This window comes from Dendronephthya gigantea, unplaced genomic scaffold, assembly GCF_004324835.1.
Source record: "Dendronephthya gigantea isolate DGI-Jeju-01 unplaced genomic scaffold, DenGig_1.0 000186F, whole genome shotgun sequence".
NCBI classification, from domain to species: domain Eukaryota; kingdom Metazoa; phylum Cnidaria; class Anthozoa; order Malacalcyonacea; family Nephtheidae; genus Dendronephthya; species Dendronephthya gigantea.
Genome location: NW_021163196.1, coordinates 186 through 61,133, shown reverse-complemented (window position 1 = coordinate 61,133; position 60,948 = coordinate 186). Strand labels below are relative to the sequence as shown.

The 60,948-nt window shown below is 36.8% G+C and overlaps 1 protein-coding gene, 1 long non-coding RNA gene and 9 other non-coding genes across 11 annotated transcripts; 6 read left to right on the top strand and 5 right to left on the bottom strand.

Annotated features, from left to right (window-relative positions):
• Positions 1-1,313: 1,313 nt before the first annotated feature.
• Positions 1,314-2,833, top strand: LOC114538486. The gene is made up of 2 exons (XM_028559669.1): positions 1,314-2,589; positions 2,807-2,833. Exons 1-2 carry the CDS (start codon positions 1,402-1,404, stop codon positions 2,831-2,833), a joined length of 1,215 nt encoding a protein of 404 aa, XP_028415470.1. The 5' UTR covers positions 1,314-1,401.
• A 17,602-nt stretch (positions 2,834-20,435) lies between these two features.
• Trnag-gcc lies at positions 20,436-20,506 on the top strand. The gene has a single exon. It is a non-coding gene; the product is annotated as a tRNA-Gly (tRNA).
• A 198-nt stretch (positions 20,507-20,704) lies between these two features.
• On the bottom strand, positions 20,705-20,791 carry Trnay-gua. The gene is given in 2 exon segments: positions 20,705-20,740; positions 20,755-20,791. It is a non-coding gene; the product is annotated as a tRNA-Tyr (tRNA).
• A 514-nt stretch (positions 20,792-21,305) lies between these two features.
• Positions 21,306-21,376, top strand: Trnag-gcc. The gene has a single exon. It is a non-coding gene; the product is annotated as a tRNA-Gly (tRNA).
• A 965-nt stretch (positions 21,377-22,341) lies between these two features.
• On the bottom strand, positions 22,342-22,428 carry Trnay-gua. The gene is given in 2 exon segments: positions 22,342-22,377; positions 22,392-22,428. It is a non-coding gene; the product is annotated as a tRNA-Tyr (tRNA).
• A 3,300-nt stretch (positions 22,429-25,728) lies between these two features.
• Positions 25,729-25,801, bottom strand: Trnaf-gaa. The gene has a single exon. It is a non-coding gene; the product is annotated as a tRNA-Phe (tRNA).
• Positions 25,802-26,142: 341 nt separating this feature from the next.
• Positions 26,143-26,213, top strand: Trnag-gcc. Its single transcript has one exon. It is a non-coding gene; the product is annotated as a tRNA-Gly (tRNA).
• A 144-nt stretch (positions 26,214-26,357) lies between these two features.
• On the top strand, positions 26,358-26,429 carry Trnae-uuc. Its single transcript has one exon. It is a non-coding gene; the product is annotated as a tRNA-Glu (tRNA).
• Positions 26,430-27,026: 597 nt separating this feature from the next.
• On the top strand, positions 27,027-27,098 carry Trnae-uuc. Its single transcript has one exon. It is a non-coding gene; the product is annotated as a tRNA-Glu (tRNA).
• Positions 27,099-27,557: 459 nt separating this feature from the next.
• Trnaf-gaa lies at positions 27,558-27,630 on the bottom strand. Its single transcript has one exon. It is a non-coding gene; the product is annotated as a tRNA-Phe (tRNA).
• Positions 27,631-29,694: 2,064 nt separating this feature from the next.
• Positions 29,695-30,590, bottom strand: LOC114538493. The gene is made up of 3 exons (XR_003688761.1): positions 30,523-30,590; positions 29,930-30,283; positions 29,695-29,777 (listed from the first exon to the last, which is right to left on the bottom strand). It is a non-coding gene; the product is annotated as an uncharacterized LOC114538493 (long non-coding RNA).
• Between the last annotated feature and the right edge of the window lie 30,358 nt (positions 30,591-60,948).

Sequence of the window (60,948 nt, the reverse complement as noted above, 5' to 3'; positions counted from 1 at the left end):
GCATTGCGCGGTAATAGAATATTTAAAATACAAGCTTGGATATTTACCTATAGTGCACACAATATGTTCCGTGCGGCAATAGCCTCTAGCTGCGGTCAAGCTTGTCGCGGAATGTCGCCTATACACAGTACTGTCAGTAGCAACTAAGGGCATCATTATACCTTAAGAATATTATGATAATAATCTATTTTATCGACTGCATGCACCATCGCCATATTTTCTTCGCAAAGCTAAGTGATATGTTTTGTAAGTGATATGTTTTTGTGACCATACGATCACATATGCATGTGTTATGACTTATGAACCAATATATCGATAATACTTGTGATATTAAATTAGCTAACTAAATTCTTTGGTGGTCACTATATTCATCAGGAAATATTTTATTTCCCCCCAAATATTCGAACTTCTACATAGTTAACTGTGTAGATACCTATGCTACCTGCATGAGCCTAACAATAGTGACCTAAAGAAATAGAACGCGTAAATTAATGGGATAATTTTTGAAATCTTCATTTCAAACGACCGCGGCAATCCGAAATCTCGAAGGTCCGAAATCAGTTCCGCCCTGCAAAACAACTTAATACTCAACCCCGGCAGCAAGAAGAGATTGCACAGTATTTTCACTAAAGCATATAGCAATAGCAGACGCCCATATAGAAACGACAATGCCAAATGCATGCACAGGGGAGTTTATACTCACCATTTTAAGAAACAAACGATCCTCAACATCTTCGAGACATCTACTTGTGACACAATTTGTGCCTCCTGCTTACAGTAAAATTAACTAATCAAGATTATAAGACATGCATGAAAGCATTAATCCATTTTGTCTGGCGAAATCTTTTTATATCATATAATTATATATATTTCGAGGTAGCATCTACCCTTTTTTTTTATGAAAAATGTCAGCAAAGTTTGTAAACAATTGTTGTTTCAATGTAAGTAAATGCATCCTATAAATTGTAACAACCACGGCCCAAGCTAACAACTTTTCTAACCTCAGCCAAGCCATTTTCACGGTCTGGCAACCTTTCATGTCATGTTTATTCGGAATGATTGGATGATCGTGGCCCAACTTGATTTCACCGGCAATGATAAGCAATCTAAAGGATTACATTGCAGTGCGCATTTATATCCGAATACATTTTACTCGCGTCAACATATACATAAAATGCAATTGAGAACGTCTTGTTATGTACAATCCACCACTTCAGCTGTGAAAAGCACGTGTAGTTTTAGGGTGGGTCACGTGACTCGAAATATAAACATTGCGGACATTCGGCCTGTTGTTTAATAGAAGTGAACATGGCAATGACTGTAGCTCCTGATTAGAATTGCAAATTAAGCGCAAATTATCCTCATATTTTGGTTATCTTTATATCCAAACAATATAGTAAAATGTCTAGTGACTCTGTATCAGAGAAGTTTTCTTCGATGAATGTCGCTAGTCTAAAAAAATATTTACAAGAACGCGGCGTGACTATTCATGGCTACCTGAAGCCCGCTTTGGTGGTCATTGCTACTGCTGTTGAGAAAATGATGCTTCCGTTAGACCCTAACTTTGAACGTGACGATGCGGAGAAAAATCTGGAGAAAAGATTAATTATTCATGATGTTGCTGTACCAGATCCATTCACTTTGCCTACGCAAAACAACTTTATCGACTCGCCGCCGTTCGGACTTTACGACATTTTCAATCATCTAATTTACCACTCAAGTGATTATGATAAACAGGGACTTGCATCTTACAAATCATACGATGATTATCGCCTGTTCGATGATGGTTATGTGGAGTCTTTGTCCACATTAACTTTGAAGAAATGCGGAGTGCACGTCTACGTTGGCAAAGTGAACCCAACAATGCGTACGAAGACAGACGGTGGGCAAGAATTTTATAACTTGTGGTTTATCCTGGAAGGAAAGGGGCCAAATAAGGGAAGTGTGCTGGAGGCGTTTTGTAAATGCAAGGGTGGGCGAGATGGAGGGTGTAAGCATATAGCTGCAGCAATGTACTCCCTTGAATATCTTCTAAACACTGAGGGGAAAGACAGTGTCACCAGTGGTGAATGTTTGTGGAAAAGAAAGCCAAAAACGAGTATCAAACCATGCGAGGTTAAGGATATAAACATTTCTAAATGTGTATATGGAGGGTTGGATAAGAAGAGAAAGTGTGAGTATGTATGGCTACAAAACATTGATCATGATCCGAGAGAAGAGAGGTTTCGTAAGGAAAAGTCACATGATGAAATGGCTGAGTTCACCAGTTTGATGCAAAAAAATGTTACCAGCAAATTGGATAATCTGAGTGATGAACCTGCTATTTTCCCTTTGCTACAGAAACTCTACCTCCCTGATAATACTGCAAAAGCAACAAACCTGCCTGGACTGATTTTGCCAACAACTGCCAAGAATGGTTCTGGTATCATGGAACAAAAAATTAATCAGTTCATCGAAAAGAGCACTAATAAATGCACTCCAACAGCAGAAGCGTTTTTAAACCAACTGACCTTCAGTGATTCTGAAATAAATGATGTGGAAAAGGCAACCCTGAATCAATGGGAAAGTGAAGATTGGTTCCAACACAAGGTTGGCTTTATATCAGCATCCAAGTGTAAAGCTGTTGTCACAAGGCAGACAACTCTAGACAAAGGTAACAGTCATCACATTGTTGCTTTAGCAAAATCCATTGTTTCAAAGCCATCTTTTCGCCAACCAAATATGCTTTCTGATAAGCCAAATAATCCCAGGGACTGGGGATTAGTAAAGGAAAAAGAAGCCAGGAAATGTTATGCATCTGTTGCAGGGAAGCAACATCACAAGCTCCACCTAGAACATAAGGGTTTTCAAATATGTCAACAAAAGCCTTTTTTGGGAGCTAGTGTTGATGATATCAGAAGCTGCAAATGCTCTTCTGGCTGTGGCTTTGTCATTGTGGAGTACAAGTGTCCGTGGATGCACCAGAACAGTGATCCGAAAGAAGCATTTGTATCAAAAGAAATTGGAGGCATTTTGAGAAAAGATGTGTATTATCTACAAAAGAATTGTAGATACTACTATCAAGTTCAGATGCAACTGTTCATCTATTCCGCCAAGATTTGTGACTTTGTTGTCTGGACAACTAAAGGAATTCACATTGTACATGTTCCCTTTGAACCATCTTTCATGAGTTCTGTGTGTGTCAAACTCGAGAAATTCTGGTTGACACAAGTTGTTCCCTTGTTACTTGACAATCAACTTGACACTTCTTGCACAGGTATGGTTTATTATACTATACACTATAATGTAAGTGGGAAAATGATGATGTATAGCTATATGATAATTTTTTTAATTTGTTATAAGACCAGTAATCTATCACATTTGCAACTTTGAAAACTAGCAACAGATTCACACTTTGATTTATTTTCTTCTTTAATTTAATGACAAAAGATGATGATGGCAAAATTCCAGCATGTGGAAATGTGGAAAGTGGTACTGTATCACGCAAATTATTTGCCAAAGAAAGAAATGTGAATGATATGGATGTATCACCGACAAGCATAACACAGTCTAAAAGTAGGTAACATGAAAATCCAAATTGCATGCGATCTATTATAGCCTCAAAGATTGGTCAGCAAGAGGAATAATTTATTGCATGAATATAAACAACACTGTCTTTCATTATTAAGGGGAAGTAACAGTTGTCAATTTGGAGACATTTATCCCACAAGAATCAACAACTAGCTTGTCTGTCCATGGGGTAGATTTATATGAGTATGACATAAATACACTCAATGAAAAGGTGATGATGAATGACAACATTGTAAAAGTGTTATTAGGGTAAGAATTGTGAACAGTAGCATAGCCATTCTGACGATTTATTTTTGAACAAACTCTGCAGTTACATTCACTTTGCAAAATTATTAAATCCCACTCTTAAATATTTCAGGGAGTTGAATTGCCATTTTCCAATAATTGATCCATTATTTTATTCAATCTTGTGTGGCGAGCAAGATGGATGGAATCCTTCCAATAGGTAACGTCTGTGACAGTATATGCAAAATATTTCCATTGTTTAATAGCATCGCTAACCTAATGTCTTGATCAAATTGCTTACAATCAAGTTTTGTCATCTCCTAATGGATCTTTTTTTCCAGAATGGAAAGATATAATGCAGCACACAATGTATTCAACGGCAACCACCTTTTAGATGACTATGTCAGTATACCCGTTGTAAGAAGGTAAAGATAATGTATAAATTCCACCAATTTACAATTAAAATATGTAGTAATTTAGCCTTCCTGTGCATTGTAGCAGTCACTGGTCATTGGCAGTTATCACTCCATGGTACGTCATATTTGGCAATTTTAAATATAATATTGCAGATACCTAACTACATACTTCCAAAGCACTATATGCCACAAAATATTGTTTAAAAAGAATAAACAAAATCATTTGTAGGCACATTTTGTGGTTTGACTCACTAACATGGGATGTTTCTACGAAAGACACTGAAAACAGCAGGATTTGTAGGTAAGTTTTTTTCAAAAAATTCAATTGGAATTGAATTCCATTAGTTTCCTAGATAGTAAAGAGTTCCTATAAACACTACAAAATTAAGCTGTAACCTTCACCAGTTTCAATAATGTTTTATTCAATAAACATGCATTAATTGCCATAAATTTTCTTACCTTAGATACATTAGTAAACTGTGCATAGAAGATGGCATTGAAAATAAATACACCAATTTAAAATGTGTTTCAATGAAGGTAACATTTTAAACCTTCATTGCTATTATATTTATTATTACTTTCATAATAACATAATCAACATGCACCCAAATACACATAGTTATATTTGTATACCTTTTAGGTCCCATGTCAACCACTAGATAGCAATAGCTGTGGCTTCTATGTTGTTTTATTTCTAGAACACTTCTTGAAGGTAAGGCACTACTAATTTTATATCTTTATAAGGGTTGTTTGAGCTATATAGCATACAAGGATGCAAAAATGCAACAGAAAACAGAATGACTAACAACAACACACAAATTCCTTAAATAGGAATTGGCAATATATGAAAGCAATCCAGATGAATATGTAAAAAAGATTCATAATTGGTTTACTACAGAGCAAGCTGAAGAAAGAAGGGCAAAAGCAAAGAAATATTGGGCTACCATGTACTATTTACAAGTGACACATCGTCAGAAATACTCCTAGTTCATTGATTAACTAGGTTTTTATAATACGTGGTTGCAAGTTCACTAATGCTGCAACCACCTTAATTATTGAACTTACATATCCCTTGAATGTAAGTGGCATACATTTCCTTAGTATCTTATAACTCTTTAGTTTTCTTATCATTCGTTCGATGTGGACTCGTTTGGTAGCAATTCTCCTGGTTAATGTTGAAGCACGAGCTGATACATTGTCTTTCCTCATTAATGGTGGGGCTAAAAGACGGACTCCACGTACAGCTAAAAGGTCTTGGATATTGAAACCCTTGTCAGCCATTACAATATCACCTTCCTCTAAATGATCAAGAAATCCACATTTCTGCACAATTTCTTTGTCACTGATTGACCCAGCATATGCATTTGAAACAAAGTTGAAATGACATATTGGGGATTGTGACACTAATACTTTAAATGTGTTTCTTGACTTGTATTGACTGTAAGTGTTACGTTGACTTGATGGTCGTGATGGTTTGTCAATGTATAGTTCTGTACAGTCAATAATAGCGCGGAGATTTTTCAACTCGACATAACAGCTTGGGCGTGCAATTCCTTCCATCGCAGACAAAGTTGCAAACTTTATCAAAAAAGTTTAATTCTTTCTCAAGGAATAGTATCCATGTGATGAAAATCTTGCTAGCACAGCAAAGATACCCAACCAGACAGAGCACAGCCAGAGTTGGAGAATGACGCACACACGCAAGTGTAAATACCAATTGCTCTTTTTCATTTAAAATAGTACGTAATTTCTTTGCCTAAATATAGTACAATATTTTAGTACAGAGATAATACAAAATAATACATCAACCTTCTTTTAGTATTAGCAAAAAGTGATGACTATACACTATACATGTAGTGCAATTCTTGCATTCTTTGCCATTCGTTAAATCCTTTCCACATAATTAGATTTTTAGCTTTTTTTTTGACTGAGCTGAATACAAAATCCATACAATCTTTTGTCAATCCTACAAGGGAAGCATGTCTCTTTAGCAATGCATTTGTAGATAGCAACCACCAAGATGCAACCTACTTTTTAAATACGGTATTGTACTATCTTACAATATATAAATATATTGTACCTGTGTAGTGATAAGTCTTATCCTTATTTTCTACTAATTGCATGAACAGCTTTCGGCGTAACATCTTTGGGTTTTCTAACATTTGGTTAGTGTATAACCCAATACCATTTGCAGTAATAATAGTCTAGCAATAAAAAAGATACTCATTAAAAGTACAAATTTTCACTTCGTACCATTGACTAACTAATCACAAATCTCACTATTTACCTGTGTCGAACTTTCTCTAATGGCAGATTCTGGGTTTATGTTGTCAATCATTGGTGACTGAATGTCAATTGAAGAAGATTCAGTGTTGTCAATATTTGGTTCCTTCTGGCTCTCGGCTAGTGATACCAAAGTTTTTGCAACAGACAGTGTTTCATTTTCGGATTCCCCCACGGATTTGGTATGTACTGGTATTGTTGGCTCTGGCTCAAGCACAGGGACAGTTTCCGACAAATTCAAAAGAGATACGGCAACATCGTTTTCAGACTTCTTCCTTTGTCTCTTTGGGTACTCTAACGTTCGCACGGTGGGTTTGCGCTTTCTTGAAAGTTGCTTTACCTTCAGTGACGTGAAGTACATAAACATTCAGGTTATAATGAAAACCGTACGAATCAGCCAGAGGTTATTTACAAGCTTACTGTTGCATAATTTTTACCTGTTGTTCACTTGCTATCGCTGAAATGGGATCTGGGTTTTCTGCTGTTGGCCCTTTCTCACCCACAAAATGCAAACTACAAATGTAGCTGTCCTTTGAACAGACAAACTTATCGCCTCGATGACATGATGTTATCCACCTTAAACGCTTCTTCGGCGATCTTTTTGGTGCCGGGAAACGATGGAAATATACAGGATCGTTGTTCTTATTTTTAACCATCAAATGTGGATAGCGGGAATCGTTCTTGCATGTGCCCCAAGCGCATCTTTTGGTCGCGACCATTTTGATCACGAACGCCGATGTATTGTAAATTCGGAAAATACTATTTTTAATACCTGCTTCACTTATTTTTCCTTTTTGGAGTTTCTATAGACATATTACTATTGTTTGGATATAAAGATAACCAAAATATGAGGATAATTTGCGCTTAATTTGCAATTCTAATCAGGAGCTACAGTCATTGCCATGTTCACTTCTATTAAACAACAGGCCGAATGTCCGCAATGTTTATATTTCGAGTCACGTGACCCACCCTAAAACTACACGTGCTTTTCACAGCTGAAGTGGTGGATTGCATGATCATCTATATGAAATCTTACTTCGAATGCGTGTCATATTTCGATATATGCATGGTCAATAGAGAGCTACAGTTTAGCCAAGCAAATACACTCAAGGGAAAAAACTTTAGTTTAAATCGAGCCAACCGTTATACGAATTATGTTGATGATCTCATCGATAAGCCTGATTTCAATGCTTGGAGGAAAATAATTGCAAGCGCGCCTGCATGATAAAGTGGCCCAGTCATGACATTCCTTATATCATAGCTAATGTTTCATTTAGTGTTCATACCTGGTATTAGCCTTTATATATGCACGCGTTAAAACGCCTTGACTTCTCCATAGATGCTAATATCCAGCAAATATTTGGGACAGTCTTCGTAAAATTATTGGTAAAGATCTTTACCCGTGCGCTCATGCACGCATAAACAGTTGATAGGCGCCTTTCAAATTTGCTCATTTTGCCGCTCTAGCTGGCAGGCTTCAAGGTGCAATGACCATGCATAATTGCAACTTAAAATCCGGAAAGTAATTTCTAATCAAGGGAGCCCAAATCAAAATTAGAGAAAATTTTCCTGTTGCTCAACAGCTGATATGTTGTCCAAGCAAGATAAATTCCAATGCTCCTTTTCTGATGAATTATATATAGCGAAATATATGTAGCAAAATATCTGAAAGGTTAAACTTAAATGTTTGTAAACGTTAGCTTGGCAACTTGCCCTTTGGGCTTGTGTCAGCCCAGTTGTGCGCAAGGAAGGACTGCACGCACTTTAAAACATAGCGCAAAACTCAACCTCACAAAACACGGAATTTTTTTTGTAATAAACAACGTCACACAATGAACATCATTGATATAGGTTCATTACTTTCATACAGTCTCTACCATTTATACTATTTGAGCCTTTTCCGCGTTCCACGTTTCCGATTCGAGGAGCAAGTCGAGAGAAATTAAATTACAACCAAAATATACATGGGGAGTGAATTGTGCTGAAATGGGCATATATCAATATATATGAAGTATTTTTTTGTGAATTAAGAGTCTAAATAAATATTTACAATGCATGAGTTATATTTATGCCATAATATTTATGAGTAATATTTATGCAATTGCCACCTTTCAACATGCCAGCAACGATCGAGCCAGATGGCTTAGATCTGGGAAGACAAAGCCCCTTTTTAAGGAAACAAGACGCCGGCTTAAGCGTACACTCGTGCTCTAGGGATTGTGTTCTAGGGATTTAATAGCATTACTTGAGGGACACAATCATGGCGTGTTGTGGGAACTATAGCGCAAGTTAAGGTTTTGTGGTTACCCTGGGCCTGGGAGGACTTGCACGACAAAAATGTATCACACAAGTATAAAATAATACATTTACATTATTATCACAATTCACAAATGCCGATTATAGGTAGCCTATAAACAATCCGCACGGCGTGACATATTACTTTGTCAATGCTTCTATTATATATTGACTGCAGACTGCACTGCAGTGTTTTAGTTCCGACGAAAGCTTTCAAAAAACTAGTTGTAATAATATTGATTCGTATTGTTCGTAATGTCAAGGTTCAAACATTTAGGTATTAATAAGTGTGATTTATAAGCATTTGTAGGTCTAAAACTGCGAAAACATCGATCATATATCTTGCTTTCATATAGGAATTTAAAAATATATATCGCACCAAGGAATATGCATGTAAATGTTGCACCGTAGTAATATTTTCTGTGCATATATATTTTGCATCCTTTGTATTGTTTGTAAAATGTGGTTTGTATTGTCGGATAATTATATCTCGTAATATACATCGCGCACCGTAGTAATGTCTTCTGTGCAATATATTTTGCCGTATTGTTTGTAAAAGTGGCTTGTATTGTCAAATAATTACATTTCGTCATACATTACTGGGTCAAGGGCGCAATGCATTCTGGGTCATCGAGGTCCAAAACGCGACCGACACACGACGAAACCTAGACTCGTGCCCTCCTAGAGCACGAGTAATAAGACAATTTTGTAAGCGGGGCACTGAGGATCTTGTTGCTCCGGCTCCAGTTTTAGACTAGATGCATGCACGTACATATTTGAATTGCTATGATATTCATGCAGTGGCGTAACGAACAGAGCTGAGGATGGGGTCTTGAGGTATACTTGGTACTGCGGGGTCCCTTAATTCGCTGTTTGTCATAAATCACGTTTTACTTGTTTCGTTATCTATCCTGGCCCCCAATAAATGGGGATCTCTTAGTTCTCGTTGTAACCCTACCGAACGCGCGTTAGGTCACTGTATTTATGTCTTCAAATATTAGCTAGGGTATTTCAATTGTTGTATAATTTGTAGCTATGTCAGACTGCATTAAAAACAACAAATTTCAAGCTGAAATGTCCGTCCTAGGATGCGGTCTTTAATTTTGAATAGATTTTAATCAGTAGCTGCTTCGTACGGAGGCCCAGCTAGATAAGTTTATCAGATGTAAATAAATTAGCTATATACACATGGTTTACAAGTACGATATTAATATGTAACACGCAAAACCCCTCAACTCATTTTAAAATCTGGTTTTGTCTGTTTACATACATTTAGAGACTTCCGACAATTATGCAACTTAATTAGCACCTTGCCAAGGCATATTTATATGGCTCGTAATGCTAATATATGGCTTGAGAGGTTGTTTGTGCGCGCGGTGAAATTTGGCTTATGGAAGCTACAGAAGTATAGTAAAGAACCATTTAGTGCATTACCGAAATTCAAAAAACGATAAATTTTTGAAACAAAGCTTACGACGTGAAATTTGACGCTAATGAAATAATTGCATGCACTGAATGTTAATAGCCTTCATGTCTGCATGACGCTAAGCATTAACCATAACATGAAGCGCACAAAATAGCATTCGATTAGGCTAAAACGATATAACCTCACTATTTCCTTTACAAGCCTTCTACTAAGGAACTGAATACGTTTCTGGGAGTATTTCTGTGTAGCACATTCTGCGCTTCTTCTACAAAGTTGTAACATTGCAAATGTTTAATCTAATATGTTGAACCAAATCCAATGCGATTGAACGAAATTCCGGCAAACGTTTCAACGAACGGTAAATCAAACGGTTGAACGCTTTTGGACCAATTTTCAAACGTTTTTTCCAAGCGTTCGAACGGGCATTTTCGAACGATGAACGATCTCGAAAATCGTTTCAACGAACGCTTCAAGCGTTTGAACGGCAAACGAACGGATAACGAACGATATTTTCGAACGAACGAAATAGCGTTAACGTATGTTTTCCTGTGGAAGGTCACATATAGCAATAAGATAATTGTATTAATGCTGGTTTTATTTCTTACCAACTTAACAGAAAATGTTTAACATAAATTATCGATTGGGCGACGTGCGTTGAATTTTAACAAAATTTATTGTCTCCTAGCTATAACCAAAATTGTTTCTGTTTTGCGAACAATGAGAGCGTTAGACGTACTAGACGTGTACTCATTTATACACCGCAATACTGTACGTATTGCCCGAGAGAAAAGAGACACATGAGGAGTGGAAATCAACTGGAAGTTGTCTTTCTTTAACATGTGTAATTATCAATGTTATCGCCAACTTTGAACTGAAAATCAGATTGAATGGTTCAAGTAAGAGTTGAAGAGTGGAAATCTATCATCCAACACTTGGCTGGGGGACAGTCTGTGGTGGCATCTTGACATCTCCCACAATGGTAAGTTTATTCGATATCTGGGCATTACTAAAGGTAACGTCACCTGTCGTCAGTTGGGTTTCTCTGGAGCGAACATCATCATACCCTTGGCTTACTATGGCAAAGGAAGTGGTCCTGTATGGCTTTCTAATGTCCAATGCTCTGGTGATGAATCGTTCATCTATGATTGCAGTCATGATGGATGGAATAATTCTCTTTTAGGCTGCGACCATGGTTATGATGTCAGTGTGGATTGCTACTGAGATCACAATCATGCAAGGACACTGGGTTAGATAACAGACTAGATTTTCTTTTTCTTGCCACTAACGTAGTTAATAATATATATGGTCTGCAATTTGACTAAACGGCCGAGCTTCAATTGCTTTAATAAGATAAAAAAGAGTTGAGACGCCGAAAAATTCTCGCGGAAATTCTAATATGTTTCATTTTGATTATATTATACTAGGAAATTTTTAATCCAGAACATTTGGCTAGATTTTTTTAAATCTAGCTAAAATTCGAAAATTTGGGCTAAAAACTGTGATGAAGTTATCGTAAGAACTCCACGCGGCAGGTGCGTAACTAGAACGAAATTTGGAGGGGGGGGTGTGAATATTCATATATTCAGTTCTGTACGACAGATTCTATTGTAAATGCAATAGCTTGCAATAGAAATCCGTCGTTTAGAACTGAATGTACGGGTGTTTATTCCTCAATTATCGTTCTGATTGGACTGGTCACGGCGGTATCTAAGCGCCTAGGAGTAGGCTCATGGCTCTTAAAAGAAACGGACATATGACCACGAAACGGAAACATTAGTGTGTTTAGTAGAAGCAAGGGATGTAGTTCGCACATAGCTCAACAAACAGTCTGGTCCCTTTCCCTATGTGCTTCATCACAGCACTGTATCTGTAGCGGATTTTATGCAAATTAGGCGCTGCAATGTATAATAATTACGGTATTCATGGGTAAACCAGCCGGGAATCGACACAGTGTGAAAGGTTCAGTTCGTGGTAAGAGACACGTTTTCAGCTAACCATCTGCCCTGCTAACTATAGTGACGTCCGAGATTCATAGCGAGTAAAACGTGGGCTTAGAAGTCGAGCGCACAAAAGTAGGTGAAAGGAAATTTCGCGTTTCCTACTAGCAATGGTTCTTACGAGAAACGACCTTTTACTTCGCTTTATAGCTCTCCGCAGCAACCATCAGGGGCGGTTGTATAAAACTCTTTTAACTATATTTTCCATAGTTAAATCCTAGTTAACTCAGAAATACACGACTCTGATTGGTCAATTCTGTCCTTAAGTATAGTTAAAAGTTAACTAGTCTTTTATACAACTGGCCCCTGGAACAAAGTGGTTTAATAAAAAAAAGTAAATTAGCTGGCTGGTGAAAAGCATGGCTCTGACAAACCAGCGAAATTGATCTACGACGAGATAGAGCGCTACAAACAATCAGGAAAGCAATCAAAGAACACGCTTTTAGCTGTTACCAACCTTGCACGCACTAATCAAAAATGTCAAAAATAGCGGAGAGATTTCGTAGTCTCTTACAGATACGGCTAAAATAGCAAACCCCTAATGACGCATCCGCGGAAAATACCAAGGTAAAGGTGAACGTACTTTTTGAACTTGGTTATGCTAATTTTCACAAAATTGGCGAAACAATTTCCAGGACGTTGCTTTTGTATTCTGCGGACGCGATTCCTGTTTGAGTGATTTGATCATAATATTATTATATTTGATGCTTTTTTATCGCCATGTCAAAAAAAGAATTCCTTCACAGCGCACATATTTTTCATTGTCATGTTAATCATGATTTTAACAGGTTATAAAGAGTAATTTTGACAAGATAATCTCATCGAAAGATTGGTTTATTTTGCTAAGCCTGGGAAAAAATTATGAAACGGCTTTAGTCGAGTTTTCAGGCTAGTATTTAATTCAGGGATAGTGGAGCAGGGTTTGAAGGGGGGGGGGGAGTGGAGATGGTCCTGAAATCAGTTTCCTTTTTAATTTTCTTAGTGAAGCAGCTTAATTTGCAGAATTTGCTGAAGTTTATGTCAAGTTGAAAAACTTTTCTATGGGAGTTTCTCCTGCGAAACTCATATCTAGATCCCCAAAATCCAATATTTTCTCAGCGGTCCCTGTGATCCTTACAATGCTTCGCACTAAATATTGAAATTTCAATTCAATTACAGTTGAAATAAAAAAGCGTACCATAAACATGAACTCTCTAAAATATAATTCCTTAAAAAACTTTTTCGAAAAATAATCGACTGACGTTCATTATGGATTTCGTTGCGGATGTTTTTTCTGATGATCGAATTTAAATTATAATCAACTTATGTTGAAGAGAATTGTCGTTCATGACCAAAATCATAGGAGTTGACATGACAAAATCGTGTTTTGGTGAAAAAAGGGAATAAATATTGACTAATGAGGTGCTACATGCCATAATCTTCCTTGACTTTATGGCTTGAAAAGACATATCCATTATGGTGCAACTCCCTCTATATTTCATTTAGATTAGAATTTGTAGGATTTGTAATTTATTGTATACAACAGCATTTTGTAGTTTTTAGCCGCGTCGCAATAAAAAATTTTCAGTCAGCATGTTGGTCAGTAAAGTACGCAGCAGGGGATTTAGCGTAATCGTAACTCTAACTTACACAAGTTCCGGTAACAAAATAATCCGGTATATTCGACTATGGTCGAGTATACCATATCCCGCGGGTATATACCATATTCGAATATATTCTGAATTTAAGGTAAGGTCAATTGTACCGGAACATGATATATTCAAACATGGTCGAGTATACCATTTTCCGGTTTATATCACACCTTATTAATACAATTTATTTTAATTGGCTGTTGGCATTAAATAAAAATCTACATTCTACGATCCAGCAGTGCAAATAGTTTTTTTTTTCCTTTCCACGGTCTCTTTCACTAAATTTCACTAAGTTCTTATTGTGTTTATATTATGCATCACTTGCAATATGTTCATTTAATAAAAAAACAATTCATTAAGTTGATCTTTTTGGTGTCATATAAAACAAATAATAAATGTTTTCATTCGTTCCATCTTCCACCTCATGAAAATATTCTTACCATTACACTCATAAACATTCATTATCAGTATAATATTTTACCATGATCGAGTATACCGTTTTTGGGTATTATTTTTGGTACATTCCACCACGTACGGTCGAGTATACCGATTTTCTGTACATTCGATCAATATCGAGTATACCGTTTTTCGGTACCGACTCTTCCTCAGTAACCAACATCTCTCCGGAAAGAACCACTTTCATATAGACGCGGAAGATATATATTGCTAGGTATTTTCATTGAATAAAACCTTTCAAAAGAAATAGGGCAATTGAGTCCCACTCTTCTGCATGATAACCATAGCGTATCGTCGGAACCCTGACTTTCATTCCCTCGGTCAGGGGATCATAAACTTTCCCCCAGAACATTGCAATGACATCACGAACAACCCCTGATCCTACTCCTTTTTCATAAACACCTTTGTTATCCATAACTTGAAAGACCATGCGTAAGTTTATATCACGTAAACTTCTGTTTTCTTTCAATTGTTTTATAACGTCACTGAACACCGCAGATCGAGCGGTGAATTGTGATATGAACTGATTCTTTTTGGGTTATCTTTTTGGTCGGGATATTATCTGGTGCTTCGGGGATATATCTGGAGGCCTAATAAATATCATGCAAAAAGGAATTAGAAAATGCACAATTTTATCATTGCTTCCACCTAGTGATTAAATTTTTAGAAACTTAATTTTCATACTGTAGTAACGCGTTGTGATAAACGCCGACATCGATGGTTTCTTCGCCTGCCATTCCGTGCAAAGAAGACTGTATTATAATTACTCCGGCGTCAGCGAAGGAGTTGAAAATTCGCCTCGGTTTTGTTTTGTTTTGGTTTTTTTTTTATTTTTTTTTTATTATTTTTCGTCGTCGCAAGTCTGTAATGGCGCGAAACATTCTAATATTTAAAATGTATATATGATTGGATTTATCTATGTCCCAGTCTTGTCTCCCAAGAGTTGTGGTGCACAGCTTTGGCTAACTTTCCGATGCGCGATTCGATTTCGCTCGCATGATACGGCAATTCCTCCAAGAGGAACAAATAAACCGTTCTTTTCATGCTTTTCGATTAAGTTTAGACTGAATTGGGGTAAGAATATATTTAATACGTGTAGATTCTGGTCCTATTTTAGTAATATCGCTGCTATTTCGCCGTTTAACAAGATGATGTGGTCGTGTATGGGCGCTTTGACTCGTCGTAGTTTGCACAGGATTGAAGATTTAATATAACTATATAAGCGCGAATTCCAAAGGCAAAGTGTAAGACAAAACGAATGTATCATACCGTTTATTTACATTCTTGAACGATTTAACTTCTATACTTTTTAAAGTACGATGTGCTTCTGAATTTCGCGATCGAACATTTAGGTTCGCAAGGCATCTAAATGCGAATATGAACTGCAGTGGCGTAGCCAGCCCGAAAATTTAGTCATGCTATGCTAATTTTTTGGTGTAATTGACTGCGAAAACAATGAATTTCTAATGAAATGAATAATGTTAATAACATAAAATTTGCATAGCATGACTAAATCGTCAGGCTGGCTACGCCAACTGTATTGTTTATGCTCAGAAGCTCTATATTGAAGACTGGCACGTGCGCCGGAGTTAACGCCAGGGGCCGGTTGTATCAAGCCCGTTTAGCTTAAACGGTGGATAAGTCAAAATTATATAACACTCCTACAACTCTCTTGAATGAGTCAACTTGAATATTATGCTCTGAATATGTAGTTTTAAACAGTATATTTGTATTAACGTTATTTAACGTCAAAAACATTTAGTTCGCTTGTTGAATAAAACGGCAGACTTGCTTTCTATTTTGAACTTAACCACCGTTTAAGCTAAACGGACTTGATACAACCGTCCGCAGAACAGGCGTCTTGTTCTAAAATTAATTATGGGGATATTTAAGACATGTTGTTGACTATTAAATCACTTAGGTAACCTCTTTCTCAGGAGTGTCCTAGGAAAATCTTCCTTTTGTTGTGTAAAATTTACCAAGCAATTGATTGAGGTTCTCCTATATCAAGTCGTTTTAATTGCATTAGACTATCAACTCTTGTGCAAAAGAAAAGGAAATACAGTAAAATATTTCAAAGCTATGATAGATGTTGAAGTCATTAAATATAAATACGAAAGCAAAAAATTTACCGTGTGACAACATTTGCCCATGTCAAAGGTATCTGCCTCCACATTTTTTCTCAATTTTATTTGCCAGGGATAATAGCTCTTGCTGGTTTTCCGCTAAACTCGCAATTGATCGCTTTACGCTTGTCACATCGCTTTGCAACTTCTGTATCTGGTTCGAAATTCCATCCAATTTTGCTGCATCTAAAATAAAAAACAGGACATTAAATGGCTATCTTTAAAACCAGGAACGGGGAATCGAGGAAGGGAACGGGGAAGGGAACGGGGAATGGTAAAACCAGGAATGGGAAAAGCCGGAATCTTTAAAACCAGGAATGGGAAAAGCCGGAATCTTTAAAACAAGGAATGAGAAAAGCCGGAATCTTTAAAACCAGGAATGGGAAAAGCCGGAATCTTTAAAACCAGGAATGAGAAAAGCCGGAATCTTTAAAACCAGGAATGAGAAAAGCCGGAATCTTTAAAACCAGGAATGGGAAAAGCCGGAATCTTTAAAACCAGGAATGAGAAAAGCCGGAATCTTTAAAACCAGGAATGGGAAAAGCCGGAATCTTTAAAACCAAGAATGAGAAAAGCCGGAATCTTTAAAACCAGGAATGAGAAAAGCCGGAATCTTTAAAACCAGGAATGGGAAAAGCCGGATTCTTTAAAACCAAGAATGAGAAAAGCCGGAATCTTACGGCCGGAAGTTTGTAACTAAATTAGCTACAATTTCCGCGCGTAGTACAAAATATGCTAATTTGACATATTTTGCTATATATTATGCTATATTTTCCGTATTTTACCAAATTTCGCAGCCAAACCTAGCATTTCCACTCATTCAAGTACGCTCAATTCTTTTATCTGTTATATGGAACATAAACTGCATTCTTTTGTGGGGGAAGGGATCAAATACATATATAATTATACAAACGATGAAACGAACACAAGGACTGACAGTTAAGGTTAGTTTGTAAACAGTTAAATTTGTTGATTTGGTCTCATTCATATAAACCTACAAAGTGGAGCTTTGCGCGTTGCTATCTACCGTTTAATATCTACATTGCTATTGAAATTGAATAAAGTTTGGTTGGAAATGAAAACTTTTTGGATCCAAATTTGAATTTCCAAATTTTCATATGAATTGCATACTGCATGATATAAAATATGCAAGAACAACTTCATTAAATACACAATATATTTTATCTTTTCTATATTCAGTACATTGTATTTACAGCTACTTAATATATCAGTATAAATCTATGTGAACAACAATTTTTCTCCATTTAATACATACATATTAAGCTTATTTGGCAATATATATTTGTCATAGTTCATGGTAACAGCTTTTCATTATTGAATCAGATTACCCCTGAACAATGCACTACACTTTTGTTGTCCCAAATATAACATAATTTTGCTTTAAGTAAAATTGTATAGAAAATGAAAATATTTTAGTGCATTTTGTACCTTAATTAACTCAGATTATAATTAAACAGTTACCGTGCATTCTCACCCAAGGTTTTAATGACTAGAGGCTGAATAAAAATATACAATAATAATCTGTAAGTAAGTAACAGTTGAAATCAATTAAAATCTTGGCTCTTTGAGAACAACTTTGTGTTGGGATGGAATTTTGGAATATATCCTATGGCTGTTTACGTATACATACTGTAGAGTAGATTTATATTAAGTAGGAGCAAATACAAGGTACTGGTAATATTCCAAAATTTAACAACATATCTCAATTCTTTTATCTGTTATATGGAACATAAACTGAATTATTTTGTGGAGGAAGGATATTGATGGAATATATAATAAATACATATATAATTATGCAAACAACAATTTTGCTGCACTTAATACATTTTTTTGCACTATATAGTCATAGTTCATAGTAAAAGCTTTTCATATATTGAATCATGCTAGCCTAGAAAACGACAGCTAGGTTTTCCCTACACAACTTCTAAAGCATTTTTATTTGAATAAATTATTTGTAAAAGTAAATGCTGGTTGGCTATACTTTTCTAAACAAGACCTAGGATATATTCCAAAATTCCATCCCAACACAAAGTTGTTCTCAAAGAGCCAAGATTTTAATTGATTTCAGCTCTTAGTTACTTACAGATTATTTTCGTATATTTTTAATCAGCCTCCAGTCATTAAAACCTTGGGTGAAAATTGTAACTGTTTAATTATAATCTGAGTTAATTAAGGTACAAAAAGCACTAAAATATTTCCATTTTCTATACAATTTTACTTACAAGCAAAATTATGTTATATTTGGGACAACAAAAGTGTAGTGCATTGTTCAGGGGTAATCTGATTCAATAATGAAAAGCTGTTACCATGAACTATGACAAATATATATTGCAAAATAGGCTTAATATGTATGTATTAAATGGAGAAAAATTGTTGTTCGCATAGATTTATACTGATATATTAAGTAGCTGTAAAAACAATGTACTGAAAATAGAAAAGATAAAATATATTGTGTATTTAATGAAGTTGTTCTTGCATATTTTATATCATGCAGTATGCAATTCATATGAAAATTTGGAAATTCAAATTTGGATCCAAAAAGTTTTCATTTCCAACCAAACATTATATTATTCAATTTCAATAGCAATGTAGATATATTAAACGGTAGATAGCAACGCGCAAAGCTCCACTTTGTAGGTTTATGAATGAGACCAAATCAACAAATTTAACTGTTTACAAACTAACCTTAATTGTCAGTCCTTGTGTTCGTTTCATCGTTTGTATAATTATATATGTATTTGATCCCTTCCCCCACAAAAGAATGCAGTTTATGTTCCATATAACAGATAAAAGAATTGAGCGTACTTGAATGAGTGGAAATGCTAAGTTTGGCTGCGAAATTTGGTAAAATACGGAAAATATAGCATAATATATAGCAAAATATGTCAAATTAGCATATTTTGTATTACGCGCGGAAATTGTAGCTAATTTAGTTACAAACTTCCGGCCGTAAGATTCCGGCTTTTCTCATTCTTGGTTTTAAAGATTCCGGCTTTTCCCATTCCTGGTTTTAAAGATTCCGGCTTTTCCCATTCCTGGTTTTAAAGATTCCGGCTTTTCTCATTCCTGGTTTTAAAGATTCCGGCTTTTCCCATTCCTGGTTTTAAAGATTCCGGCTTTTCTCATTCCTGGTTTTAAAGATTCCGGCTTTTCTCATTCCTGGTTTTAAAGATTCCGGCTTTTCTCATTCCTGGTTTTAAAGATTCCGGCTTTTCTCATTCCTGGTTTTAAAGATTCCGGCTTTTCTCATTCCTTGTTTTAAAGATTCCGGCTTTTCCCATTCCTTGTTTTAAAGATTCCGCCTCTTCTCATTCCTGGTTTTAAAGATTCCGGCTTTTCTCATTCCTGGTTTTAAAGATTCCGGCTTTTCTCATTCCTGGTTTTAAAGATTCCGGCTATTCTCATTCCTGGTTTTAAAGATTCCGGCTTTTCTCATTCCTTGTTTTAAAGATTCCGGCTTTTCCCATTCCTTGTTTTAAAGATTCCGCCTTTTCTCATTCCTGGTTTTAAAGATTCCGGCTTTTCTCATTCCTGGTTTTAAAGATTCCGGCTTTTCTCATTCCTGGTTTTAAAGATTCCGGCTTTTCCCATTCCTGGTTTTATCATTCCCCGTTCCCTTCCCCGTTCCCTTCCTCGATTCCCCGTTCCTGGTTTTAAAGATAGCCGACATTAAATAGCAAAAGTATAAAAAACATGCAAAAACACACAAACACTTGTAACAAAAGATGACAAAATTATATTCGAAGTATATGTGTATTTGAATATAGGTAATAAGTTTGAAGCAAACGCTGAACCACAGAGAAGCGGTAACATTTCTAGGACCGTCATACCAGGACCATTTTGAATTAAAAACTCATCAAAATCCGGAAGGGAAATTGTCTAATTTGCATTTGAACTCCTGTGAAACAAAATACGTTTATTTAAAATATGTTTCATGCAGCAGATCCGGAGTAAGATTATTGCCGAAATTGACTACAATATACAACGTTGCGCTAGTGGTTCAGTGGTAGAATTCTCGCCTGCCACGCGGGAGACTGGGGTTGGATTGCCCGCTAGCGCATGCAATTCCTCTCGGATGCATTGTCCTAATCAATAACCACCATCATGTGGTTTCTTTTTTGCGCTTGCTGTGTCGTACCACATTTCATTGTCAGGTTATGATAAATATGCATAAATATGTTTAATTCTACTCCATTACCAATATATAAATTTGACTTAGGGAAGCAAAATACTTTTCAAAATCTTTTCCATGCAACTGTCCTTCGAACCAGATTTGAACCAGTGACCTAGGGATGTTTTTTTACTTATCTACAGTCCCCCGCTCTACCAACTGAGCTATCGAAGGCTGATAACGGCAAGCATCTTTATTGATGAATCAATATTTGTGATACAATAGTTAATTCTATTAATCAGAATTTTGATAATATTATTAAAAAATTAGGAATAAATATTATTTTTAAAAATTTTACAAAAAACTCTCAACGGAAAGCAACGGTTTTTTGAAGAATGATTTGAGATCCCAGGCGTAAAATTTTGGAGGATGCGGTCGTCGATCGCGCTACCTCACACATGCTAAGCGCTGCTCTACCATTTTGAGCTAAGCCCCCAATTTGCTGCTTTCCTTACATCTTTTCCAGCAATTGTTAAGAGATAGATCACTCTTTACGAAACTAAAAATTCAATTTCTAACTTTAAATCGTGTAGCATGGCACCTAATTTATAGGTGTAAAGCTAATATTATTTTGAAAATGCATCGCATAATAAACTCTTGTAAAACAAAATACGTTGATTCAAAATATGCTTCATACAGCGGATCCGGAGTAAGATTATTGCCGAAATTGACTACAATATGTGGTGTTGCGCTAATGGTTCAGTGGTAGAATTCTCGCCTGCCACGCGGAAGACCGGGGTTCGATTCCCCGCTAGCGCATGCAATTCCTCTCGGATGCACTGTCCTAATCAATAACCACCATCATGTGGTTGCTTTTTTGCGCTTGCTGTGTCGTACCAAAATCATCAGAGGAAACGGCTAATTTTGAGATAAAACGATATTGTTACGTAAGGCATAGAAAGTTCCCATGTGGTCTAGTAGCTAGGATCTGGCGAATTCACCGCCATGGCCCGGTTTCGATTCCCGGCGTGGGAAACGCGCTTTTATAAATGTTGCCGGAAAAAAGAGTTACGGCATTACATTTCACACTTGAATGAGTATTATTCCAGGACACGAACACTGACAAAGACAGGAAGAATCGCCATTCATCGAGTTTGTTAAAAAGAAAATTGATAATTTGAACGAATAAAGTTGTGTCGCATTTTCGAGAATTTAATGTGTTTAATTGATTGAATAGGGAAAAAAATATGGAGGATGCGGGCATCGATCCCGCTACCTCGCGCTTGTAAAGCGCGCGCTCTTCCATTTGAGCAAATCTCCCCCAGCCAACGTATTGCATTAAAATCCATTGTTTCAATGACACATAATTATTTATTTTGTTTTTTTTACATTTGATTACAGAAAAAAACTATTTGCGAAAACCGCAAAATGAAAGCATTTTTTTCAATATTTTGCAGATATACCAAGCTAACCGTCAAAATATTTCAAATTATTTCCTGCTGAAACCCGGAATAGAACCAGGGAACTTCAGATCATCAGTCTGACGCTCTCCCACCTGAGCTCTTTCGGCATACAGCTTAAAACGGTAACCATATTTTTTAGGCGTTTTCGATCATCCACCTAGTCTCCTAGCTGCACACAACAACGGAGCATACTGGGCTTTTCAAAATGTCAGGTTATGATAAATATACATACATATAGTTAATAAACTTCTTCTCCATTGCCAGTATATCGATTTGACATACAGAAGTAAAATAAGTTTCAAAATCTTTTCCATGTAACTGTCCTTCGAACCGGATTTGAACCAGTGACCTAGGGATGTTTGTTTACTTATCTACAGTCCCCCGCTCTACCAACTGAGCTATCGAAGGCAGCAGGTAACGGCCATTTTCTTTATTGATCAATCAATATTTGTCATACAATAGTTAATACCATTATTCAGCATTTTGATAATATTATTAAAAACTTAGGTTTAAATATTAATTTTAGAATTTTTACGGAAAACTTTCAACGGAAAGCAAAGGTTTTCTGAAGAATAATGATTTGAGTTCCAAAGCGTAAAATTTTAGAGGATGCGGGCGTCGATCCCGCTACCTCGCCATGCTAAGCGCGCGCTCTACCATTTGAGCTAATCCCCCAATTGCTGCTTTCCTTACATCTTTTCCAACAATTGTTAAAAAATAGATCACTCTTTACGAAAGTAAAAATTGAATTTCTAACTTTGATTCGTGTAGCATGGCACCTAATTGATAGGTGTAAAGCTATATAATATTTTCTTGAACATTCATCGCATGATGAAATCCTGTAAAACAAAATACGTTGATTCAAAATATGTTTCATACAGCGGATCCGGAATAAGGTTATTGCCAAAATTGACTACAAGATGTGGCGTTGCGCATATGTGGTGGTTCAGTGGTAGAATTCTCGCCTGCCACGCGGGAGACCAGGGTTCGATTCCCCGCTAGCGAATGCAATTCCCCTCGGATGCATTGTCCTAATCAATAACCACCATCATGTGGGTTTTTTTCGCGCTTGTTGTGTCGTACCAAAATCATCAGAAGAAACAGGTAATTTTGAAATAAAACGACATTGTATGTATGTATGTATGTAAAACTTCATTTATTGACGCTACCCTTGTCAACAGCAATTGTTGATTTCCACAAGGGGCGTCATAACTATGAAAAAAGTACAATTACAAATAAAGAAGAAAGAGATAAGATAAAAGCATAGCTATATACAAGAGATTAAGTTGCAGTGACCCGGTGGCATAAAAGACCCACAATTGATTTTATCTACCTATTAAGTTGTGCTACAAAATATTTGAAAGAGTATATTGATTGCGCTTCCTTAGCTTCACGCGGAAGATCATTCCAAAGTTTAGCACCACTGGACTTAAAACTTTTTTTAAGAAATTCGCGTCTCGGTTTAGGAAGGGCCTGATCAGTGTAAGAATTTCTGAGGTGAAAACCACTAACGCTTATTTCATCATCCGAAACCGACTCGTTAATTTTAGTTTCATTGATCGCTAAGATATCTAAAGAATTATTTGACATTATTACACGAATTTCATCAATGTGCTTTGAGAGGCTATTGATATTTAGGCATGCAATTTTTAACCCTTTCAAATTATTTATGTCAGAGAGGGAGAATTGATAATTATTATCATCACTACCTATCTCAGATAGGTCACAACAAGGTTCAGTCAGGACCTCCTTGAACGGTTGATGGATCTTTGGGGACTCAGCATCATACTCAGAATGTCCTCCAGAAAGCTCAGCCGTTCTGTATTGTTGAGAAAATCCTGATTGTGTCTTTGTTTTGGGCTAGTGGTGGTATTATATATAGGGAGTATTTCCTCGTAAAAATTTCATAAAATTGGCAGCTAAGTATGCCGAACCTTTGGCATTTAAATGTAACAGACCACCATTTAGGCATGAACTGTCCAGGTTCCGGTTATCAATAAAGTTAAACTCGTTCTTTGTGCAGAATTCTTGAAGCCCGTCGTTGACTTTCGCGACCTGCTCTTCTAAATTTAGGTCACGCCTTAACGTTATACTAGAAAGACCAATTGTATAATTAGGAAACTTCTTATGAACATTTATCGCTAGGCTTTCAGCTTTCTATCTTCTTGATACAAGCACTTGGATTATCATCAACTGGCAGGTTATTCGTGCCAGCATGTAAAATAATAAGTGAAGGATCGGACTTGATATTTTTCACTTCCACGGTAATCTCCTCAGCAGTCTTTCCAGAGAAAGTACGTTTATTGACTTTCCTCCAAAATAGTTTCCTGGGATGTATGTTTTTTATTATCGAGTCACCGATCAACAAGATGGATCCATCACCTTTAACGCCACTCTTTGGCCTACTGGACTCTGGGGAAATCAACGATTCATTGCCTAATGTTTGGGATAATTGACCGGCTTCGTTAGGATGAGTAATCGGACCAGTTAACAACCCAGAGCTATCGTTATTAGCACCACTCGTGGTCTTATTGGGCTCCAGTGTAATCAACGATTCATGAGGTTCGCTGGGGTCATTAATCGCTTCGTGAACTTTGCTTTTGGAAGCCTAAAGTATTTCAATGACGGGACCATGTTAACAAGCTTGAATATTACCGACTTTATATTGTTGAATACTGTCTATCTCCTTTCGAAAGTGTGAAATAATTTCAGCAAGGTTTTCGACAGAGTGTGACAGCGATTGGATTGAAAATCTGTTGAGCTCTTGGCCAGATCGAAGATTATCAATATGAGAATAAACATCCTTGTCTTTAATAGTTGACTGCAGAATGGCCGGTTCCGTTTGGTTGAACCCGTCTATGCTTGTATTTTGAGGACTTGTATTCTCGTAGATTTTTATAAACAGAGTAGCTTCGTGTATTTAACCAACTCATCCCCTGCTATATGTAGCAAATTCTTGTTCTTACGCCAGGAGATAGAGATATCAGGGGCAGAGAATATCTTTTTGTCGCCGCCAGGTTGCTCCCAGACACCATCAAGCTTTAGATCGTCGCTAACAAATTTCTTTAAACAATCATAATCACCTTGCCATGCAAAGCATAAGTTATAGCTTAGAAATTCCATTTATAACTGATCAAATTGAAACTGTACAGTCGCTTAAAGATATTATATGTTATTGGATTAAATAACGGAGCTAGAGAATACACGTCCATACAAGGCCAGGCCTTTTTTTTCTTTTTGGCGTAAAGCATAGCACGTTCGTAAGGCATAGCAGGTTCGCAAGGCATAGCAGGTACGTAAGGCATAGCAGGTTCCCATGTGGTCACGAAGACTGACAAGGATTGGAAGAATCGTCGTTCATCGAGTTTGTAAAAAGAAAATTGATATTTTGAACGAATAAAGTTGACTGTGTCGCATGTTCGAGAATTTAATGTATGTTTAATTGATTGAATAGGGAAAAATATGGAGGATGCGGGCATCGATCCCGCTACCTCGCACATGCAAAGCGCGCGCTCTTCCATTTGAGCTAATCCCCCAGAGCCACAACCACCGTAACGCATTGTTTCAATGACAAATAATTATCTATTTTGAGTTTTTTACATTTGATTACCGAAACAAACTATTTGCGAAAACCGCAAAATGAAAGCATTTTTTTAAAAATTTTGCAGACATACCAAGCTAACCGGCAAAATATTTCAAATTATTTCCTGCCGAAACCCGGAATTGAACCAGGGACCTTCAGATCTTCAGTCTGATGCTCTCCCACCTGAGCTATTTTGGCATACAGCTCAAAACTTTGGAGGATGCAGGCGTCGATCCCGCTACCTCGCGCAAGCTAAGCGCGCGCTTTACCATTTGAGCTAATCCCCCAATTGCTGCCTTTCCTTACATCTTTTCCAACAATTGTTAAAATATAGATCACTCTCTACCAAATTAAAAATTGATTTTCTAAGTTTGATTCGTGTAGCATTGCACTTAATTTATAGCTGTAATGCCAACATTTTCTTGAACATGCATCGCATAATGAACTTCTGTAAAACAAATTGCGTCGATTCAAAATGTGTTTCATATAGCGGATCTGGAGTAAGATTGTTGCCGAAATTGACTACAATATGTGGCGTTGCGCTGGTGATTCAGTTGTAAAATTCTCGCCTGCCACGTGGGAGACCGGGGTTCGATTCCCCGCTAGCGCATGCAATTTCTCTCGGATGCACTGTCCTAATCAATAACACCCATCCTGTGGTTTCTTTTTCGCGCTTGCTGTGTCGTACCAAAATCATCAGAAGAAACGAGTAATTTCGAAATAAAACGATATTGTTACGTAAGGCATAGGAAGTTCCCATGTGGTCTAGTGGCTAAGATCTGGCGTTTTCACCGCCATGGCCCGGGTTCGATTCCCGGCGTGGGAAACCCGTTTTTATAATTATGGCCCGCTAAAAGAGATTACGGCAATACATTTAACACCTGAATTATTATTATTCCAGGACAAGAAGACTGACAAGGATAGGATGATTCACGTTTCATGGAGTTTGTTAAAAAGAATTTGATTTGAACGAATAAAGTTTAGTTGCGTTTTCGAGAATTTAATGTGTTTTTAATTGATTTATTGAAAACTGAAGTATAAATACTATTTTTAAAAATATTACGAAAAACTTTTAACGCAAAGCAACGGTTTTCTGAAGAATGATTTGAGATCCAAAGCGTAAAATTTTGGAGGATGCGGGCGTCGACCCCGCTACCTCGCCATGCTAAGCGCGCGCTCTACCATTTGAGCTAATCCCCCAATTGCTGCCTTTCCTTAAATCTTTTCCAACAATTGTTACAAGATAGATCACTCTTTACGAAATTAAAAATTGAATTTCTAATTTTGATTCGTGTAGCATGCCACTTAATTTATAGCTGTAATGCCAACATTTTCTTAAACATGCATCGCATAATGAACTCCGGTAAAACAAAATACGTCGATTCAAAATGTGTTTCATACACCGGAACCGGAGTAAGCTTGTTCCCATGTCGTCTAGTGGCTAGGATCTGGCGTTTTCACCGCCATGGCCCGGGTTCGATTCCCGGCGTGGGAAACCCGTTTTTATAATTATGGCCCGCAAAAAGAGATTACGGCAATACATTTAACACCTGAATGAGTATTATTCCAGGACACGAAGACTGACAAGGATAGGAAGAATTGCGTTTCATCGAGTTTGTTAAAAAAAATTTGATATTTTGAACGAATAAAGTTGAGTTGCGTTTTCGAGAATTTAATGTTTTTTTAATTGATTGAATAGGAAAAAAATATGGAGGATGCGGGCATCGATCCCGCTACCTCGCGCATGCAAAGTGCGCGCTCTTCCATTTGAGCTAATCCCCCATAGCCGCCGAAGCGCATTGAAATCTATTGTTACAATTACACATATCTATTTTGGTTTTTTTACATTTGATTACCCAAACAAACTGTTTGAGAAAACCGCAAAATGAAAGCATTATTTTCAATATTTTGCAGACATACCAAGCTAACCGGCAAAATATTTCAAATTATTTCCTGCCGAAACCGGGGATTGAGCCAGGGACCTTCAGATCTTCAGTCTGACGCTCTCCCACCTGAGCTATTTCGGCATACAGCTCAAAACGAGGATTCATATTCTTCAGGCGTTTTCGATCATCTACCTAGTTCTTATTCTACTTAAATTCACAAATTTTGCAGGGCTATACATTTAGCACCATTAAGAATTCGGAAATTTAATACCAAATAACATTAAATTGGTTTCTTACCGCATTTTCGACATTTAATCCTGTGTCGTTGGAATTGCAGAAGGTTCGCATAACCGTTAACGGATACCAAGGCTTGATATACTTTTGGCAATGCAAGTATTTAGGAAGTTAATAATTTTTATCAGAAAAATGTAAATATTTAGAAAAGACGAAACGTCTTTATTAAAAACAGCAGAGATAAAATAATATGACGAAATTGAAATACTTCTTTGACAAATTCAAATTTTGCGCGCTTATTACTAATCATGTTTCGCAAAAGTGTCAAATAAGTAAAAAGAGGAAGTAAAGTAACGTTTTCACACTCAATCCAGTTGTTGTCTTTCTACTCTCAATCCAGTCACTCTCAGTTGTGATATATCTGGTTAATGAAATTGCTTAGTGCATACTGATCCAGACGTTAAATGCATGGTTCAGTAAGTAACATATATAGTTCAGTATTTATTGGGTCAATTAATTATCATGATTTTGTGGCTAAAATAAGCATGGCTACGTGCTTAGTAACCAAGCCTTAAAGTGCCTATATCACTCCTGGGATCTTTATGCATTTGAAAAGAACGTAAAAAGTTAGTTGATACATTATAAAGTTTTTTGAATAATTTCGAATATACAAGCCTCTAAACTATCTGCGTTTCCTGAGTCCCAACCTCCTAGGTTTAAACACGGCTATTTAATCTGAAACTGCCAATTGTTTACAGGAGCCTGGGACTCAGGAACTGCAGGTAGTTTAAAGGCTAGTATCTTCAAAAATGTTGCACTTAATCAAAAAAAAATTTTAATATATTAACTAATATTTTACATTCTTTTCAAATGCATAAAGATTCCACGAGTGATATAGGCAACTTAAAGTGTTCCAAAAACATGTTCTGTAATCGGCATCGCGTTTGTAGGTCACACGAACCTCTGTTCCTGCTACTACGTTCATCTTAACAAGAAGCGACTAGTCCTTGTAGAATTTTTTAAACATTTCATGATTAAAAGAAAAACTGAAAGAACATAGAATCAGGATAGTTTAAATTTTTCATTCAAATGACAATGACACAGCTTTGCTTTGCAGACTTTGTTCTTCACACTTCTCGAGTTAGTATGTCTCTTCCGACTATATTGCTTTCATACTCACAATAGAAATCCAACAAATAACAATGATAATATCTTCTTTTTTGCAGCGCCGTTCGAACACAACAATTATGACTTAAAACAACTAACAACTTATAATAAATTAAGATACTCTAATCTCTAAATTCTTAAAAAGTTTAATATAGTACATCATGCAGCGACTCAACATACGTTAAATTTAATTACAGTATATGACGTAATGTCTTTGGTCGTGACTGATCTCACGTCACACTTCTCGGTTTTAAAATTTAAATCTCACTCACAACACCAAACATGCAAGAGCAAAGTGTCTTCTTGAAGGGTGATCTGATGATTAGACTGGAACCTTTGGCGTCGATGGCGTCACTTGACAACAAGATGTGAATATTCTTTAGGTAAATAACTTCTGTCATCCCTATCTATATAGATCACAAGAACCTACATTGATATGCCATGCTTCTAAACCGCAAGGCCTTTCTCCATAACGATCCATAGTGGGTCGTGAATGTAATCTTAGTGTGGTTATTACACTCATTTATAGTTAAACCAGAGCAGTGATAAATGTGATTAATTATATACCTGTTGCTGTGAAACAATAAACTTCAATTAATTTTGTTATAATGGTTGAATAAAGCGTTCCAAAGACACTTCATGTACCAGGCAACTCAGAAGAAAATGCACATTGTGAGTGAGAATTTAATATAAGCTTAACTTAACTACTCAATACCATGCAGTCTTTTGTGTCAATTACTCAAATTCATATAAAGAAAAGAGATACAAAAAAACACTTTAACAATTTATTTTTGATTAAAATTACCAACAAAACTGCATGCAAAACTATAATTAAACAACAAAAAAGTTCATCTTCATCTCGTTTTCTTTAGTGTTTGTTTACGCTTCTGAAAAAATTGAAAAAAGAAAAATTAGAAGTGAGATCATTTTGGGACAATAATCGTTATACTAACTTTACTTTGATTTGAAGAATTTTAGGAGAATTGAACAATCATTCTTGCTATAACGTTTTAAATAGTACATAGGACTTATAACGTACTTTTTCACGGCCGATTATAATCTATGACCATTTCATTCCAACCAGCACAATCATTAAGACCAGCCAAATTTGGATTCCACACACTTAAACACTGATCATATTCCACTGATTTAATGTGACCATCGCCGGAAATTTGCCACTGTAGTGAGTTTTCAGAACATGGTTTGAGAACAACTTGTTTGTTGGTTGAGGTTTTAACATCAAAGCAGTTCCCACTTCTTAAATCTTTTATGAATTTTCTTTTAAGAATTCTAAAATAACTTGGAGGAAGTTTTACCCACGAGAACCTCAAGGAATTTCCGAAGCTGTGCAGATAACCATATTGCTTGTCTGTTACCGTGAACTTTACTCTTCCTAAAAGGGAATTTCATATTGAGAAAAATTCTGTCAAATGCAAAGCACTTCGCACAGGGTTTTTTATTTGAATAGATTTAAAAACCCCGTGGATTAAGTCCTTAATTCACTTTTTTGGGAGACCACAATTTTGTGGCAATCACCTGTCTTTACTGTGAAAAAATTTAAAGTCCAAAACTTACAATACTGAAATAGATGTTGAGATAACGTAATAGAGTTTGATGTAATTTAATCCTTACGGGATTGACTAAATTCGGCCGCACTCAGGAGAACGAAAACCAGGAAGAGAGCAAAGTTTAAAGAAGCCATATTGGCGATATTCAACTTTCCTTTTCAGCTGTTACTCTGAAAGAAATTTTAACACACAAATCAATAACAAACTCACGTTACCTAATCCCCATTCAACGTTAAGTGTGTAAAAATTTTCCAAATGATTTGTAATATATAGAGCTGAAAGTACATTTTTAAAGTTGACAAGGACCTCGTATACTACCATTTCTACTAGCGATAATTTTCAGCAAAGACAAACGTAATTCTGCATACATTAAACAATCACTTCGGCTCGTATGCACAATTTTTGCATTACCTGTACTTCTGCGGCATAACGCAGACAGTTTATAAACTCTCGCATCTCAAGTAAACGTGTTTTTGCTGCAAACCGTAACTGAGAACGTCACAAAATCATCACAAACAAAGATTAAACGTCAAATGCTATCTTTCGAATATTGTATATTGAGTGATTTCAGTCGACTCTAAAAGTTTTGTAATTACATACTCTATCTTTAGTGTATTAAAATTCAAATTACGCTTTCAAAAACATTTTTAAACCGATAAACCGATGTTTATCGGGTTAAAACTATATCCATGTTGAATTGTTATCACGTTTCATTTTGCACGACGTGCATTACGGCTAGCTACGCTGCCCTTGGCTGCGATTATAGGCGAGTTTCCATGCATACTTTATTAGGCTACCTATACAGGGTGAGTCAGAAAAAAGTCCCCTCTATTGAAATCAAGCCTTTGTTAGAATCTGATTGCCTTAATATTATGATAAACCCAATTGAAAGCAAGACGCTTTATTTGAATGCCTCAACCTAATAACTATGCTATTTACACACTACTGCGTTGATCATGCATTCAAATCAACAAAGGCTTCATTTCAATAGGGGGGACTTTTTTTGACTCACCCTGTATTAAATAATTATACTCATTTGAAACCTGTTGTTTTAGCAATAATAGGGACAGACAGCTTTATCCATTATATGACTTCATTTATCAATAAAGAGATGATGTTATAGGATATAAATTATATATGACAAATATTCCCCTTTATGTTTCACAAATTTAAGACGGATATTCGCTTGATTATTCTCTTATTCATGCAGTAGAATGTCGCCATATACAAGGGGCTTGTTTTATAATACTACCTTTTGCATTATTATAATGATTACCTTTCGTATTTATTTCCTATAGTTAGGTATATGAATGTAGGCTTGCATATGCAAGTAGCGCTCTCAAATCCTAAGATTACCTACGTAAAATTATGCTCCTATGACGGCGTGTAAATTAACGTTCGTGCATTAGTAAAAGATTTTTGAATAAGAAAATAACGTTCCATCATACCTGAAATATCTTCAACTTTGTTTGGCCTTTGCGGTTACTGGTTCCAATGTAGTCGCAAGCTAATGAAATCCGTGAACAAATCACTAAGTTTTATATGTCCACTTTAATTATCATAAACAGGCCCGTAGGAATTGTATTCAAATTTCTATTGATTAAGCTAAGTGTTTGTTTTGAGAAACACTCTGGCCCCTCTCCAAATTACATGCATGAAACGCCCCTCAGTTGTTCTGTGCAATATCAAACTTCTCTTACCATTTAGCATTATATGGGTCTGTTTGTAACAACAAAGGAAAATAATTATAACTTGATATTGGTTATATGGTGTTATGAAAATTACCTCGTTGCCTCTACAGGGTGTCTCAAAAAAACCCCGAAAACTATTGAAATCACTCATTGTTAAAATTTAAAAGCCGTGTTCACGAATTTTAGCCCGTGGGGATTTATTATAATTAATGCAACATATAAAATGCTAAATACGAAAAATTTGAAATTGTGAATTTAAATTAGCCTTGTTATTGCTTCGAAAGAAAATGGTACAGCTAAGTAACCGCGGAACAGCAGTGTTTATTGTGATAAATTATACGCTTACCCAAAGTACAACGGAAGTGCGAAACGCTTTTCTTATAAACACTCCTAATAATTATAAGCACTCTGTTGGGACCCACAGGTGTATATACAGGGTGAGTAAAAAAAACCTGACACCTTTGAAATTCAAATTAAACGCATAGCGGCTGTAATGTGGCAGAAGTTGTTTAAAATATTTCATAGGTATACGAAGCATATCATATTAATTAACCTAGAGCATAAAGTTTGTTCCCATTGGGAGTTAAAATGCATTCTAAGCTCTGTAAATGCAAAATAACTGTTTTTGTTGATTGTACATGGGAATTGTCATATTCCAGCCATAAGTTCGCAGCTAATTTGAATTTCAAAGGTGTCAATTTTTTTTTACTTATACGCATGTTTATGCACACACACAAACATATGATACGTGCAGTCCAACAGCTTTAGTGCCAATCACGCTTCCTTAATATACATCATAAATACTTATGCGATCGATCAATGTCATACCTTGTCGCCGATGTTAAGTATGACACACACCAGTAAGGGTAGGAATAAAATGCGGATACGGATTGCGGTTGGCGGATGCGGATGGGAAAATACGAATGAGGGGGTAAAATGCGAATAGGAAAATGCGGATGAGGGGATAAAATGCGGAGGGGGGGGGAAAATGCGGATGAGAGGATAAAATGCGGATAGGAAAATGAGGATGAAGGGATAAAATGCAGATAGGAAAATGCGGATGAGGGGATAAATATGGCTGTGTCCAACTGACGAATTTTTCTTATAATCGAGCAAGTATTCAGCACTCATTGGCACTATTGAAGGTTATTGCTCGGTTAATAATTTAATATTAAAAGCAATATTCGCTGACGCATCCAAAGCCGTTCGCTGGGGAAAATAATAAATGATAATAATAATAATTACTAAAAGAATATAATAATAATATTAATAATAATAATAACAAGACGCCTGTTCTGGCGTTAACTCCGGCGCACGTGCCAGTCTTCAATATAGAGCTTCTGAACATAAACAATACAGTTCATATTCGCATTTAGATGCCTTGCGAACCTAAATGTTCGATCGCGAAATTCAAAAGGACATCGTACTTTAAAAAGTATAGAAGTTCAAGTATTCAAAAATGTAAATAAACCGCATGATATATTCGCTTTGTCTTACACTTTGCCTTTGGAATTCGCGTTTATAAAGTTATATTAAATCTTCAATCCTGTGCAAACTACGACGTGTCAACGCGCCCATACACGACCACATTATCTTGTTAAACGGCGAAATAGCAGCGATATTATTAAAATAGGACCAAAATCAACAGGTATTAAATACATTCTTCCCCCAATTCAATCTAAACTTAGTCAATCAGCAGAACGGTTTGTTTGTTGCTCTTGGAGGAATTGCCGTATCATGCGAGCGAAATCGAATCGCGCATCGGAAAATTAGCCAAAGCTGTGCACCACAACTCTTGGCAGATAAGACTGGGACGTAGATAAATACGGTTACATACACATTTCAAATACTAGAATGTTTCGCGCCATTCAGACTTGCGACAACGAAAAATAAAAAAAAATAAAAAAATAGGTACATTATGCGTACATGTGGGTAGCCTCTAAAACATTTGCAAATCATTGGGTGCGATGAAGGTATTGTTTGGCAAAAAAATTCAAGTTTGATTCAATGTCAAACTACATGCTGCTATAGTGGTGAGTCAATATAAACTAATGCTTATAATTTAACTTTCGAATGCTATATGTTAACCAGTCGAATTGACAAAATCGATTTTTTTGCACAGTATATTTAAATTTTTTACTGTATTAATTTAAATACATTTTTAACGACAGAATAATAACATACATAAAAACATATTTACAAAAGATAGGAAATGCATGGTTTTTAAAAAACAGAATAGGTGGACAGAACAAAAAAGAGAGTAAGGTTCCAGAGTGGTGGTACAAATCGTCTGATAACAAAAAGCTTGGTTTGGAAGGAGAGAAAGGTTTTTCAACAAAGAACTTTATACTTTTTTTTTGTTTTAGTTTATCTTATGTAACTGTGCAGTTCATATAAACATAACTTTTAGAATAACTGAAGCACAACTTTTGCCAGAAAGGTTTTTCAACGTTTTCAAAGTATTTCTTTTTGATGTCCCTTGATTATCTATTAGCTAGCATATCGGATCCTGTACGAATTCAATTTGACAGCCTTCAACAGCATTGTGCATCAGCTCATAGCTAGATGTTCCACAGATGACTCGCTAGATCAAATGACACCTGAAAAGCTTATCAATCAATTGATAGCAGACATTGATGAACTGGACATTGTTTATGACACTATCAGGAAGAAAATCATTGAACTATTCTAAAAGTTATGTTTATATGAACTGCACAGTTACATAAGATAAACTAAAACAAAAAAAAAGTATAAAGTTCTGTTAAATTATGTTAAAGCTTCCTAGTAACAATTGACGCTTGTTATTTGACAAAATGGTATATATTTCATATATATATGTTAGGTCTTGATTTGAATATATTATCAGTAGTTTACATACACATATGTTTGTGAGTTTACAATATACACATTGTCTGTGAGTTTAAACTAACTTTAGTAAAATTTTTATATTAATTATATGTCTAAATATGAAGCATAACTTTAGCCAGTTTCATTCAAAACTGAAGCACAACTTTTGCCAGTTTCATGCAAATAGTATAGAGAAACTAAACCTCCCTGTTCCGCTGCTTCGACATGCTGTTTATGAATTTAAGCATAATTCCTTTGCTGGAATATGAATATTTCATATTCAAAAAATACAAATGTGTGCAAATTGACATTTCCACGTATGCACAAGTCATTAGATATATACAAAGTATTAAATATACAGGGTGTATCAATATTCCCTCTGTTTTACAATACAAAAGCCATTTTGGATTTCCACAGGCCTAATTTATATTATGGTTTAGCCCAAACGTTTTCACTATTTGAAATTAATCAACAAATGAAATGTGCGATATAAGCAAGTTTTAATACTTATGCTGTGTTACCTTTGGAAATCATATACAATTATATACCACTTATTAACCGAATTTGAGGTCCGTACTAGAAAAATATCAGACCGAGGTCTTGACAGTACGGACCGAGCGATAGCGAGGTCCGTACATAGAGACCGAGGTCTGATATTTTTCCAGTACGGACTGAACGTATTCGGTTAATAAGGGATTTATTATAATGGCATAAAGTAGTTAGTTTATTTATTTATACAATGCGCTGCAGCATTCTTGTCGGCTCTTTCGCCAGCCAGTCGCCAAGCAAGCCTTGAAGTGCCTTCCAAAACTTTGTTTTTTACTCGTTAAATAAGAATGATACAGTATAAATATAAACAAAAATCAAAGATGAATAAATATAATATTCACATGTACCAAATATTGCCCTTCTTCGTCCGTTCTCCGTCGATATTTTTCGTGTCAAAAATAAAAGTGCAAGCTTGTTTTTGTTCAAAATATGAGAGTTGGACCGTTGCTACGGCAACGGTCTAATACTGGGGGATTCCAGACCGGCAAAGAACCAATCAGCGCACGCCATTTTAGTCACGAGACTGGGTGCCATATAATAAATATGGATAATAAATAGCATGCCTAAAGTACTTACGAATCAATAAATATGTTCCCCCATGCCAACAGTACTTCGAAATCAATAAATATGTTCCCCGATTCCAGAATTCGTGCAACTGTGTGCTTCCATGTTGTAGTCCCACTGGTAGAACGGACCGGGAGCCCTTACAAACAGATAGGCAACACTCAGCGAGATAACATTCGGGATTGATTGGTGCGCAGATATTTCGAACTCAACAGAATTAGACGCAGATGAACACAGACAGTTTGTAATATAAAATACTTTAATATAACCCAGAGTGTTCCCGAATAAGTTGAATCGAAACCAAAAGTAAGCAGGTTCGAACTATATAACACAATACATAATGACATACTTTAACTACCACAACCCTGTTCGCGTGACTATGTCATGCAACACGCGATCATTAGAAAATATAATCATAAAGACATAAGAACAACATAATCATAAAGAAATAAGAATTACTATTGTAGGCCACGCTCTAATACGTAGCGCGCATCGTCTAGCTATATACCAATAGATGGATTAACTACAACTGCTGTTCGTGTACAAAAGGAAATGTTAACGTGTACTCACTTTAGTTTACACGCGCACCGTAATGTTGAAACTCCAAACCACCGCGAGTACGTAGATTGGGTAGCACGACTTTAGACGATGTGAAGAACGTTCACGACGAAGAAATTTAACTTTCGATAAAGTAGACTGACGTTGAATTGACCCATAAACGTAGTCTCAACTAGATTGACATGCCCTGATTGACAGTTACAATAAAGATAACTTCTAATTACGTTGATTGATGGTGCCTGTCACCATGCTTACGTTTTAAAACTAACACATGTTAGTTCGTTTCGGTCATCCGACAATCACCGAAGATGTCAACAAACATCTGTTCACTTATCCGACGATTTCCGAAGATGTGGACATTTAGACGGACGCGGACACTTTTCAGCTATAACATAGTGGTTAGCCGCGCATGCGCAGCGGCTACCCACGAAAAACCGGGGCGAATTTTCAACTCTGTCGCTGACGCCGGAGTAATAAACTTTAATTAAAAAGAGCGGTATTCTTCCAAATGGCCCTCATTATAATACATAAAGATAGGTTATGCGGTCATTATGTACAAGAATTACATTAAAGGATTATAATTATACAACCCATGCACAGTTAATGGACGAAACGATTTGCACAAAGGAGAAACATTATGTATACGTGCAAATAAAACACAATGACTATTTAATATACAACAATGTATATATACAACACAGTAGACGAAACAATATAAGCAAAAGAAAGATATAAGAATAAAATGAATATTGAATAGATTGAGAGGAAAATAGAACAGGTGAAAAGTCAATGGGTGTAACATATATACTGTAAGTAGGCTATTTATAGATAAAACTGTCAAGTAGGCCATTTATAGATAAATTGTACGTAAACAAAACAATTTTATTATTATTCGTATTTTTGGTTTAAATTTTTCTGTATGGCTATTTGTGTCCATTGTTCCACTGACCCACAAAAAATTATAAAAAACCATATACAATTTTATTAAACTTCTTAAACAAGGTGAAAAAACGATAGTTCATCGGCTCTAATTCCCGTGATAATTTTTACCCAAGAAATTTTTTCGGAAATTTTCGTCGTCCAATGTACAGTATCTCAAACCGGGTTCAATTCCAACGAAAGATATAGTACCGGATTGCCTTGTTTCTCTACTCGATTGGGCCCGATGCTATAAAGATTTACAACAGTTTTGATCCACCACCTGAAGATAAACGCAAGATATCGAAAATAATGGAAAAGTTCGATAGGTATGCTGTTGGCGAGACAAACGAAACATACGAAAGATTCATATTTAACAGCAGAAAGCAGAAGAGGATGAAACTATTGATGAATACGTGGCAGAATTACGAACGCTTGCTCAGACATGTAATTTTTGTACATGTTTATGTGATTGCCTGCTTAGAGATCGTGTTTTTTTTGGGAATAAACGATGCAAACACTCGCAAGCGGTTACTAAGACAAGCAGATTTAACGCTGGCGAAGTGTATCGATATTTGTCGAAGCGATGAAGCGTCAACAACGCAGATAAAGCTTTTGGGTGAAGGTACAAAGCAGGAAGGTATACATAAAGTCGTTGGGGCGAAAAGCAAGAACAAGTCAGAAGGAAATAATGACGGATTTCAGCGAAAATCGAATGAATTGTAATTACTGTGGCGACCAGTAGCGTAGCCAGCCTGTCGATTTGTCGCGCTAATATTTTCGTGTTCACTGACTGTGAAACCAATAGATTTCTAAAGACATGAATAATTATAATAACTCGAAATTTACATAGCGGGACAAAATCGTCAGGCTGGCTACGCCACTGGTGGCGACAGTCACAAACGTGGGCATGAGTTTTGCAGAGCTTATGCTGAGATATTATGCAATTATTTGTAAGAAGTCAAATCACTTTGAAAAACAATGCAAAATGAAGCTTAGAGCGTGAAAGCAGAAGAATTTAGTGGGGCAGACTCTAGTGATTTAGAATATTTGGATAGTGTGACTGTTAAACCGGAAACGATCAGCGCCGTGGGCCGTGACCAGCCGAAAGAAATTTATGCAAAGATGCACGTAAACAGTAAACCTGTGAAATTCCACATCGATTGTGGGGCAACGGTAAATGTTCTTCTGCTGAAAAACGTCTAGAATAAACAGATAATCAAACCGACTGATCGAGTACTGCAAATGTTGAATAAAAGTGAGCTTAAGCCAGAAGGGACTTGTTGATTAACAATACAGCATCCAAAAGATAATCGAAAGTATTCAGTCGAATTCATGATCGTTAAAGAGGATTACCATTACTGGGTGCCAGAGTTATTCAACAAATGGGGTTAGTAGAAATTCACATAGAAAAGTTCGAGCAAGTTGCGGGTATGGGAATAAGGGATACCCCGAAGGGAGCCAGAGACCTTGTGAAAGAATACGATGATGTGTTTACCGGGGAACTTGGGACTCTCTATCGTGAACAGCATTTGGAAGTTGATCCGTCTGTGACACCCACCGTCCCACCATCCCGTCGAGTACCATTCGCAGTGAAATCTAAACTAAAACTGAGCTTGACCGTTTGGCAGATCTTGGAGTAATTACCCCGATTGGATGGCCTACTGCATGACGGTCCATGACGATATGGTAATTTATGGTGTTGGCGAAACCGAAGAGGAAGCAATTGTGGATCATAATACGAAGCTGGAAGGGTTTTTTTCAACGCTGCAAAAAGACTGGAATTAAGCTTAACAAGAAGAAATTGATGTTGCTCTGCAGGGAAATTCCATATCCTAGTCATTTAGTTACGAAAGATGGACTAGATGGAAGCGGTGTTGAAAATGCCAAGACCGGAAAACGTGAAAGCAGTCCGGAGATTTTGTGGGTTTGTGAACTATCTCTCGAAATTTATGCCACATAATTTATTTTAATTTTATGACACACAAGGATGCGCAATGGCAATGGAACCATGAGCACGATGCAGCATTTGGAAAGCTGAAACGAATGATTTCGAATGCCTTAGTATTGAAGTTTTACCATCCAGAGGATGAGTTGGCGGTGCAATGCGATGCCAGTGAGAGAGGGTTAGGAGCGACTTTGATGCAAAGAGGGCAGCCTATACCATTTGCAAGCCGGGCGCTGACCGATCCTGAAACGAGATATGCTCAGATTAAAAAAGAGATGTTGCCGGTCTTATACGCAATGCAGAAGTTTGATCAATACGTGTACGGGCGATTTGTGACAGTCGAAAGTTACCATAAAGACATAAACCATTGGAGTCGATTGTAAGGAAGCCATTACAAAGTACACCAAAGAGATTGCAGGGCATGTTGTTGAAGATGCAAAAATACGAAGTAAACATCGTCTATAAGCCAGGAAAAGAGACGTATTTTGCTGACAAGCTTAGCCAGGCTCCTGAATTGTTTCAAAAACGTACAAGAAGAATTTGGGAGGGTAAACGCTGTGAAGTCACTGCTGATGATGCCCGAAAGGCTCGAAGCAATCCAGAAAGGTGTCGAGGCTGATGAGGTTCTACAGCTCATGATATTGCAAGGTTGGCCGGAGGAAAAGTAGAGTTTGCCAACGATATTAACGCCTAATTTCAGCTTCAGAGATGAGTTGTCTGTCTACGATGGACTCGTATTTAAAGTGCTTATATCACTTGTGGGATCTTTACGGATTTGAATAGGGCTTGAAAAATTTGTTTATAAGTTTTATAACCTTTTTTGATATAATTAAATGGTTTCGAAAATACGTCGGTTGGGGGGACTGGGACTCAGGAATGATTTGAAAACACGCCGTCTTTTATAATGTAAATGAAGAGTTTCGCTAGCGATATAGTTTGCGCTTTTCAAGAAAAAAATGCGGGAACGATGCGTTGTGTATGGTTGTAGCAACTGGGCGAGTTTTTCTCAAAATATTTTACGTTATTGAAGATCAAAGTAAAATTACATTATATACTATGTTTGACAAGAACTCGGTTCCTGAGTCCCAGGCCCCCAAACTCGACGGAAACTTAGGCAAATCGTCATGTTTAGATGTAAATATTTCTGAAATTATTTAACTATTTCAAAAAGAGTTGTAGAACTTATAAACTACTTTTTCAAGCTCTATTCAAATCCGTAAAGATCCCACAAGTGATATAGGCACTTTAAAGGAGAGAGATTAATCATTCCAAAGGAATCAAGGAAACAAATGTTGGCAGAAACCCACAGTTCTTACATCGGCATCAATGGTTGTCTTAGAAGGGCAAGAGAGTGCATCTTCTGGCCAGGGATGACGGTTGAAGATTAAAGCAAAAGTGGCGACATGTGAAACATGTGAAGAGTGTCCGATGAAGCAGCAGCAGAAGGAAACGTTAATGAACCATGAGTTAACACACAGACCATGGGAAAAGGTCGCAGCTGATATTTTCACAGTAACTGGTAAGGACTATCTAATCCTCGTTGACTATTTTTCGAACTTCTGTGAAATAAATCGATTACTTGATACGACGGCGAGCACTTGTATAAGAAAGATAAAGAGCCACTTCGCACGAAATGGCATCACTGACGTGTAAGGTAATGACAATGGGCCCCAGTTGTCAGTTGAGAAGTTTGCAAGGTTTACCAAGGAATGGAGTATTGCATGAGCACCGAACGAGCAGCCCTGGACATCAACAAGCAAATGGCAAAGTAGAAGCGGCAGTAAATATGGCAAAGAGTCTCATACGTAAAGCAGAAGTATCCAAAGGGGATATATATTTGGCGATTTTAGGACAACGCAATACCCGACTGAGGACATGGGATCTAGTCCGGCTCGACGGTTGCTCGGACGACGTTGTAAGACACTACTGCCGACCACCACCGCATTAATGAAGCCACAAGCGGTCAGTCGGGAGAATTTTTTGAAAGAAGGAAGAGCTAAGCAAAGAAAAGCAGGCGCACTATTATAATAAAAGTGCGAAAGATCTCCTAACGTTGGAGGAAGGGGATGCGGTACGAATGAGACCACTCACAATGAACAAGAATACTTTGGAAAAAGCAACGGTCGCCAGAAGGTTAGACAAGCGGTCATATGAAGTAGAGACCCCAGCAATGAATTGCCGTCGCAATCGAGTTGATCTTAAATAAACTGACGAAACGTATATGACAGACGATGTGAATAATGAAGTTCTAAAGCAAGAAAGAGAATCGATTGAGAAGTCTCGTCCAAACACGGGTCAGTTGAAGTATCGTCAACGGAAAAGACTGGTGGAGAATATGTGTTAAACGAACAAAGACAGGAAAATGAGGTCATGAGCAAGTCTGTCAATCCGCGACTTCCAGTTGAAGTCAGGTCAAGGCCAAAAAGAACTACGAGAGACCGGCATATCTGAAAGATAATAATGGACGGTGACAGAGGAAAAAAATATGGTAATTGACATTTAACTCGAATTTGGGTTATATAACGGACAGTGTTTAGTTATTAAATTTTTGTTGTAACGATCTTAATTAGTGATATAAATTTATTTTAATCTTATGGGACATTCATAGTTTATTCTATTACTGGACAGCTCTAACGGACTTTGAAGGAAAAGAGATGTTATGTGATAGCTACATATGTATTAGGTGCATGTACTTCCTGTTACGTATACTCACTTCCGATTACGTGTAAACTATATAATTAGCTAGTTTTAATAAAGTTGTCTTGTTTTCGGAACGTAACAGTCACGACAGACGAGCAGCCTTTAATATCCCAGGAGGGATGTTATCAATACCAGCTGCTTTTGATCTCTTTAATTTATTCAATTTCTTCTCTACATATTGCTCAGTAACTGATTTAAACTGGAAACCTTTTATACAAACTACTTCCACCTAAAAGGAAAAAGCGTTAAAGGGAACGAGAACATGAGTCGAAAAAGAAAGATTTAAAAGGTGCTGTTTAAATAGATGTCTTTTTAACAATTTTAGCTAATTTTAATAATCTTAAATTTTAATAATCTTAATAGTAAAACTTAAAGGATTGACTTTTAATAACTTTAGTCATATTAGATATTGTACATTAATAATTCTATTCCATTCTTGTATATGTTAGCAGCTATATGTTTGAATTGTAAGGTCACACGTCTGTTGTGGCTAAATTTAAATGTAAAGACTTAATAATAATAGTAATAACACAGTCTATTCAAACTCAGTTATTAGAATATACATGGTTTGGAGACTACTAGATGGAAGTACAATACAACTCATTATCTATGTTATTGTCCAGGTTTATGCAAAAAATGGTTTCTTATCCGTCACATGTCTATTGTATTGTAGCCAAAATAACCAATAGCAATGGCTTGGCTTAGTTCCTTAACCGTGACTTGAACAACATGTTAATTCAGACCTTACTATTGGTTTATTTGTTCAAAATACAATAGACACGTGACGAATAAGGAACAATTTTTTGCATAAATGTTCCCCGACCTAGGTAATGAGTTGTATTGTAGTTTTATGTAGTCTCTAAACCATGTATATTCTATTAACTGTGTTTCAAACAAGTGGACGTTTTCCTTAAAGAAAAACAAATCACCCAAGCGTCAGGCACTTATGTCTATCGAGCATACCTTGAAACGCTGCTAAATTATGGTCCGGCAGAAAAGAAATCTCAACTCACTTCTGCACTGTTCTACAAAGACACCGAAGGCAGAATGGACTCCGTTGACCCCACTCTGGCGGACAACAATGCCAACGTCAAACTTGATCTCAAAGCAAGATATCGATTCAATTCAGAAAGTAAAATAATCGAAATGGTGGGCCATTTTTTTAATGACATCTTTTTTTCGGAACGGCTTCTCTTGAGCTATGTTGATCTCAAAGTCATTTTCAATCGAAATTCTAAAGAATTTTGTATAATAGCCGCTCCTGACGACAATTCTAAACTAGTCATTTCCGACGCCTACCTCAAGATACGAAAAGTCAAAGTGAATCCGAGCATTTCCTTCGCGCATGAACTCGCACACAAGAAAGGACCGGCTATCTACCCCATTCGTCGCGTCGAATGCAAAAGCTTCATCACTCCTTGAGGAAATCCGTATCTCCGTCTCTGCGCAAAGATAACTTGTACAACGGTCTGGTTCTAAAATCATTCATTGTTGGAATGGTCTCGAGTGCAGCGTTCAACGGTGCAACGCACAAAACCCGTTCAATTTTCAACATTTCGATGCGTCATTCCTCAGCGTGTCCGTAAACGGCGAAGAAGTTCAGGCAAACCATTAAAGCTAGGGGTCTTATTGACAAAGTAACATTACTAGAATGCATTTAAATCCATATGGACTGCATTTAAATAAACATGGCTCGGCTATATTAGCGAAAAACATCAAATCGCATATAACTAATCACGTAAATAACTATTGACTTGATTTGGCGATTTGCAACTTACCACCAACAAGCGCTTCGTATTTACCAGACCAAAAAGTTAGTAAAGTTATTTATCCGAAACTAAAAGGATTAAAATTTGCCCATGACCATATGAATATAGCTAGCCTGCCGAAACATCTAGATGAATTAAAACCATTTCTCGAAAAACTTCCATTTGAAATACTAAGTTTAAACGAAACGAGATTAGACGAAACAATACAAAACAACATAATCCAGATTCCTGGTTATGAGATAATGATTATTATGATGATTATGATGATTATTATTAAAATACTTGAATGGCAGTTCAAAAACGAACTGAAAAACACAAGTTTACAAGTATCAGAAATAAGACTATTTACATATTTACAGTGATAAAATACTCAGAAATACAATTACTAACATGTTAATCCAATAACTACAAGAAGATATGCTAACATTAGGTTCTAAAATATTAAAATATTAAAATGAGTTCCATTTACGTATGCAATACGGCAAAAAGCTATCATTATAGCGTTTCGTTCGACATTTAAAAAGAGAGATCGATCGAGGATGTCTGAGATCATACTCATGGGTTAAAAGTTTGGGTAATAGACTAGAAATTTTACCCGAAGGGTCATTATAATTATTTTTATAAAAGGATCTGCATAACCGTTCCCTTCTCGCTTCTAAGGTAGGTAAATTCAGGTCTTTAAGGCTTTCGGTGTAGGACAAATGGGGAAAAATAATTTTGAACGCACGTTGCTGAATATGTTCCAATTCAACGGTGAGGAAATTAGGTAGTGAGGTATGCCAAACTGGACATGCATATTCCAGGACAGGTCTGATGAAACTACAATATACCGCCTTAAGATCACTAGGTTGGACACCATTTCTTCTTAATAGCCTTAAGGCATACAGGCGTTTGCTTGCTTTAGAGGATATGTGCCTGATGTGTGTGGTCCACTTGAGATCGGAGGTTAAATTTACTCCCAGGAGTTTGATAGAGTTCACAGCCTCCAGAGGTAGGTTATTGACAAGCAAGGGTTGTGCCGGGGGTTGATTGATCAAGAAGGACACGGTGAAATCTTTAGTTTTTTTTACGTTTAATTTCATGTTGTTCACATTCGACCACTGAGACACCTTGTCGAGTTCTTGCTGTAATTTTGGAAAATCCGGTTCACATACTCTAACAACTTCAGAAATAGCACAATCATCAACGTACTTGTACAGTGGTAGTTCACTGGATAGATCATTGACCATTATAAGAAAGAACAAAGGCCCAATTTTGTGCCTTGCGGAACTCCAGCATTGATTTCTTTCCAATCAGATTTACAAGATTTTAATTTAACGCGCTGTTGTCTGCCTTGAAGGAAACTTGAACACCAGTTTAATAACACGGGTGGAACGTTGAGGAGTTGTAATTTGCGCATTAGAATGTTATGGTCAATTCGATCAAACGCTTTGGAAAAATCAATAAAGCAGGATCGAATAATGGTATTAGGTGTTTCCAGGGCCGAAAGCCAATGGTGGATTAGGTGCACGAGGGCGTGAGTCGTTGAGGACTTTTTCACACAGCCAAACTGGAGGGGATCAATGAATGGCATAACAATGGGTGCAAGCCAATTGAACACGAAAGACTCAAGGATCTTGCTCAGTACTGCCGTGAGGGATATAGGTCTAAGGTCCGTATCAATAGATTTCGGTGTAGGGATCTTGCTTAAAGGGAGAACATCCGCGCATTTCCACAGATCAGGTACACGACCTTCTCTAATGGAAGAGTTAAACATGGAGCATACGGGTAGCTAATATTTGCGGCACATGTTTTCAGGATCCAATTGGGGATCTCATCAGGTCCTACAGACTTACGATCGTTAACACCTGCCAATGCAAGTTCAACAGCATCACGCGTAATGACGTATCTATCAGGAACATTGGAAACGGGTACTGGAGTGAAATTTAAATGCGGTATATCAGCAGCAGTACTGCAGAAGGATTCATTAATGACGGTGGCAAGTTCAAAGTCTCTCAAGACGGTGCCGTTTATGGCTAGACTATTAAACGGAGGGGGGTTGGACATTCCTGACAACTGCTTGATACCGTCCCACCACTTTTTAGGATTGCTCTGGTTCATGTGATTGATTTTGTCGTTATAGAATCTTCGACGTGCACTTTTACAGAGTTTTATCACTTTATTGCGATAAACATTAAATTTGGGAAGGTCATTATTCAACCAAGCTTGTTGACGTTTCTTAATGGATTCTTTAATAGCGGGAGTAATCCATGGTTTATCGTTGGGATGGAGTTTAACAGTACGCATGGGAATACATGAATTCAAAGCACCATGAACCACAGACTGGAACAAATCCAGTTGATCGTCACATGAATTTCGCCTCATGAGCGGTGTCCAATTGACCGAGTCCAGGCAGGATATCAAATTTCGTTTGTTGGAAACACGATAATCACGCTTTTGGAGTCGTGTGGTGGGTAGGCTTGGAGCATGTGGTGAAGTGGGTTGAAGTAATATGCTAGAATGATCAGATTGGCCAATAGGTGGTAGGATGGTAGCATCGTAGTAAGCCGATAAGGTTGAAAATGCTTGATCAAGGATATTACTTCCCCTGGTAGGCTTGGTGACCAGAGTTTTCAATCTAAAGGAATTGCACAGATTTCCTGGCTTAAATTGGTTAAAATCTCCGAGAACCAGAACAGCGGAATTAGGATAGTTGGCCAATGAGGAATCTAAACATTTGAAGATATGCGTTCGAAGCGCGTGGTCATCGCTTTGGGGGGGGTGATAAACTGTTCCCAGGATAATGGAGTTTATTCCTCGGGGTAATCGATCCATTTTGATTAAAAACCATTGACTCTCAATTTCAGGATCGCCTAAGTCAGCTAATTCGGTAAAATTAAGGTTTGAGTTAAAATAGGAACAAAGACCACCACCGCGCTGGTTATTCATTCTATCACGTCGGCAAGATACATAACCAGGAATACGTATAGACTCGTTAGTTATTTGTGGATTTAACCATGTTTCAGTAATTACGGCAACGTCACACAGTTCGATAGAAATTGATGCAGAAACTTCGTCTAACTTGTTGACCATCGACCTAACATTACTAAACCAAATCTTGGGAAAGCGTGGGATCGTAACAGGAGTCTTCAATGGGATTAATAATCTAAAATTGGGACCCAGATGCGCTCCCGCCGTTTGTTTTTTCTGTAAGTAATCCTAGTAGGTATTCTCATCTCTGCTGGCTGATATTGTTCCGTGTTACTCGATGAACATAGTGGAGGTATTCCTTCCACGACTTCATTTGTTCTATGGGGTCTATTTGAAGACTCGAGTTGAACTTTATCAGGGGCTTTATAAGCGTTGGCGGCTGCCAGAAATGGACCCTTGTTGATTCCGAGGCGGCCTTGGACGGTAGTTTCTCCTTGGACGGTGGTTTCTCCTGGACGCTTTTAATAAAAAATTTTGATCACGATTTCTGACTAGGTGTCGATGGGTTATAGGGGGGTGATTTGCGTCTTGAATTCCAGGTATAGAGCTGCGGTGCCTGGGTCTTGCAGGGAAAGGCTTCTTGCACAATTCGCTTTCGCAGTCTTGCTTTTGATGGAATGCTTTGTGTTGTTTAGCACGGTAATGATGAACCTGTTGCGTTAGAGAGTCATTTGCATTTTGTTGATTTCCATTTAGATTATCTAGATTTGGACTAAGACACCGGTGGCTTTTATTTGCATTTGGGAGATGACCGGCAGTTGGATCTTTTAGTTGGATCTTTCTGACTAGATGTCGATCAGTTGTAGAGGGGTGATTTGAGTCTTGAATTCTAGGTATAGAGCCACAACGCCTAGGTCTTGCAGGGAAGGCATCTTGCGCAATTCGCTTTCACAATCGTGTTTTTGGAGGAATGCTTTGTGTTGTTTGGCGCGGTAATGATAAACCTGTTGTCTTAGTGAATCATTTGCATCTAGTTGATTTGCATTTAGTTGAACAAGATTTGGACTAAGACAATGGTGGCTTTTATTTCCATTAGGGAGATGACCTGCAGTTGGATCATTTTGTTCGACATCAGTAACAATGATGACTGAATCATTAGCAGCTGTTAAGCCTCTCGTTATACGGTTATGGTTTTGATATTCAAGCTCCGATTCGTGACCCAGACCATTGGGTAGTTTACTTTTGCCATTAACTGAGGCTAATCCGACAGGACTTAAATCTGTATTGTTCTCTGTGTTCGCTGGTCCCTTTAGATATGATTTAATTAACAAAATGTCATCTTTGAGACGGTTTACCTCGTGCTCTAAAGCACTGTTCTTTGCCTTTTCTCCCTCAAGATCAATATGTAGGCAAGCTACTTCTTTAGACAGTTTAGATACTATGATTGATGGGGGATCACCACGGGAATCGTTTAGGGCCTGCATTGAGTCGACCTTGCTATTCAGAATTTCAATCTCCAACATTATATTTTCTAAATACTCACAGTTGTTATCATGATGGTCAATACTTTTGAAAGCATTTTCCGGCATATCTTTAGGTGGCGTCAATAGGTCGATCAAACAGGCTTTTGCTGTTTCTCCAACTGTTCCTTTGAAAGTTAAGGTATTTAACTTTCCGGGATACCATGTCATAGATAGATCTGTGCTATGGGCATCAAAACACTTTGAAACGCCTCCTGACCGCCGCCACTTGCCTTGTTGACCGAAGGCATTCGCCACAAAATCTTGCAAGGATTCGTAACTATCCTGCCATTTGATTCGCTTACCATCGTAAGAAATGCTATCCGATGTTATATACTTATTTATATTGAGGAAATCAAAGGCGTCAATGAGATTTTTATTTGTAGACTCGGAGCTATAAACACTGTGTCCGTCCGCCATGACGTTATGTTAGTAATTAGGCGGGATAGGAATAGAAAAGGTGGTGGGGTTGCTTTTCTTGTCAAAAATAATTATTTGGATTTAGCTCTAAATAGCTTGGAAGCTATCTGCATTGAGTTAAAGCTACGTATGAGTCAGCCAATTTTAATTTTGACTTGCTATAGAGCTCCCGACTCCAATACGACAGGAGCATTCGATTTGTTCGAAGAGTTTCTACAAGGCTGAGGCAGAAAATAAAGAATTGTTTATTCTAGGTGATTACAATTGTGATTTGCCGGTACACGGTAAACTTAAATGGTAAGATATACTAATTGAATTATTAAATGTTTATCAGTTAAAACAGCTCATTAAGGAACCTACACGCGTAACAGCCAATACAAGAACACTGATAGATGTTATCATAACGCAAGTGGGAAACACGAATGTTACTACTTCAGGAGTCATACACCTTGGAATTCGTGACCATAGTCTAGTGTACACTTGCCGTAAAATCGGCAACCAAAGGGAAAAGCCAAAAATTATTGAAACTAGGCAGTTTAAAAATTTCAAGAGTGAAGCATTTGAAAGTGATTTAGACCTAGCTCTTGCTGGTAGTGACCTTTACAATTATAAGGACCCAAATCCGACTTGGGACGTTTTGAAAACTATATTTACCTCTCTACCTATTAAACATGCACCTCTAAGACGAAGACAAGTCAGAAGCACGTATAATCCCTGGATAATAGCGGAGATTAAGAATCTAAGTCACCGCAGGCATTTTCTCAAAAGGAAAGCGGTCATGCATAACTCAACTTATTATTTTAATGAGTATAAACAATGTAGGAACTACTTAGATAAAACAATTAAAGAAACAAAAAGCAATTTTTATAAATCTAAACTGGATGCTGCAAGGATCATAAAGAGAATTGGAAGTTGATAAGCGAGTTGTTGAACAAGGCATCAAAAACTACTGTAATTAATGAATTACTAGTCGGCGAAAAGAAAATAATGGGAGATGAAAATATTGCTAATGAATTCAATAGTTTCTTTTCGCGTATAGGTAACCGTTCGGCTGAAAATATAAAAAAACAAATAATGGCAATCCACTTTCCTTCGTAACACCTCCACTACAAAACTTTGAATTTCGAACTATATCCCATGATAAAATCAGTGATTAAATTAAACAAATGAAAATTGGTAAATCATCAAGCTATGGCAAAATTTCTGTGAAATTACTGCAGGCCGCTGGGAGTGCAATTATTCATACCCTTGTCGCATATATTTAATCAATCTTTACTGTCTGGAATCTTTCCAGATGACTGGAAAATTGCTAAAGTAACACCTATATATTCATAAATCTCATCAATAAAATCTGAAGAAAAAATCTGTGCGGGAATTATCGGCCAATTTCAGTTGTGTCTGTAATTCCCAAAATATTCGAGAAAGTTTGTACCTAAGAAATTGATGAGATTTCTGGAACAACACCAAATAATATCTAAATTTCAGTCTGGCTTTCGATCAAAGCATTCAACTGAAACATTGTTACTGCACCTAACTAATAACTGGCTAGCAAACATGGATGCTGGCGTTCTTAATGGTTTTCTATTTCTGGACCTCAAAAAGGCTTTCGACACGGTAAACCATAAGATTCTATTGTCCAAACTGGAATATTATGGGATACGTGGATTAACATTGGCATGGTTTAAATCATATCTTAGCAATAGGACACAGATATGCACAATAAACAACTCGCTTTCAACCTTTCAAAATCTACCATGCGGCATCCCACAAGGGTCTAACCTTGGTCCACTCCTATTTACAATCTATATAAATGATTAGCCAAATTGTTTAGAAATTAAATAACTGAACCTGCCATGTTTGCTGATGACACGAGCTTGACTGCAAATGGGGAAACCTGTCTCGAAATTGAATATAAATTTGGGCTGGAAATCCAAAATGTTAAGACTTGGTTGGATGCAAATAAACTAACATTAAATGACACCAAAACATGATAATTGGTTCAGCAAAGCGACTAAAACAAATGAAAGATGACCCTATTATGAAAATAAAGGATCATTCAATCAAACGAGTCTACAAGAAAAGTGTACTATAGGTTTAGAAATAGATGATAAACTACAATGGACAAAACATGTTGAGGAACAACCAAAATAGATCTCTTGCTCTATATCAATGTCACGGAAGGTAAAGCCCTACGTACCTCAAGCAACACTACAGACGATGTTCAAATCATTTGTACTTCCTTATTTCAATTATTGCTCAACTATATTGTATGATGGCAATCAGCTGCACGCTGACAAAATGTTTAAACCACAAAAACGTGCAGCACGGGTCATTACCAGTTCGAGTTTGGAAGAACGGTCCTCTGGAACCTTTGAAACGCTCAAATGGACAAAAATACAATCAATTATATATAATTATAAAAAAGCGAGAATTAGTTATGACATTCAAAGCACTTAAGGGTTTGGCTCCAGAATATTTTACGCGAATATGTTTCTCTATCAACCAAAAACACCAATTACGAAACAATCATCAAAAGCTTTATTTATCGAAACCCAAGACAAACTTTATGAAACGAAGCTTCTCTTATAGAGGAGCTGTCTCCTGGAATAAAAAAATAACGGAGAAATTTCCAATAACAAAAATACCTGAAACGTCTATCGGCTCTTTTAAAAAATAGGTACGCAGCGCGTACATGTGACTACCGCTCTGTCTTTGTCATCTGAGTGGTATCATGGATTTAGCTGGCAGAATAGCTAGTGCTAATAGTTGTACCCGTTTGTCTTGCATTTGGAGTTTGAAGTCGCATTATTCAGTTTTTCGCCTTTTTTCAAAGGTGACAGGTTTTGGATGTAGCTAATAGACAGATTTAGATTGAGGACGCGGACGTCAAGAGGACGTTGAATGGCGTAATATGGCGCGAAAATATGGCGTTGTGTTTATAGCGACGTCGTTTTCGTGATTTTCAGGACGGCAAAAGCAAGTTTTCACGTCGTGCCTAGGACGTCAAGTTTTTTTGTTTATTTTGTTCCTGAAAAAAGGTATGTAAATGAATAAAAGTCATAATTTATTCTTTGTTACAAATTACTGTCCTTGTTGATTTCGTATATTATGCAGATCAAGCTGATTTAATTTGCATAATTTACTTGGCAAAATTTGTTTCCGGTTTTGCAGTGGTTTCGGTATTTGGTTATATAAACAAACATATATACAGTCACAGTGTAAACTCAAAAACATAAACCACGAATTCGCTTAATGCCGTAATGTTTGGGCATACGGTTTTACTTTTGTTTTCAGAGATAGTTTTCATAGTTTTTATATATCGCTTTTCATATTATTTTAGTATTAAACATCGATTTAGTGTACTAGTACCTTGTTAATTTGCTGTAATTTAGTAATTACTATACAAAGATATAAACTAAAGATAACTGTGATTTTTTACAGCTAATTCTCTTGCTATGGAAGACAAGGAAGGTGACCCAAAAAAAATAACTAAAGACCTGCAAAATTATTAAAATGTAGTTCCTTGCTGGCAAGTGATCTTGTCAGGAATTCTGAGCAAACGCTGTAACAAGGCCAGGTGTGACTTGGCAAATCTCAGCTCAATCTTGCATTCTTCATCATCCCAAGAATCCAGATCAAATGATTCAAATTTCCAGTATGGAAATAATGGTTTGGATAAATTATATTCAAACAGCAAAATAAATTCGGTATTAGAAATATACTGCTTTTCTCTGGCAAGCATTAAAGCATCGCGAACAGATTGTAAGCCACCAAGGGCCATCACAAACTATTGGCACAGCTATTGGCATAAACTATTTCGTATAAAAAACAGCTAAAACCAAAAAACATCACGACAGCATCACGAAATTTGAGTACACTACAGACATTCAACGGCAAATTTATTTCAAAATCAATTATGTGTATTGTGAACAATCACAAAGGATAATCATTAAAACAAAATATTAAAGCTACAAGTTCACTTCAGCTATTTTAGTCACAATCTAGGCACATTGTATAAAATAAACTTTATACGATTTGACTTGTTCATAAATTTAAAACATTGTCAATATTTGGTTGTGGTTTTTACCATGTCTGTTTTGCATTAACTTCCAATTTTCCCATCAAATTTGTCGGAAAAAATCATGAAAAAAGGTGAGTCTGGGCCGACTGGGCCTGTGAAAGGAATCTTTTTTATTTTACCGCATTTGTATTCTAATACGCTTTAAACGTCTTCTTGACGTCCTGATTACACAATCTAAATCTGTTTTGGTACTCGACACGACGGCGTTCTCGACCCAGACCTTTGCGCGCAATTTCACGTCCTCTTGACGTCCGCGTCCTCAATCTAAATCTGTCTAATTACGGCCGGATTGTTTCTTCGCGAAGCCACGAATAACGTCTGATTAAACTGATTCACTGAATCAGCACGGTAAACAGGATGTGACTTTTTATACTAAAGCGCATGGTTGACACTACTATAGTCCAAAGAATGGGCCATGTCATTACCGGTGCATGGTCATTGGTGCATGTATAAAATCCTTTGTCAACATTACACTGGATGAGTGAGGATCGGCATATAATTATCACTGTCCATTGCTGATGATTAATGAAGGGGCTCACTCTTTTCCAAATGAGCAGGCTATTTACTCACCATGCCAATAATTACCACATTCATTGATCATATTCAATGATAGCAGTAAAGTTAATGCTGATGAATGACGATTCGTGACGATGTATAAAATAATTGGGATCACGTTCAGACCTTTTCGGCCGAAGCAAAATTTTAGGTAGAATGACACAGCCTTTTATTTTGCGTTCCTGCCTCTACTTATGTTTACCGAAACTGATTGTGCATGTGAGCTATATGCTAAAGTTTCAGCAGACAGCATTCACATCTACAAATATTAAATGTTACTATCAGTAAAGTATAGAAATTGCATTTTGTTTTGCAACGCATCCGCCGTATTGATTAACTCCAAATTTCATAAAATGTGAGCGATTAGCCGTTTTCACGTCAGAAGACGAACAAATCGTCTATAAACAAACAAATCGCCCGCTGTCGGCGGTCTGCAGGTGTCGTCTAAATACCGTAGCTGTTTTCACACTAGAAGACCATATGATTGTGTCGTTTAAATATTGATTATCTCCGAGCCGGTGCGGAGCACCGTGCGAGGGTACTAATTCCGCCCGGAGATTAGGAATTACACCCGGGACCCGGGAGAACATAGCGGAATCCAAAGTTGCCCAAATGTCATGGACGTTCAATGGTCATGGTACTTGTGCGCATGCGCGAAATGCGAACGAGTGTAGCCTGGTAATCAGCAACTTCCTGATTGGCTAAGACGAAACGTTTGTGTTTCAGTAAAAAACGTCAGCAATTTAACTGTCATTTTGCAAACTATTTTTTAAAAAAATGTTTTGAAAACAAAATATGAAATGTGGAATCAAATAACAGATAAAACACTGGAAAGAGTTTAAAATATTATTAGAACTGGAGGAATTAGCGGTGAAAAGGAACAACTCGATTATAATCCTTGAAAAGGTAGGAGTCTATTTTGTTTATTTCGAGGTTTATTTCGTGTTTGCTGTACGAATGCATTTTATGACCTTGGTACAGTATGTCGTTTTGCTCGGTTTTGCGTAGACGTGACCGACTATTTAAGGCTTTACATCATCGTTTTAACTTCCAAAAGAGTCCTTAAAAGTCGACTGCAATCATATAGTCGACTGCAATCACTGCATGAATTTAATATTCGAAAAACAACATTCGACGTTCACTGCTTGGTTATTTATATTATTTGGGCTGTTTTGATGTTTTGAAGGTTTAGCTATAATGAAGTATTAACTCTCACTTAAACTGTGAAAGTCTATAACTTAATGCAACGGAAAGCAGCAGGAAAACGGGTGATTTCACTTCACCTTTACGACTGTGTTTGTTTCCGAAATATTTGAAACATCAGCTATCGGCTTTACATTTCATAATAGTGAAGGTTAGGGCTGGCTAGCTCAGGAAATATTTTGCTTCGTTTGAAATGGCGAGGGTTTGCTGCATGCATGTATTTCTAGTTATATTGAGTAAGACATGCAAAGTTCAAACACTTTAAAAATGTAAGCAAAACAACGTACATATAGAAAAGCTATGTTGATACTAAAATAATTTGCATTTGAATTGCATATTTGATTGCATCGGAGTGTGACGTACATGGTTGTGTGACGTAGGGCTGAGTGTGACGTAATGGTTCAAGACAAGCATTTAAGAAAGCAAGCAAGCAAGCAACCAAGCAAGCCTCTGACATAGTGGCTACCGCTTACGCGGTAGTCACAAAAACTGAACTAATGTTTATAGGCTCACGGTACAATATTAAGAACAAAACTGGCAACAAATCAGTGGTCTTCAAGAATAAACCATTGAACCAAGGTGCAGATTTAGAAAATGTTTAGGAGTTGAGATAGACGAACACCTTAGTTAGGAAATTCATATTAATGCAACCTGTGGAAAGGTTGGTGCTGGGATAGGAGTATTGAAACGAACAGAATTATTCGTTCCTAATGAAACCTTACACACCATATTTAAAGTGTTAATTCTGCCATATTTGGATTATCGCTCTCCTTTGTGGGATAATTGTGGCATTGTTCTAAATGAAAAACTACAGAAATTCCAAAAAAGAGCCGCCAGGATGTTGACGGGATCAAGTTATGATACCAGCTCCTCTGAGCTCCTTGATCGGCTTAATTGGAAAAATCTTAAAAACAAATTTAGACATAATAAGGCGGTTCTGGTATACAACATCCTTAAAAATGGCACCGCCTCATGTCTTCGAGAATTCTTCTCTGCACGAAGCAGTAATGAAAATGATTATCACCTTAAGAGCTATGATACAGATCTCTCACTTCTAAAATCTAATTAAGAAAGAATTCTTCAAAAAAAGCTTTCGTTATAGTGGAGCTGTATTGTGGAATAGTCTTTCTACTGAGGCTGCTCATTCGATATATTGTTTCAAAAGACTTATTTAAATTTCGTTGTAAATAATAGTCGTTTTGTTTGTGTTTTAATTGGTTCTTTTGCTTTTGGATTCTTTTTTTTTACCTGTAAATAGCTAAATAGACGCCCCTCACGAAAACCAGCTATATAGCTGATGAGGTTAGCGTCTTAAAAGAAACATTCTCAGTAAAAGAAATTCAAAAACATTAAAAAAGATTACAATAGATAATACGTACCAACAGCAATGATCAAAGATATTTGGACACGAATTCGAGCACGAAGTAGTGCCATGGGGGCAAAAAATCTGTTGATCGATACAAATACCACCAACGTCATAACAACTAGGTTGATTCGCTTTATCTGCATGATGAAAACATGAATAGTAAAAAAATGAGCATGGTCATTAGGATGGACTGGAGTCTTACTCCCCATCTCACCATTCATCATCTCTATTGCCCGATTACTGATTACTTCATTTACATTCATGTTTGATTGAGTTCCGGAACCAGTCTGCCAGACTACCAGAGGAAAATGATCATCCAGTTTACCTGAGATCACCTGTTAGACAAAGAAGTATTTCAAGTTGTTCTTTCATGTAATGCATGAGCATATTCTGTAGCCTACCTCATCAGCTGCTTTCATAATATGTTCAGCAACACTGGCGTCCATACCATATTCCTTATTGACCAATGCTGCAGCTTTTTCAGTTGAGGTAACCAAATGCTCGGATAACTGGAATCTATAGGACATAATGTATGACTCCTTGACCATGCAAACATAGGCATACAAGGTAACAGGAGCCACAGTCAATTAATTTTGGCAGGATTGGTGATCAGTCTAGCAATTTGTACTTCAAAGTTGGGCAATTATGGTGTAAGCTAACATTCAAAATGATGCATTGGAAAAGAGATTTCCTTTCTTAAAGGCATTCTCTCATACTGTGGATCTCCAATTGGAAAGTTTTTTATAGATCTTGCTGTTTGAGCTCCATAATATTTCTCAGATGGAACCTCAATCTCCCCAAATGTGTCTGTTTCAATTCGTATTGACTGTAATGGTGCAGTAAAGAAATGAGAATAATCCAGTGGGTGAGGTCAAGGGTGTAAGGGGGCAGAGCTACCCAAAGGCCTGACTAGACCTTGAGGAAATTGTGCACTGGAGAATTCAAGAGAGGGATGGCAATTCCTATTCTCTAGGAAACAATATTTCTTCTTAGATCTTGGATCAAAGCATAAGTTGTGCAGTATACCAGACTGATAATTTGGTCACATAATGCAGGTCATTATCATAATATCATTATTCATCCTTTAGAAATCCTGGAAACCAAGTTTTCAGACTAATTGGCCACATAACTTGAAATAAAAAGTATAGATCTATCTACCATATGCACGTGTCTACATGCACGTACGTACATTTTTTTAATGACCATGACAATGTTCAGTACAATATAAAAGGTTTATAGAAAAAAAAATGAAGACTTGAGTTTAGGCTAGTTGCAAAACCCTCGAAACCATTTTGGTTCATTGTACTTCCAAATTATGGATATGAGTTGATGTTCGCAAAAATTAATAGAAAACGTGCGAAATTTGAGTAATTTTAAACCGCCTGGTGAATGTTAGGACCAAAACCTAGGCGCTAAAGCTGGTGTAATGCGCTCCGAGTGGTTGGGTTGATAATTGTGATTTTCTAATAAAAATCAACAATCAGTTGAAAGAAGCTGTCGAATAAATTGGTTGAATAACTCAAATATATATGGAATTTTATCAACACCTTTTATTATTCAGTGTAATTTGGATGCATTATATACATTCAATAACTTCTTAATTAGACCATTCCTGTTTCATTCATAACTCCTCTTCGCAGGGCTGAAAAGGAAAAGGTTTGCGTTTAAAAAATGTGGAGAGAACAAATGAAACCATCCCTACATGTCTAAATAAATTCTTTCCCATCTCTATAATCCTGATATTCGCGCTTCTTCTAACTGATACGCTTACGCTATGCTGATCTTATTATCGTAGCCTAACATTCATGACTGCAGCCGTCTTTGTGAAAATAGAGAATTATAAGATAGGTCTTAGCTTTCCAAAAATCTGGCTGTAAGCTTTCTCCTGAACACCGATACGATTAAGGCTAGTTGCCTAAAACTTGTCCTTCTAAGGTTTGGAATATCGCCCTTTACCAACCGAATAGCGTATTTTATATTAAACATTAACTTGTTAAAACTTATGAACTTCGAAGTAGAGAGAAATTTCAAATAAAAAGCTATTGGTCAGTTACTTTTCGAGTATAATCATGCATGTGCAACTCAAAACTTGCATATATATATAGAAATTCTATGATATACTCTTGACAGTAAAATTTAAATTTTAGACGATCATCAAATCAGATCACCAAGTAAGAAACTTGCAAACAACCTAAACCTAACTATCAAAAGATATAGCCTGAATCTCATGATCACCTCAGTTTGCAATCTGCCAACAGTAAAGATCTCAAAACCTTTCAGAGAAACTTTACAGTTCGCCAATTTGTTAGTCAAAATATGAGCAAAGTAATGCATGTTTGACGACACGTCTGCATAAAAAAGGATAACGTATCTCTTTTCATCGCTGTGTCGGATGTGACTGTCTAAGCTGTAAATTAACGATATCGATCAGTAACTTCCTTTCCGATGGCCGCCATTGCTATTAGTGGTTATCTGGATAATTTTAGTTACCCTTTATTGAGTCCGCCTATAATAAAAACATGCCTATTATAATAGATCTAACAATTTATCCTTCTTAGGATGCTAGATTGATGTTATTCTTTGAGTGAAAGGAAAAGATTAATATTGAAAAATATACTGATTAAGGTGCTTTTACTATAATCATTTACGCTAGGCTACCATCGCTTATTACTGACTCTTAAACTGACATCATGCATAATTACTGACGTCTAGATGCATCTTTGCCTAACTAAAAAGAGCAAATTGTTGTATGTTGGTAATACTGACAAAACATTGCCGTGACGTTTAACTGTTATTGGGAGTTCTTCCTCTGACATTAATAATTTGCGTTTGTAGCACAACAGAATTGAAACGGAAAATTTTTAGAACAAATTGCTCATCCATGCACCGTAAAAACACTTAATCCGTTTCCAGGGCCATAGCGAGAAGCTTCATTGGGAGGGGCTGTAATTCATATGTGCCCCCAAGGTTTTAAATATCATCCTTTGCCAACTGAATGGCGGATTTTATATTGAATATTAGAAGCTTCATTAGGAGGGAGTGTATATTCTATATTGTTCGACGCCCGACTGATTTCTTTTGTACGCTATTGTTCCTATCGTATATAAATATGAAAATAAATAAGCACCCCCCCCCCCGATTAAGCGGTGATACAGTTTGTACGCCACTTCGCTACAATTTGCCTTCCTTTGCGTTCGCTTATTTTTGTCCGATTAGCAAAAACCCCGCCCAAACAAATGTGACGCCCCACCCCCCTTCGTACGCCACTGGCCATTTACAATGTTGAGTACAATAAAAAGGTTTATATAAAAGGTTTATGTTTAGAAAAAAAATAGAGAAAGTGCAAAATTTGAGTAATTTTAAACCGCCTGGCGAGTGTTAGGACCAAAACCTAGGCGCTAAAGCTGGTGTAATGCGCTCCGAGTGGTTGGGTTGATAATTGATTTTCTAATAAAAATCAGCAATCAGTATGAAAGAAGCTGTCGAATAAAGTTAAATAACTCAAATATACTGGAATTTTTATCAACGCCTTTTATTAATCGGTGCAACTTGGATGCTTTACATTCAATAACTTCTTTAATTAGACTATTTCTGTTTCACTAATACCTCCTCTCCGCGAGGCTGAAAAGGAGAAAGTTTGCGTTTAAAAAATGTGGAGAGAACAAATGAAAAATAACTTGAAACAAAACAAAACAAAATAAGAGGCAATACGCACCAACAGCATTTAAAAAAGCCTGGACAAAGTGTGCCACACTCAAAATCGCCCCTGAAACAAAGAATTTTGCATCGGTACAATAACCACCAATTTCCCAACAAGTATAAGTTGATTTTTTATCTGCATGATGAAAACATGAATAGTATAATAAAAGTGAGATGAAGAAAAGTCTGAAAAAGCAGAATGAAGGTATCTTTAGTTCAACCTCTGCTAAGGGAAATTTTTATCCCAGCCTAAACAATTTTTTACATATACTCTAACCCTGATATTTTGCGCTTTCCCCAGCTGATACGCTTATATACGTAATGACGTCTCGCGGCCTAGTATAGATAAAAAAAAACTTTTACAAATTCATGGCCATCAACGTTAGAAAATGCCAGGAAAAGTTTAAAAGCAGGCAAACATTAAGGCGAAAATCCATTGTGGAAGGCCGAAGGAAACATATCTAAAAAATTAATACGAGCAAAGACAACGATAAATAAAATCAATAAATGAGAACAGATTCATTGAAAATACGTCATGCATAGCTGATGTATTATCGTAGCCTATCGTAGACTTCAGCCGTCTTTGAAAATAGAGAATTATAAGGCAGGTCTTAGCTTCCTAAAATCTGTGTGAAGCTTCGCCTACTGCATCGCCCGCCTGATTATAGAACTCAATGTTGAACACCGATACGATTAAGGCTTGTTCCCTAAAATTCTCACTCCAAGAGAAATATCGCCCTTTACCAACCGAAAGCCTATTTTAATTGAATATAACTTGAAAAACCTATGACTCAAAGAAGAATTTCAAAAAAAAGCTATTTTCAGTTACTTTCGAGTAGGTTAATCATGCAGTGCAATTAAAAATCTTGCATATAAAAATCATGATATACTCTTGACCCTTGAACGTAAAATTAAATATAGACGAACATCAAATCAGATCACGAAAAGTAAAACTAGCAAAGAACAAACCTAACTCGAAAGATATACTATAATCTCACTCAGTTGTGCAGTCGGCCAACAGAAAGATTCAAAACCTCTCAGAGAAACTTAGTTCGTCGATTTCTAGTCACAAAAGACCAAAAAATACATGTTTGACGACACGTCGCACGAAAAAGGAAACGTATATTTCATCGATGGTCGGATGTGACGTCCAAGCTGTAAATTAACAATATCGATCAGTAACGTCCTTCCG

Coding starts and splice junctions, on each gene's coding strand:
- LOC114538486 (XM_028559669.1), top strand. CDS start 1,402: ATGTCTAGTGACTCTGTATCAGAGAAGTTTTCTTCGATGAATGTCGCT. Junction 2,590..2,806: donor AAGATTGGTTCCAACACAAG/GTTGGCTTTATA, acceptor CATCTGTTGCAG/GGAAGCAACATCACAAGCTC.